The following is a 72089-nucleotide window of genomic DNA, read 5'->3' on the forward strand; positions in this document are numbered from 1 at the left end:
TGCAATACCTCTACTCAACTGGAGTACTTTCTACTGGCTAATCAGTAAGTGCTACCTCGTTGGGTAAATGTATAGTTCTTTTCCAACACTAAAGCTGTGTATAGGGCCAGAAGAGTCGTCTACAGTGACCATGTATGTCTGTAACGTTGCCACGGCGCCGACGGCCCCGGGGTCCCTCGAGTCAGCTGTCCATCATAGTGGGGGAAAGGGCGGGAAGACGTTGCCCACCGCTGGTGTGTGGGGCGGGGCCAAACGGGCGGGGCTTCCATGCAGTTCACATGCCTCTTGTTTATAAAGGGTCAGAGCAGTGTCTCTGAGGCAGACAAGGAGAAGGAACCGCCTTGGCACAGGAACTACTCGAGGATTGCGCTCGAGAAAATGAAGGATGCAAAGACCACCATCAAGGATTGCAGCTATCATTTCAGGGTGGAAATCGGGAGAAGGCACATCTGCTTAACCACGCTCACGAATTCTACACGAGGATTGCGCTCGAAAAAATGAAGGATGCAAAGACCACCATCAAGTATTACAGCTAACATTTCAGGGTGGAAATGGGGAGAAGGCCCCTCTGCTTAACCACGCTCACGAATTCTACACGAGGATTGCGCTCGAAAAAATGAAGGATGCAAAGACCACCATCAAGTATTACAGCTAACATTTCAGGGTGGAAATGAGGAGAAGGCGCATCTGCTAAGCCACCACCACGCTCACGAATTTTTTGGCTCATAATGCGTTACTGAATTTGAGCTTCCACTCGGGCACCTGCTTTATTTATATCTGTAAGTGCTTCCTGTTGAGGTTTAATTTTTGTGACAGGAGCATCGTGCCAGAATGAATCCTGCCCTGCATATTTACCCACGAAGATGCCACCGCCGTTTTGTGCAATACCTCTACTCAACTGGAGTACTTTCTACTGGCTAATCAGTAAGTGCTACCTCGTTGGGTAAATGTATAGTGCTTTTCCTACACTACAACTGCGTAAAGGGCCAGAAGAGTTGTCTACAGTGACCATGTGTGTCTTTACCGGCGCCGACGGGCCCCGGGTTCCTGGAGTCAGCTGTCCATCATAGTGGGGGAAAGGGCGGGAAGACGATGCCCACCGCTGGTGTGTGGGGCGGGGCCAAACGGGCGTGGCTTCCATGCAGTTCACATGCCTCTTGTTTATAAAGGGCCAGAGACCGATCGGAGCAGCAGATGAGGAGACAGAACCTCCTGGAGTCAGGAACCACACGGGGATTGCGCTCGAGCAAGTCATGGATGCACAGCTCTATCCAGGATCACAGCTAAGTGTTGACGGTAGATATGGGGAGAACAGCACACCTGCCCAGCCTCGACCTAGCTCCCGAATGTATTGTGCTGATGAATGTGTTACTGAATTTGAGCTTCAACTCGGGCACCTGCTTTATTTATATCTGTAAGTGCTTCCTGTTGAGGTTTAATTTTTGTGACAGGAGCATCGTGCCAGAATGAATCCTGCCCTGCATATTTACCCACGAAGATGCCACCGCCGTTTTGTGCAATACCTCTACTCAACTGGAGTACTTTCTACTGGCTAATCAGTAAGTGCTACCTCGTTGGGTAAATGTATAGTGCTTTTCCTACACTACAACTGCGTAAAGGGCCAGAAGAGTTGTCTACAGTGACCATGTGTGTCTTTACCGGCGCCGACGGGCCCCGGGGTTCCTCGAGTCAGCTGTCCATCATAGTGGGGGAAAGGGCGGGAAGACGATGCCCACCGCTGGTGTGTGGGGCGGGGCCAAACGGGCGTGGCTTCCACGCAGTTCACATGCCTCTTGTTTATAAAGGGCCAGAGACCGATCGGAGCAGCAGATGAGGAGACAGAACCTCCTGGTGTCAGGAACCACACGGGGATTGCGCTCGAGCAAGTCATAAGTCATGGATGCACAGCTCTATCCAGGATCACAGCTAATTGTTGACGGTAGATATGGGGAGAACAGCACACCTGCCCAGCCTCGACCTAGCTCCCGAATGTATTGTGCTGATGAATGCGTTACTGAATTTGAGCTTCAACTCGGGCACCTGCTTTATTTATATCTGTAAGTGCTTCCTGTTGAGGTTTAATTTTTGTGACAGGAGCATCGTGCCAGAATGAATCCTGCCCTGCATATTTACCCACGAAGATGCCACCGCCGTTTTGTGCAATACCTCTACTCAACTGGAGTACTTTCTACTGGCTAATCAGTAAGTGCTACCTCGTTGGGTAAATGTATAGTGCTTTTCCTACACTACAACTGCGTAAAGGGCCAGAAGAGTTGTCTACAGTGACCATGTGTGTCTTTACCGGCGCCGACGGGCCCCGGGGTTCCTCGAGTCAGCTGTCCATCATAGTGGGGGAAAGGGCGGGAAGACGATGCCCACCGCTGGTGTGTGGGGCGGGGCCAAACGGGCGTGGCTTCCATGCAGTTCACATGCCTCTTGTTTATAAAGGGCCAGAGACCGATCGGAGCAGCAGATGAGGAGACAGAACCTCCTGGAGTCAGGAACCACACGGGGATTGCGCTCGAGCAAGTCATGGATGCACAGCTCTATCCAGGATCACAGCTAATTGTTGACGGTAGATATGGGGAGAACAGCACACCTGCCCAGCCTCGACCTAGCTCCCGAATGTATTGTGCTGATGAATGTGTTACTGAATTTGAGCTTCAACTCGGGCACCTGCTTTATTTATATCTGTAAGTGCTTCCTGTTGAGGTTTAATTTTTGTGACAGGAGCATCGTGCCAGAATGAATCCTGCCCTGCATATTTACCCACGAAGATGCCACCGCCGTTTTGTGCAATACCTCTACTCAACTGGAGTACTTTCTACTGGCTAATCAGTAAGTGCTACCTCGTTGGGTAAATGTATAGTGCTTTTCCTACACTACAACTGCGTAAAGGGCCAGAAGAGTTGTCTACAGTGACCATGTGTGTCTTTACCGGCGCCGACGGGCCCCGGGGTTCCTCGAGTCAGCTGTCCATCATAGTGGGGGAAAGGGCGGGAAGACGATTCCCACCGCTGGTGTGTGGGGCGGGGCCAAACGGGCGTGGCTTCCATGCAGTTCACATGCCTCTTGTTTATAAAGGGCCAGAGACCGATCGGAGCAGCAGATGAGGAGACAGAACCTCCTGGAGTCAGGAACCACACGGGGATTGCGCTCGAGCAAGTCATGGATGCACAGCTCTATCCAGGATCACAGCTAATTGTTGACGGTAGATATGGGGAGAACAGCACACCTGCCCAGCCTCGACCTAGCTCCCGAATGTATTGTGCTGATGAATGTGTTACTGAATTTGAGCTTCAACTCGGGCACCTGCTTTATTTATATCTGTAAGTGCTTCCTGTTGAGGTTTAATTTTTGTGACAGGAGCATCGTGCCAGAATGAATCCTGCCCTGCATATTTACCCACGAAGATGCCACCGCCGTTTTGTGCAATACCTCTACTCAACTGGAGTACTTTCTACTGGCTAATCAGTAAGTGCTACCTCGTTGGGTAAATGTATAGTGCTTTTCCTACACTACAACTGCGTAAAGGGCCAGAAGAGTTGTCTACAGTGACCATGTGTGTCTTTACCGGCGCCGACGGGCCCCGGGGTTCCTCGAGTCAGCTGTCCATCATAGTGGGGGAAAGGGCGGGAAGACGATGCCCACCGCTGGTGTGTGGGGCGGGGCCAAACGGGCGTGGCTTCCATGCAGTTCACATGCCTCTTGTTTATAAAGGGCCAGAGACCGATCGGAGCAGCAGATGAGGAGACAGAACCTCCTGGTGTCAGGAACCACACGGGGATTGCGCTCGAGCAAGTCATAAGTCATGGATGCACAGCTCTATCCAGGATCACAGCTAATTGTTGACGGTAGATATGGGGAGAACAGCACACCTGCCCAGCCTCGACCTAGCTCCCGAATGTATTGTGCTGATGAATGCGTTACTGAATTTGAGCTTCAACTCGGGCACCTGCTTTATTTATATCTGTAAGTGCTTCCTGTTGAGGTTTAATTTTTGTGACAGGAGCATCGTGCCAGAATGAATCCTGCCCTGCATATTTACCCACGAAGATGCCACCGCCGTTTTGTGCAATACCTCTACTCAACTGGAGTACTTTCTACTGGCTAATCAGTAAGTGCTACCTCGTTGGGTAAATGTATAGTGCTTTTCCTACACTACAACTGCGTAAAGGGCCAGAAGAGTTGTCTACAGTGACCATGTGTGTCTTTACCGGCGCCGACGGGCCCCGGGGTTCCTCGAGTCAGCTGTCCATCATAGTGGGGGAAAGGGCGGGAAAACGATGCCCACCGCTGGTGTGTGGGGCGGGGCCAAACGGGCGTGGCTTCCACGCAGTTCACATGCCTCTTGTTTATAAAGGGCCAGAGACCGATCGGAGCAGCAGATGAGGAGACAGAACCTCCTGGTGTCAGGAACCACACGGGGATTGCACTCGAGCAAGTCATGGATGCACAGCTCTATCCAGGATCACAGCTAATTGTTGACGGTAGATATGGGGAGAACAGCACACCTGCCCAGCCTCGACCTAGCTCCCGAATGTATTGTGCTGATGAATGCGTTACTGAATTTGAGCTTCAACTCGGGCACCTGCTTTATTTATATCTGTAAGTGCTTCCTGTTGAGGTTTAATTTTTGTGACAGGAGCATCGTGCCAGAATGAATCCTGCCCTGCTTATTTACCCACGAAGATGCCACCGCCGTTTTGTGCAATACCTCTACTCAACTGGAGTACTTTCTACTGGCTAATCAGTAAGTGCTACCTCTTTGGGTAAATGTATAGTGCTTTTCCTACACTACAACTGCGTAAAGGGCCAGAAGAGTTGTCTACAGTGACCATGTGTGTCTTTACCGGCGCCGACGGGCCCCGGGGTTCCTCGAGTCAGCTGTCCATCATAGTGGGGGAAAGGGCGGGAAGACGATGCCCACCGCTGGTGTGTGGGGCGGGGCCAAACGGGCGTGGCTTCCACGCAGTTCACATGCCTCTTGTTTATAAAGGGCCAGAGACCGATCGGAGCAGCAGATGAGGAGACAGAACCTCCTGGTGTCAGGAACCACACGGGGATTGCGCTCGAGCAAGTCATAAGTCATGGATGCACAGCTCTATCCAGGATCACAGCTAATTGTTGACGGTAGATATGGGGAGAACAGCACACCTGCCCAGCCTCGACCTAGCTCCCGAATGTATTGTGCTGATGAATGCGTTACTGAATTTGAGCTTCAACTCGGGCACCTGCTTTATTTATATCTGTAAGTGCTTCCTGTTGAGGTTTAATTTTTGTGACAGGAGCATCGTGCCAGAATGAATCCTGCCCTGCATATTTACCCACGAAGATGCCACCGCCGTTTTGTGCAATACCTCTACTCAACTGGAGTACTTTCTACTGGCTAATCAGTAAGTGCTACCTCGTTGGGTAAATGTATAGTGCTTTTCCTACACTACAACTGCGTAAAGGGCCAGAAGAGTTGTCTACAGTGACCATGTGTGTCTTTACCGGCGCCGACGGGCCCCGGGGTTCCTCGAGTCAGCTGTCCATCATAGTGGGGGAAAGGGCGGGAAGACGATGCCCACCGCTGGTGTGTGGGGCGGGGCCAAACGGGCGTGGCTTCCATGCAGTTCACATGCCTCTTGTTTATAAAGGGCCAGAGACCGATCGGAGCAGCAGATGAGGAGACAGAACCTCCTGGAGTCAGGAACCACACGGGGATTGCGCTCGAGCAAGTCATGGATGCACAGCTCTATCCAGGATCACAGCTAATTGTTGACGGTAGATATGGGGAGAACAGCACACCTGCCCAGCCTCGACCTAGCTCCCGAATGTATTGTGCTGATGAATGTGTTACTGAATTTGAGCTTCAACTCGGGCACCTGCTTTATTTATATCTGTAAGTGCTTCCTGTTGAGGTTTAATTTTTGTGACAGGAGCATCGTGCCAGAATGAATCCTGCCCTGCATATTTACCCACGAAGATGCCACCGCCGTTTTGTGCAATACCTCTACTCAACTGGAGTACTTTCTACTGGCTAATCAGTAAGTGCTACCTCGTTGGGTAAATGTATAGTGCTTTTCCTACACTACAACTGCGTAAAGGGCCAGAAGAGTTGTCTACAGTGACCATGTGTGTCTTTACCGGCGCCGACGGGCCCCGGGGTTCCTCGAGTCAGCTGTCCATCATAGTGGGGGAAAGGGCGGGAAGACGATGCCCACCGCTGGTGTGTGGGGCGGGGCCAAACGGGCGTGGCTTCCATGCAGTTCACATGCCTCTTGTTTATAAAGGGCCAGAGACCGATCGGAGCAGCAGATGAGGAGACAGAACCTCCTGGTGTCAGGAACCACACGGGGATTGCGCTCGAGCAAGTCATAAGTCATGGATGCACAGCTCTATCCAGGATCACAGCTAATTGTTGACGGTAGATATGGGGAGAACAGCACACCTGCCCAGCCTCGACCTAGCTCCCGAATGTATTGTGCTGATGAATGCGTTACTGAATTTGAGCTTCAACTCGGGCACCTGCTTTATTTATATCTGTAAGTGCTTCCTGTTGAGGTTTAATTTTTGTGACAGGAGCATCGTGCCAGAATGAATCCTGCCCTGCTTATTTACCCACGAAGATGCCACCGCCGTTTTGTGCAATACCTCTACTCAACTGGAGTACTTTCTACTGGCTAATCAGTAAGTGCTACCTCTTTGGGTAAATGTATAGTGCTTTTCCTACACTACAACTGCGTAAAGGGCCAGAAGAGTTGTCTACAGTGACCATGTGTGTCTTTACCGGCGCCGACGGGCCCCGGGGTTCCTCGAGTCAGCTGTCCATCATAGTGGGGGAAAGGGCGGGAAGACGATGCCCACCGCTGGTGTGTGGGGCGGGGCCAAACGGGCGTGGCTTCCACGCAGTTCACATGCCTCTTGTTTATAAAGGGCCAGAGACCGATCGGAGCAGCAGATGAGGAGACAGAACCTCCTGGTGTCAGGAACCACACGGGGATTGCGCTCGAGCAAGTCATGGATGCACAGCTCTATCCAGGATCACAGCTAATTGTTGACGGTAGATATGGGGAGAACAGCACACCTGCCCAGCCTCGACCTAGCTCCCGAATGTATTGTGCTGATGAATGCGTTACTGAATTTGAGCTTCAACTCGGGCACCTGCTTTATTTATATCTGTAAGTGCTTCCTGTTGAGGTTTAATTTTTGTGACAGGAGCATCGTGCCAGAATGAATCCTGCCCTGCTTATTTACCCACGAAGATGCCACCGCCGTTTTGTGCAATACCTCTACTCAACTGGAGTACTTTCTACTGGCTAATCAGTAAGTGCTACCTCTTTGGGTAAATGTATAGTGCTTTTCCTACACTACAACTGCGTAAAGGGCCAGAAGAGTTGTCTACAGTGACCATGTGTGTCTTTACCGGCGCCGACGGGCCCCGGGGTTCCTCGAGTCAGCTGTCCATCATAGTGGGGGAAAGGGCGGGAAGACGATGCCCACCGCTGGTGTGTGGGGCGGGGCCAAACGGGCGGGGCTTCCATGCAGTTCACATGCCTCTTGTTTATAAAGGGTCAGAGCAGTGTCTCTGAGGCAGACAAGGAGAAGGAACCGCCTTGGCACAGGAACTACTCGAGGATTGCGCTCGAGAAAATGAAGGATGCAAAGACCACCATCAAGGATTGCAGCTATCATTTATGGGTGGAAATCGGGAGAAGGCACATCTGCTTAACCACGCTCACGTTTCAGGGTGGAAATGGGGAGAAGGCCCCTCTGCTTAACCACGCTCACGAATTCTACACGAGGATTGCGCTCGAAAAAATGAAGGATGCAAAGACCACCATCAAGTATTACAGCTAACATTTCAGGGTGGAAATGAGGAGGAGGCGCATCTGCTAAGCCACCACCACGCTCACGAATTTTTTGGCTCATAATGCGTTACTGAATTTGAGCTTCCACTCGGGCACCTGCTTTATTTATACCTGTAAGTGCTTCCTGTTGAGGTTTAATTTTTGTGACAGGAGCATCGTGCCAGAATGAATCCTGCCCTGCATATTCACCCAAGAAGATGCCACCGTTTTGTGCAATACCTCTACTCAACTGGAGTACTTTCTACTGGCTAATCAGTAAGTGCTACCTCGTTGGGTAAATGTATAGTTCTTTTCCAACACTAAAGCTGTGTATAGGGCCAGAAGAGTCGTCTACAGTGACCATGTATGTCTGTAACGTTGCCACGGCGCCGACGGCCCCGGGGTCCCTCGAGTCAGCTGTCCATCATAGTGGGGGAAAGGGCGGGAAGACGTTGCCCACCGCTGGTGTGTGGGGCGGGGCCAAACGGGCGGGGCTTCCATGCAGTTCACATGCCTCTTGTTTATAAAGGGTCAGAGCAGTGTCTCTGAGGCAGACAAGGAGAAGGAACCGCCTTGGCACAGGAACTACTCGAGGATTGCGCTCGAGAAAATGAAGGATGCAAAGACCACCATCAAGGATTGCAGCTATCATTTCAGGGTGGAAATCGGGAGAAGGCACATCTGCTTAACCACGCTCACGAATTCTACACGAGGATTGCGCTCGAAAAAATGAAGGATGCAAAGACCACCATCAAGTATTACAGCTAACATTTCAGGGTGGAAATGGGGAGAAGGCCCCTCTGCTTAACCACGCTCACGAATTCTACACGAGGATTGCGCTCGAAAAAATGAAGGATGCAAAGACCACCATCAAGTATTACAGCTAACATTTCAGGGTGGAAATGAGGAGAAGGCGCATCTGCTAAGCCACCACCACGCTCACGAATTTTTTGGCTCATAATGCGTTACTGAATTTGAGCTTCCACTCGGGCACCTGCTTTATTTATATCTGTAAGTGCTTCCTGTTGAGGTTTAATTTTTGTGACAGGAGCATCGTGCCAGAATGAATCCTGCCCTGCATATTTACCCACGAAGATGCCACCGCCGTTTTGTGCAATACCTCTACTCAACTGGAGTACTTTCTACTGGCTAATCAGTAAGTGCTACCTCGTTGGGTAAATGTATAGTGCTTTTCCTACACTACAACTGCGTAAAGGGCCAGAAGAGTTGTCTACAGTGACCATGTGTGTCTTTACCGGCGCCGACGGGCCCCGGGTTCCTGGAGTCAGCTGTCCATCATAGTGGGGGAAAGGGCGGGAAGACGATGCCCACCGCTGGTGTGTGGGGCGGGGCCAAACGGGCGTGGCTTCCATGCAGTTCACATGCCTCTTGTTTATAAAGGGCCAGAGACCGATCGGAGCAGCAGATGAGGAGACAGAACCTCCTGGAGTCAGGAACCACACGGGGATTGCGCTCGAGCAAGTCATGGATGCACAGCTCTATCCAGGATCACAGCTAAGTGTTGACGGTAGATATGGGGAGAACAGCACACCTGCCCAGCCTCGACCTAGCTCCCGAATGTATTGTGCTGATGAATGTGTTACTGAATTTGAGCTTCAACTCGGGCACCTGCTTTATTTATATCTGTAAGTGCTTCCTGTTGAGGTTTAATTTTTGTGACAGGAGCATCGTGCCAGAATGAATCCTGCCCTGCATATTTACCCACGAAGATGCCACCGCCGTTTTGTGCAATACCTCTACTCAACTGGAGTACTTTCTACTGGCTAATCAGTAAGTGCTACCTCGTTGGGTAAATGTATAGTGCTTTTCCTACACTACAACTGCGTAAAGGGCCAGAAGAGTTGTCTACAGTGACCATGTGTGTCTTTACCGGCGCCGACGGGCCCCGGGGTTCCTCGAGTCAGCTGTCCATCATAGTGGGGGAAAGGGCGGGAAGACGATGCCCACCGCTGGTGTGTGGGGCGGGGCCAAACGGGCGTGGCTTCCACGCAGTTCACATGCCTCTTGTTTATAAAGGGCCAGAGACCGATCGGAGCAGCAGATGAGGAGACAGAACCTCCTGGTGTCAGGAACCACACGGGGATTGCGCTCGAGCAAGTCATAAGTCATGGATGCACAGCTCTATCCAGGATCACAGCTAATTGTTGACGGTAGATATGGGGAGAACAGCACACCTGCCCAGCCTCGACCTAGCTCCCGAATGTATTGTGCTGATGAATGCGTTACTGAATTTGAGCTTCAACTCGGGCACCTGCTTTATTTATATCTGTAAGTGCTTCCTGTTGAGGTTTAATTTTTGTGACAGGAGCATCGTGCCAGAATGAATCCTGCCCTGCATATTTACCCACGAAGATGCCACCGCCGTTTTGTGCAATACCTCTACTCAACTGGAGTACTTTCTACTGGCTAATCAGTAAGTGCTACCTCGTTGGGTAAATGTATAGTGCTTTTCCTACACTACAACTGCGTAAAGGGCCAGAAGAGTTGTCTACAGTGACCATGTGTGTCTTTACCGGCGCCGACGGGCCCCGGGGTTCCTCGAGTCAGCTGTCCATCATAGTGGGGGAAAGGGCGGGAAGACGATGCCCACCGCTGGTGTGTGGGGCGGGGCCAAACGGGCGTGGCTTCCATGCAGTTCACATGCCTCTTGTTTATAAAGGGCCAGAGACCGATCGGAGCAGCAGATGAGGAGACAGAACCTCCTGGAGTCAGGAACCACACGGGGATTGCGCTCGAGCAAGTCATGGATGCACAGCTCTATCCAGGATCACAGCTAATTGTTGACGGTAGATATGGGGAGAACAGCACACCTGCCCAGCCTCGACCTAGCTCCCGAATGTATTGTGCTGATGAATGTGTTACTGAATTTGAGCTTCAACTCGGGCACCTGCTTTATTTATATCTGTAAGTGCTTCCTGTTGAGGTTTAATTTTTGTGACAGGAGCATCGTGCCAGAATGAATCCTGCCCTGCATATTTACCCACGAAGATGCCACCGCCGTTTTGTGCAATACCTCTACTCAACTGGAGTACTTTCTACTGGCTAATCAGTAAGTGCTACCTCGTTGGGTAAATGTATAGTGCTTTTCCTACACTACAACTGCGTAAAGGGCCAGAAGAGTTGTCTACAGTGACCATGTGTGTCTTTACCGGCGCCGACGGGCCCCGGGGTTCCTCGAGTCAGCTGTCCATCATAGTGGGGGAAAGGGCGGGAAGACGATTCCCACCGCTGGTGTGTGGGGCGGGGCCAAACGGGCGTGGCTTCCATGCAGTTCACATGCCTCTTGTTTATAAAGGGCCAGAGACCGATCGGAGCAGCAGATGAGGAGACAGAACCTCCTGGAGTCAGGAACCACACGGGGATTGCGCTCGAGCAAGTCATGGATGCACAGCTCTATCCAGGATCACAGCTAATTGTTGACGGTAGATATGGGGAGAACAGCACACCTGCCCAGCCTCGACCTAGCTCCCGAATGTATTGTGCTGATGAATGTGTTACTGAATTTGAGCTTCAACTCGGGCACCTGCTTTATTTATATCTGTAAGTGCTTCCTGTTGAGGTTTAATTTTTGTGACAGGAGCATCGTGCCAGAATGAATCCTGCCCTGCATATTTACCCACGAAGATGCCACCGCCGTTTTGTGCAATACCTCTACTCAACTGGAGTACTTTCTACTGGCTAATCAGTAAGTGCTACCTCGTTGGGTAAATGTATAGTGCTTTTCCTACACTACAACTGCGTAAAGGGCCAGAAGAGTTGTCTACAGTGACCATGTGTGTCTTTACCGGCGCCGACGGGCCCCGGGGTTCCTCGAGTCAGCTGTCCATCATAGTGGGGGAAAGGGCGGGAAGACGATGCCCACCGCTGGTGTGTGGGGCGGGGCCAAACGGGCGTGGCTTCCATGCAGTTCACATGCCTCTTGTTTATAAAGGGCCAGAGACCGATCGGAGCAGCAGATGAGGAGACAGAACCTCCTGGTGTCAGGAACCACACGGGGATTGCGCTCGAGCAAGTCATAAGTCATGGATGCACAGCTCTATCCAGGATCACAGCTAATTGTTGACGGTAGATATGGGGAGAACAGCACACCTGCCCAGCCTCGACCTAGCTCCCGAATGTATTGTGCTGATGAATGCGTTACTGAATTTGAGCTTCAACTCGGGCACCTGCTTTATTTATATCTGTAAGTGCTTCCTGTTGAGGTTTAATTTTTGTGACAGGAGCATCGTGCCAGAATGAATCCTGCCCTGCTTATTTACCCACGAAGATGCCACCGCCGTTTTGTGCAATACCTCTACTCAACTGGAGTACTTTCTACTGGCTAATCAGTAAGTGCTACCTCTTTGGGTAAATGTATAGTGCTTTTCCTACACTACAACTGCGTAAAGGGCCAGAAGAGTTGTCTACAGTGACCATGTGTGTCTTTACCGGCGCCGACGGGCCCCGGGGTTCCTCGAGTCAGCTGTCCATCATAGTGGGGGAAAGGGCGGGAAGACGATGCCCACCGCTGGTGTGTGGGGCGGGGCCAAACGGGCGTGGCTTCCACGCAGTTCACATGCCTCTTGTTTATAAAGGGCCAGAGACCGATCGGAGCAGCAGATGAGGAGACAGAACCTCCTGGTGTCAGGAACCACACGGGGATTGCGCTCGAGCAAGTCATGGATGCACAGCTCTATCCAGGATCACAGCTAATTGTTGACGGTAGATATGGGGAGAACAGCACACCTGCCCAGCCTCGACCTAGCTCCCGAATGTATTGTGCTGATGAATGCGTTACTGAATTTGAGCTTCAACTCGGGCACCTGCTTTATTTATATCTGTAAGTGCTTCCTGTTGAGGTTTAATTTTTGTGACAGGAGCATCGTGCCAGAATGAATCCTGCCCTGCTTATTTACCCACGAAGATGCCACCGCCGTTTTGTGCAATACCTCTACTCAACTGGAGTACTTTCTACTGGCTAATCAGTAAGTGCTACCTCTTTGGGTAAATGTATAGTGCTTTTCCTACACTACAACTGCGTAAAGGGCCAGAAGAGTTGTCTACAGTGACCATGTGTGTCTTTACCGGCGCCGACGGGCCCCGGGGTTCCTCGAGTCAGCTGTCCATCATAGTGGGGGAAAGGGCGGGAAGACGATGCCCACCGCTGGTGTGTGGGGCGGGGCCAAACGGGCGGGGCTTCCATGCAGTTCACATGCCTCTTGTTTATAAAGGGTCAGAGCAGTGTCTCTGAGGCAGACAAGGAGAAGGAACCGCCTTGGCACAGGAACTACTCGAGGATTGCGCTCGAGAAAATGAAGGATGCAAAGACCACCATCAAGGATTGCAGCTATCATTTATGGGTGGAAATCGGGAGAAGGCACATCTGCTTAACCACGCTCACGTTTCAGGGTGGAAATGGGGAGAAGGCCCCTCTGCTTAACCACGCTCACGAATTCTACACGAGGATTGCGCTCGAAAAAATGAAGGATGCAAAGACCACCATCAAGTATTACAGCTAACATTTCAGGGTGGAAATGAGGAGGAGGCGCATCTGCTAAGCCACCACCACGCTCACGAATTTTTTGGCTCATAATGCGTTACTGAATTTGAGCTTCCACTCGGGCACCTGCTTTATTTATACCTGTAAGTGCTTCCTGTTGAGGTTTAATTTTTGTGACAGGAGCATCGTGCCAGAATGAATCCTGCCCTGCATATTCACCCAAGAAGATGCCACCGTTTTGTGCAATACCTCTACTCAACTGGAGTACTTTCTACTGGCTAATCAGTAAGTGCTACCTCGTTGGGTAAATGTATAGTTCTTTTCCAACACTAAAGCTGTGTATAGGGCCAGAAGAGTCGTCTACAGTGACCATGTATGTCTGTAACGTTGCCACGGCGCCGACGGCCCCGGGGTCCCTCGAGTCAGCTGTCCATCATAGTGGGGGAAAGGGCGGGAAGACGTTGCCCACCGCTGGTGTGTGGGGCGGGGCCAAACGGGCGGGGCTTCCATGCAGTTCACATGCCTCTTGTTTATAAAGGGTCAGAGCAGTGTCTCTGAGGCAGACAAGGAGAAGGAACCGCCTTGGCACAGGAACTACTCGAGGATTGCGCTCGAGAAAATGAAGGATGCAAAGACCACCATCAAGGATTGCAGCTATCATTTCAGGGTGGAAATCGGGAGAAGGCACATCTGCTTAACCACGCTCACGAATTCTACACGAGGATTGCGCTCGAAAAAATGAAGGATGCAAAGACCACCATCAAGTATTACAGCTAACATTTCAGGGTGGAAATGGGGAGAAGGCCCCTCTGCTTAACCACGCTCACGAATTCTACACGAGGATTGCGCTCGAAAAAATGAAGGATGCAAAGACCACCATCAAGTATTACAGCTAACATTTCAGGGTGGAAATGAGGAGAAGGCGCATCTGCTAAGCCACCACCACGCTCACGAATTTTTTGGCTCATAATGCGTTACTGAATTTGAGCTTCCACTCGGGCACCTGCTTTATTTATATCTGTAAGTGCTTCCTGTTGAGGTTTAATTTTTGTGACAGGAGCATCGTGCCAGAATGAATCCTGCCCTGCATATTTACCCACGAAGATGCCACCGCCGTTTTGTGCAATACCTCTACTCAACTGGAGTACTTTCTACTGGCTAATCAGTAAGTGCTACCTCGTTGGGTAAATGTATAGTGCTTTTCCTACACTACAACTGCGTAAAGGGCCAGAAGAGTTGTCTACAGTGACCATGTGTGTCTTTACCGGCGCCGACGGGCCCCGGGTTCCTGGAGTCAGCTGTCCATCATAGTGGGGGAAAGGGCGGGAAGACGATGCCCACCGCTGGTGTGTGGGGCGGGGCCAAACGGGCGTGGCTTCCATGCAGTTCACATGCCTCTTGTTTATAAAGGGCCAGAGACCGATCGGAGCAGCAGATGAGGAGACAGAACCTCCTGGAGTCAGGAACCACACGGGGATTGCGCTCGAGCAAGTCATGGATGCACAGCTCTATCCAGGATCACAGCTAAGTGTTGACGGTAGATATGGGGAGAACAGCACACCTGCCCAGCCTCGACCTAGCTCCCGAATGTATTGTGCTGATGAATGTGTTACTGAATTTGAGCTTCAACTCGGGCACCTGCTTTATTTATATCTGTAAGTGCTTCCTGTTGAGGTTTAATTTTTGTGACAGGAGCATCGTGCCAGAATGAATCCTGCCCTGCATATTTACCCACGAAGATGCCACCGCCGTTTTGTGCAATACCTCTACTCAACTGGAGTACTTTCTACTGGCTAATCAGTAAGTGCTACCTCGTTGGGTAAATGTATAGTGCTTTTCCTACACTACAACTGCGTAAAGGGCCAGAAGAGTTGTCTACAGTGACCATGTGTGTCTTTACCGGCGCCGACGGGCCCCGGGGTTCCTCGAGTCAGCTGTCCATCATAGTGGGGGAAAGGGCGGGAAGACGATGCCCACCGCTGGTGTGTGGGGCGGGGCCAAACGGGCGTGGCTTCCACGCAGTTCACATGCCTCTTGTTTATAAAGGGCCAGAGACCGATCGGAGCAGCAGATGAGGAGACAGAACCTCCTGGTGTCAGGAACCACACGGGGATTGCGCTCGAGCAAGTCATAAGTCATGGATGCACAGCTCTATCCAGGATCACAGCTAATTGTTGACGGTAGATATGGGGAGAACAGCACACCTGCCCAGCCTCGACCTAGCTCCCGAATGTATTGTGCTGATGAATGCGTTACTGAATTTGAGCTTCAACTCGGGCACCTGCTTTATTTATATCTGTAAGTGCTTCCTGTTGAGGTTTAATTTTTGTGACAGGAGCATCGTGCCAGAATGAATCCTGCCCTGCATATTTACCCACGAAGATGCCACCGCCGTTTTGTGCAATACCTCTACTCAACTGGAGTACTTTCTACTGGCTAATCAGTAAGTGCTACCTCGTTGGGTAAATGTATAGTGCTTTTCCTACACTACAACTGCGTAAAGGGCCAGAAGAGTTGTCTACAGTGACCATGTGTGTCTTTACCGGCGCCGACGGGCCCCGGGGTTCCTCGAGTCAGCTGTCCATCATAGTGGGGGAAAGGGCGGGAAGACGATGCCCACCGCTGGTGTGTGGGGCGGGGCCAAACGGGCGTGGCTTCCATGCAGTTCACATGCCTCTTGTTTATAAAGGGCCAGAGACCGATCGGAGCAGCAGATGAGGAGACAGAACCTCCTGGAGTCAGGAACCACACGGGGATTGCGCTCGAGCAAGTCATGGATGCACAGCTCTATCCAGGATCACAGCTAATTGTTGACGGTAGATATGGGGAGAACAGCACACCTGCCCAGCCTCGACCTAGCTCCCGAATGTATTGTGCTGATGAATGTGTTACTGAATTTGAGCTTCAACTCGGGCACCTGCTTTATTTATATCTGTAAGTGCTTCCTGTTGAGGTTTAATTTTTGTGACAGGAGCATCGTGCCAGAATGAATCCTGCCCTGCATATTTACCCACGAAGATGCCACCGCCGTTTTGTGCAATACCTCTACTCAACTGGAGTACTTTCTACTGGCTAATCAGTAAGTGCTACCTCGTTGGGTAAATGTATAGTGCTTTTCCTACACTACAACTGCGTAAAGGGCCAGAAGAGTTGTCTACAGTGACCATGTGTGTCTTTACCGGCGCCGACGGGCCCCGGGGTTCCTCGAGTCAGCTGTCCATCATAGTGGGGGAAAGGGCGGGAAGACGATGCCCACCGCTGGTGTGTGGGGCGGGGCCAAACGGGCGTGGCTTCCACGCAGTTCACATGCCTCTTGTTTATAAAGGGCCAGAGACCGATCGGAGCAGCAGATGAGGAGACAGAACCTCCTGGTGTCAGGAACCACACGGGGATTGCGCTCGAGCAAGTCATAAGTCATGGATGCACAGCTCTATCCAGGATCACAGCTAATTGTTGACGGTAGATATGGGGAGAACAGCACACCTGCCCAGCCTCGACCTAGCTCCCGAATGTATTGTGCTGATGAATGCGTTACTGAATTTGAGCTTCAACTCGGGCACCTGCTTTATTTATATCTGTAAGTGCTTCCTGTTGAGGTTTAATTTTTGTGACAGGAGCATCGTGCCAGAATGAATCCTGCCCTGCATATTTACCCACGAAGATGCCACCGCCGTTTTGTGCAATACCTCTACTCAACTGGAGTACTTTCTACTGGCTAATCAGTAAGTGCTACCTCGTTGGGTAAATGTATAGTGCTTTTCCTACACTACAACTGCGTAAAGGGCCAGAAGAGTTGTCTACAGTGACCATGTGTGTCTTTACCGGCGCCGACGGGCCCCGGGGTTCCTCGAGTCAGCTGTCCATCAGAGTGGGGGAAAGGGCGGGAAGACGATGCCCACCGCTGGTGTGTGGGGCGGGGCCAAACGGGCGTGGCTTCCATGCAGTTCACATGCCTCTTGTTTATAAAGGGCCAGAGACCGATCGGAGCAGCAGATGAGGAGACAGAACCTCCTGGAGTCAGGAACCACACGGGGATTGCGCTCGAGCAAGTCATGGATGCACAGCTCTATCCAGGATCACAGCTAATTGTTGACGGTAGATATGGGGAGAACAGCACACCTGCCCAGCCTCGACCTAGCTCCCGAATGTATTGTGCTGATGAATGTGTTACTGAATTTGAGCTTCAACTCGGGCACCTGCTTTATTTATATCTGTAAGTGCTTCCTGTTGAGGTTTAATTTTTGTGACAGGAGCATCGTGCCAGAATGAATCCTGCCCTGCATATTTACCCACGAAGATGCCACCGCCGTTTTGTGCAATACCTCTACTCAACTGGAGTACTTTCTACTGGCTAATCAGTAAGTGCTACCTCGTTGGGTAAATGTATAGTGCTTTTCCTACACTACAACTGCGTAAAGGGCCAGAAGAGTTGTCTACAGTGACCATGTGTGTCTTTACCGGCGCCGACGGGCCCCGGGGTTCCTCGAGTCAGCTGTCCATCATAGTGGGGGAAAGGGCGGGAAGACGATGCCCACCGCTGGTGTGTGGGGCGGGGCCAAACGGGCGTGGCTTCCATGCAGTTCACATGCCTCTTGTTTATAAAGGGCCAGAGACCGATCGGAGCAGCAGATGAGGAGACAGAACCTCCTGGTGTCAGGAACCACACGGGGATTGCGCTCGAGCAAGTCATAAGTCATGGATGCACAGCTCTATCCAGGATCACAGCTAATTGTTGACGGTAGATATGGGGAGAACAGCACACCTGCCCAGCCTCGACCTAGCTCCCGAATGTATTGTGCTGATGAATGCGTTACTGAATTTGAGCTTCAACTCGGGCACCTGCTTTATTTATATCTGTAAGTGCTTCCTGTTGAGGTTTTATTTTTGTGACAGGAGCATCGTGCCAGAATGAATCCTGCCCTGCATATTTACCCACGAAGATGCCACCGCCGTTTTGTGCAATACCTCTACTCAACTGGAGTACTTTCTACTGGCTAATCAGTAAGTGCTACCTCGTTGGGTAAATGTATAGTGCTTTTCCTACACTACAACTGCGTAAAGGGCCAGAAGAGTTGTCTACAGTGACCATGTGTGTCTTTACCGGCGCCGACGGGCCCCGGGGTTCCTCGAGTCAGCTGTCCATCATAGTGGGGGAAAGGGCGGGAAGACGATGCCCACCGCTGGTGTGTGGGGCGGGGCCAAACGGGCGTGGCTTCCACGCAGTTCACATGCCTCTTGTTTATAAAGGGCCAGAGACCGATCGGAGCAGCAGATGAGGAGACAGAACCTCCTGGTGTCAGGAACCACACGGGGATTGCGCTCGAGCAAGTCATGGATGCACAGCTCTATCCAGGATCACAGCTAATTGTTGACGGTAGATATGGGGAGAACAGCACACCTGCCCAGCCTCGACCTAGCTCCCGAATGTATTGTGCTGATGAATGCGTTACTGAATTTGAGCTTCAACTCGGGCACCTGCTTTATTTATATCTGTAAGTGCTTCCTGTTGAGGTTTAATTTTTGTGACAGGAGCATCGTGCCAGAATGAATCCTGCCCTGCTTATTTACCCACGAAGATGCCACCGCCGTTTTGTGCAATACCTCTACTCAACTGGAGTACTTTCTGCTGGCTAATCAGTAAGTGCTACCTCTTTGGGTAAATGTATAGTGCTTTTCCTACACTACAACTGCGTAAAGGGCCAGAAGAGTTGTCTACAGTGACCATGTGTGTCTTTACCGGCGCCGACGGGCCCCGGGGTTCCTCGAGTCAGCTGTCCATCATAGTGGGGGAAAGGGCGGGAAGACGATGCCCACCGCTGGTGTGTGGGGCGGGGCCAAACGGGCGGGGCTTCCATGCAGTTCACATGCCTCTTGTTTATAAAGGGTCAGAGCAGTGTCTCTGAGGCAGACAAGGAGAAGGAACCGCCTTGGCACAGGAACTACTCGAGGATTGCGCTCGAGAAAATGAAGGATGCAAAGACCACCATCAAGGATTGCAGCTATCATTTATGGGTGGAAATCGGGAGAAGGCACATCTGCTTAACCACGCTCACGTTTCAGGGTGGAAATGGGGAGAAGGCCCCTCTGCTTAACCACGCTCACGAATTCTACACGAGGATTGCGCTCGAAAAAATGAAGGATGCAAAGACCACCATCAAGTATTACAGCTAACATTTCAGGGTGGAAATGAGGAGGAGGCGCATCTGCTAAGCCACCACCACGCTCACGAATTTTTTGGCTCATAATGCGTTACTGAATTTGAGCTTCCACTCGGGCACCTGCTTTATTTATACCTGTAAGTGCTTCCTGTTGAGGTTTAATTTTTGTGACAGGAGCATCGTGCCAGAATGAATCCTGCCCTGCATATTCACCCAAGAAGATGCCACCGTTTTGTGCAATACCTCTACTCAACTGGAGTACTTTCTACTGGCTAATCAGTAAGTGCTACCTCGTTGGGTAAATGTATAGTTCTTTTCCAACACTAAAGCTGTGTATAGGGCCAGAAGAGTCGTCTACAGTGACCATGTATGTCTGTAACGTTGCCACGGCGCCGACGGCCCCGGGGTCCCTCGAGTCAGCTGTCCATCATAGTGGGGGAAAGGGCGGGAAGACGTTGCCCACCGCTGGTGTGTGGGGCGGGGCCAAACGGGCGGGGCTTCCATGCAGTTCACATGCCTCTTGTTTATAAAGGGTCAGAGCAGTGTCTCTGAGGCAGACAAGGAGAAGGAACCGCCTTGGCACAGGAACTACTCGAGGATTGCGCTCGAGAAAATGAAGGATGCAAAGACCACCATCAAGGATTGCAGCTATCATTTCAGGGTGGAAATCGGGAGAAGGCACATCTGCTTAACCACGCTCACGAATTCTACACGAGGATTGCGCTCGAAAAAATGAAGGATGCAAAGACCACCATCAAGTATTACAGCTAACATTTCAGGGTGGAAATGGGGAGAAGGCCCCTCTGCTTAACCACGCTCACGAATTCTACACGAGGATTGCGCTCGAAAAAATGAAGGATGCAAAGACCACCATCAAGTATTACAGCTAACATTTCAGGGTGGAAATGAGGAGAAGGCGCATCTGCTAAGCCACCACCACGCTCACGAATTTTTTGGCTCATAATGCGTTACTGAATTTGAGCTTCCACTCGGGCACCTGCTTTATTTATATCTGTAAGTGCTTCCTGTTGAGGTTTAATTTTTGTGACAGGAGCATCGTGCCAGAATGAATCCTGCCCTGCATATTTACCCACGAAGATGCCACCGCCGTTTTGTGCAATACCTCTACTCAACTGGAGTACTTTCTACTGGCTAATCAGTAAGTGCTACCTCGTTGGGTAAATGTATAGTGCTTTTCCTACACTACAACTGCGTAAAGGGCCAGAAGAGTTGTCTACAGTGACCATGTGTGTCTTTACCGGCGCCGACGGGCCCCGGGTTCCTGGAGTCAGCTGTCCATCATAGTGGGGGAAAGGGCGGGAAGACGATGCCCACCGCTGGTGTGTGGGGCGGGGCCAAACGGGCGTGGCTTCCATGCAGTTCACATGCCTCTTGTTTATAAAGGGCCAGAGACCGATCGGAGCAGCAGATGAGGAGACAGAACCTCCTGGAGTCAGGAACCACACGGGGATTGCGCTCGAGCAAGTCATGGATGCACAGCTCTATCCAGGATCACAGCTAAGTGTTGACGGTAGATATGGGGAGAACAGCACACCTGCCCAGCCTCGACCTAGCTCCCGAATGTATTGTGCTGATGAATGTGTTACTGAATTTGAGCTTCAACTCGGGCACCTGCTTTATTTATATCTGTAAGTGCTTCCTGTTGAGGTTTAATTTTTGTGACAGGAGCATCGTGCCAGAATGAATCCTGCCCTGCATATTTACCCACGAAGATGCCACCGCCGTTTTGTGCAATACCTCTACTCAACTGGAGTACTTTCTACTGGCTAATCAGTAAGTGCTACCTCGTTGGGTAAATGTATAGTGCTTTTCCTACACTACAACTGCGTAAAGGGCCAGAAGAGTTGTCTACAGTGACCATGTGTGTCTTTACCGGCGCCGACGGGCCCCGGGGTTCCTCGAGTCAGCTGTCCATCATAGTGGGGGAAAGGGCGGGAAGACGATGCCCACCGCTGGTGTGTGGGGCGGGGCCAAACGGGCGTGGCTTCCACGCAGTTCACATGCCTCTTGTTTATAAAGGGCCAGAGACCGATCGGAGCAGCAGATGAGGAGACAGAACCTCCTGGTGTCAGGAACCACACGGGGATTGCGCTCGAGCAAGTCATAAGTCATGGATGCACAGCTCTATCCAGGATCACAGCTAATTGTTGACGGTAGATATGGGGAGAACAGCACACCTGCCCAGCCTCGACCTAGCTCCCGAATGTATTGTGCTGATGAATGCGTTACTGAATTTGAGCTTCAACTCGGGCACCTGCTTTATTTATATCTGTAAGTGCTTCCTGTTGAGGTTTAATTTTTGTGACAGGAGCATCGTGCCAGAATGAATCCTGCCCTGCATATTTACCCACGAAGATGCCACCGCCGTTTTGTGCAATACCTCTACTCAACTGGAGTACTTTCTACTGGCTAATCAGTAAGTGCTACCTCGTTGGGTAAATGTATAGTGCTTTTCCTACACTACAACTGCGTAAAGGGCCAGAAGAGTTGTCTACAGTGACCATGTGTGTCTTTACCGGCGCCGACGGGCCCCGGGGTTCCTCGAGTCAGCTGTCCATCATAGTGGGGGAAAGGGCGGGAAGACGATGCCCACCGCTGGTGTGTGGGGCGGGGCCAAACGGGCGTGGCTTCCATGCAGTTCACATGCCTCTTGTTTATAAAGGGCCAGAGACCGATCGGAGCAGCAGATGAGGAGACAGAACCTCCTGGAGTCAGGAACCACACGGGGATTGCGCTCGAGCAAGTCATGGATGCACAGCTCTATCCAGGATCACAGCTAATTGTTGACGGTAGATATGGGGAGAACAGCACACCTGCCCAGCCTCGACCTAGCTCCCGAATGTATTGTGCTGATGAATGTGTTACTGAATTTGAGCTTCAACTCGGGCACCTGCTTTATTTATATCTGTAAGTGCTTCCTGTTGAGGTTTAATTTTTGTGACAGGAGCATCGTGCCAGAATGAATCCTGCCCTGCATATTTACCCACGAAGATGCCACCGCCGTTTTGTGCAATACCTCTACTCAACTGGAGTACTTTCTACTGGCTAATCAGTAAGTGCTACCTCGTTGGGTAAATGTATAGTGCTTTTCCTACACTACAACTGCGTAAAGGGCCAGAAGAGTTGTCTACAGTGACCATGTGTGTCTTTACCGGCGCCGACGGGCCCCGGGGTTCCTCGAGTCAGCTGTCCATCATAGTGGGGGAAAGGGCGGGAAGACGATTCCCACCGCTGGTGTGTGGGGCGGGGCCAAACGGGCGTGGCTTCCATGCAGTTCACATGCCTCTTGTTTATAAAGGGCCAGAGACCGATCGGAGCAGCAGATGAGGAGACAGAACCTCCTGGAGTCAGGAACCACACGGGGATTGCGCTCGAGCAAGTCATGGATGCACAGCTCTATCCAGGATCACAGCTAATTGTTGACGGTAGATATGGGGAGAACAGCACACCTGCCCAGCCTCGACCTAGCTCCCGAATGTATTGTGCTGATGAATGTGTTACTGAATTTGAGCTTCAACTCGGGCACCTGCTTTATTTATATCTGTAAGTGCTTCCTGTTGAGGTTTAATTTTTGTGACAGGAGCATCGTGCCAGAATGAATCCTGCCCTGCATATTTACCCACGAAGATGCCACCGCCGTTTTGTGCAATACCTCTACTCAACTGGAGTACTTTCTACTGGCTAATCAGTAAGTGCTACCTCGTTGGGTAAATGTATAGTGCTTTTCCTACACTACAACTGCGTAAAGGGCCAGAAGAGTTGTCTACAGTGACCATGTGTGTCTTTACCGGCGCCGACGGGCCCCGGGGTTCCTCGAGTCAGCTGTCCATCATAGTGGGGGAAAGGGCGGGAAGACGATGCCCACCGCTGGTGTGTGGGGCGGGGCCAAACGGGCGTGGCTTCCATGCAGTTCACATGCCTCTTGTTTATAAAGGGCCAGAGACCGATCGGAGCAGCAGATGAGGAGACAGAACCTCCTGGTGTCAGGAACCACACGGGGATTGCGCTCGAGCAAGTCATAAGTCATGGATGCACAGCTCTATCCAGGATCACAGCTAATTGTTGACGGTAGATATGGGGAGAACAGCACACCTGCCCAGCCTCGACCTAGCTCCCGAATGTATTGTGCTGATGAATGCGTTACTGAATTTGAGCTTCAACTCGGGCACCTGCTTTATTTATATCTGTAAGTGCTTCCTGTTGAGGTTTAATTTTTGTGACAGGAGCATCGTGCCAGAATGAATCCTGCCCTGCTTATTTACCCACGAAGATGCCACCGCCGTTTTGTGCAATACCTCTACTCAACTGGAGTACTTTCTACTGGCTAATCAGTAAGTGCTACCTCTTTGGGTAAATGTATAGTGCTTTTCCTACACTACAACTGCGTAAAGGGCCAGAAGAGTTGTCTACAGTGACCATGTGTGTCTTTACCGGCGCCGACGGGCCCCGGGGTTCCTCGAGTCAGCTGTCCATCATAGTGGGGGAAAGGGCGGGAAGACGATGCCCACCGCTGGTGTGTGGGGCGGGGCCAAACGGGCGTGGCTTCCACGCAGTTCACATGCCTCTTGTTTATAAAGGGCCAGAGACCGATCGGAGCAGCAGATGAGGAGACAGAACCTCCTGGTGTCAGGAACCACACGGGGATTGCGCTCGAGCAAGTCATGGATGCACAGCTCTATCCAGGATCACAGCTAATTGTTGACGGTAGATATGGGGAGAACAGCACACCTGCCCAGCCTCGACCTAGCTCCCGAATGTATTGTGCTGATGAATGCGTTACTGAATTTGAGCTTCAACTCGGGCACCTGCTTTATTTATATCTGTAAGTGCTTCCTGTTGAGGTTTATTTTTTGTGACAGGAGCATCGTGCCAGAATGAATCCTGCCCTGCTTATTTACCCACGAAGATGCCACCGCCGTTTTGTGCAATACCTCTACTCAACTGGAGTACTTTCTACTGGCTAATCAGTAAGTGCTACCTCTTTGGGTAAATGTATAGTGCTTTTCCTACACTACAACTGCGTAAAGGGCCAGAAGAGTTGTCTACAGTGACCATGTGTGTCTTTACCGGCGCCGACGGGCCCCGGGGTTCCTCGAGTCAGCTGTCCATCATAGTGGGGGAAAGGGCGGGAAGACGATGCCCACCGCTGGTGTGTGGGGCGGGGCCAAACGGGCGGGGCTTCCATGCAGTTCACATGCCTCTTGTTTATAAAGGGTCAGAGCAGTGTCTCTGAGGCAGACAAGGAGAAGGAACCGCCTTGGCACAGGAACTACTCGAGGATTGCGCTCGAGAAAATGAAGGATGCAAAGACCACCATCAAGGATTGCAGCTATCATTTATGGGTGGAAATCGGGAGAAGGCACATCTGCTTAACCACGCTCACGTTTCAGGGTGGAAATGGGGAGAAGGCCCCTCTGCTTAACCACGCTCACGAATTCTACACGAGGATTGCGCTCGAAAAAATGAAGGATGCAAAGACCACCATCAAGTATTACAGCTAACATTTCAGGGTGGAAATGAGGAGGAGGCGCATCTGCTAAGCCACCACCACGCTCACGAATTTTTTGGCTCATAATGCGTTACTGAATTTGAGCTTCCACTCAGGCACCTGCTTTATTTATACCTGTAAGTGCTTCCTGTTGAGGTTTAATTTTTGTGACAGGAGCATCGTGCCAGAATGAATCCTGCCCTGCATATTCACCCAAGAAGATGCCACCGTTTTGTGCAATACCTCTACTCAACTGGAGTACTTTCTACTGGCTAATCAGTAAGTGCTACCTCGTTGGGTAAATGTATAGTTCTTTTCCAACACTAAAGCTGTGTATAGGGCCAGAAGAGTCGTCTACAGTGACCATGTATGTCTGTAACGTTGCCACGGCGCCGACGGCCCCGGGGTCCCTCGAGTCAGCTGTCCATCATAGTGGGGGAAAGGGCGGGAAGACGTTGCCCACCGCTGGTGTGTGGGGCGGGGCCAAACGGGCGGGGCTTCCATGCAGTTCACATGCCTCTTGTTTATAAAGGGTCAGAGCAGTGTCTCTGAGGCAGACAAGGAGAAGGAACCGCCTTGGCACAGGAACTACTCGAGGATTGCGCTCGAGAAAATGAAGGATGCAAAGACCACCATCAAGGATTGCAGCTATCATTTCAGGGTGGAAATCGGGAGAAGGCACATCTGCTTAACCACGCTCACGAATTCTACACGAGGATTGCGCTCGAAAAAATGAAGGATGCAAAGACCACCATCAAGTATTACAGCTAACATTTCAGGGTGGAAATGGGGAGAAGGCCCCTCTGCTTAACCACGCTCACGAATTCTACACGAGGATTGCGCTCGAAAAAATGAAGGATGCAAAGACCACCATCAAGTATTACAGCTAACATTTCAGGGTGGAAATGAGGAGAAGGCGCATCTGCTAAGCCACCACCACGCTCACGAATTTTTTGGCTCATAATGCGTTACTGAATTTGAGCTTCCACTCGGGCACCTGCTTTATTTATATCTGTAAGTGCTTCCTGTTGAGGTTTAATTTTTGTGACAGGAGCATCGTGCCAGAATGAATCCTGCCCTGCATATTTACCCACGAAGATGCCACCGCCGTTTTGTGCAATACCTCTACTCAACTGGAGTACTTTCTACTGGCTAATCAGTAAGTGCTACCTCGTTGGGTAAATGTATAGTGCTTTTCCTACACTACAACTGCGTAAAGGGCCAGAAGAGTTGTCTACAGTGACCATGTGTGTCTTTACCGGCGCCGACGGGCCCCGGGTTCCTGGAGTCAGCTGTCCATCATAGTGGGGGAAAGGGCGGGAAGACGATGCCCACCGCTGGTGTGTGGGGCGGGGCCAAACGGGCGTGGCTTCCATGCAGTTCACATGCCTCTTGTTTATAAAGGGCCAGAGACCGATCGGAGCAGCAGATGAGGAGACAGAACCTCCTGGAGTCAGGAACCACACGGGGATTGCGCTCGAGCAAGTCATGGATGCACAGCTCTATCCAGGATCACAGCTAAGTGTTGACGGTAGATATGGGGAGAACAGCACACCTGCCCAGCCTCGACCTAGCTCCCGAATGTATTGTGCTGATGAATGTGTTACTGAATTTGAGCTTCAACTCGGGCACCTGCTTTATTTATATCTGTAAGTGCTTCCTGTTGAGGTTTAATTTTTGTGACAGGAGCATCGTGCCAGAATGAATCCTGCCCTGCATATTTACCCACGAAGATGCCACCGCCGTTTTGTGCAATACCTCTACTCAACTGGAGTACTTTCTACTGGCTAATCAGTAAGTGCTACCTCGTTGGGTAAATGTATAGTGCTTTTCCTACACTACAACTGCGTAAAGGGCCAGAAGAGTTGTCTACAGTGACCATGTGTGTCTTTACCGGCGCCGACGGGCCCCGGGGTTCCTCGAGTCAGCTGTCCATCATAGTGGGGGAAAGGGCGGGAAGACGATGCCCACCGCTGGTGTGTGGGGCGGGGCCAAACGGGCGTGGCTTCCACGCAGTTCACATGCCTCTTGTTTATAAAGGGCCAGAGACCGATCGGAGCAGCAGATGAGGAGACAGAACCTCCTGGTGTCAGGAACCACACGGGGATTGCGCTCGAGCAAGTCATAAGTCATGGATGCACAGCTCTATCCAGGATCACAGCTAATTGTTGACGGTAGATATGGGGAGAACAGCACACCTGCCCAGCCTCGACCTAGCTCCCGAATGTATTGTGCTGATGAATGCGTTACTGAATTTGAGCTTCAACTCGGGCACCTGCTTTATTTATATCTGTAAGTGCTTCCTGTTGAGGTTTAATTTTTGTGACAGGAGCATCGTGCCAGAATGAATCCTGCCCTGCATATTTACCCACGAAGATGCCACCGCCGTTTTGTGCAATACCTCTACTCAACTGGAGTACTTTCTACTGGCTAATCAGTAAGTGCTACCTCGTTGGGTAAATGTATAGTGCTTTTCCTACACTACAACTGCGTAAAGGGCCAGAAGAGTTGTCTACAGTGACCATGTGTGTCTTTACCGGCGCCGACGGGCCCCGGGGTTCCTCGAGTCAGCTGTCCATCAGAGTGGGGGAAAGGGCGGGAAGACGATGCCCACCGCTGGTGTGTGGGGCGGGGCCAAACGGGCGTGGCTTCCATGCAGTTCACATGCCTCTTGTTTATAGAGGGCCAGAGACCGATCGGAGCAGCAGATGAGGAGACAGAACCTCCTGGAGTCAGGAACCACACGGGGATTGCGCTCGAGCAAGTCATGGATGCACAGCTCTATCCAGGATCACAGCTAATTGTTGACGGTAGATATGGGGAGAACAGCACACCTGCCCAGCCTCGACCTAGCTCCCGAATGTATTGTGCTGATGAATGTGTTACTGAATTTGAGCTTCAACTCGGGCACCTGCTTTATTTATATCTGTAAGTGCTTCCTGTTGAGGTTTAATTTTTGTGACAGGAGCATCGTGCCAGAATGAATCCTGCCCTGCATATTTACCCACGAAGATGCCACCGCCGTTTTGTGCAATACCTCTACTCAACTGGAGTACTTTCTACTGGCTAATCAGTAAGTGCTACCTCGTTGGGTAAATGTATAGTGCTTTTCCTACACTACAACTGCGTAAAGGGCCAGAAGAGTTGTCTACAGTGACCATGTGTGTCTTTACCGGCGCCGACGGGCCCCGGGGTTCCTCGAGTCAGCTGTCCATCATAGTGGGGGAAAGGGCGGGAAGACGATGCCCACCGCTGGTGTGTGGGGCGGGGCCAAACGGGCGTGGCTTCCATGCAGTTCACATGCCTCTTGTTTATAAAGGGCCAGAGACCGATCGGAGCAGCAGATGAGGAGACAGAACCTCCTGGTGTCAGGAACCACACGGGGATTGCGCTCGAGCAAGTCATAAGTCATGGATGCACAGCTCTATCCAGGATCACAGCTAATTGTTGACGGTAGATATGGGGAGAACAGCACACCTGCCCAGCCTCGACCTAGCTCCCGAATGTATTGTGCTGATGAATGCGTTACTGAATTTGAGCTTCAACTCGGGCACCTGCTTTATTTATATCTGTAAGTGCTTCCTGTTGAGGTTTTATTTTTGTGACAGGAGCATCGTGCCAGAATGAATCCTGCCCTGCATATTTACCCACGAAGATGCCACCGCCGTTTTGTGCAATACCTCTACTCAACTGGAGTACTTTCTACTGGCTAATCAGTAAGTGCTACCTCGTTGGGTAAATGTATAGTGCTTTTCCTACACTACAACTGCGTAAAGGGCCAGAAGAGTTGTCTACAGTGACCATGTGTGTCTTTACCGGCGCCGACGGGCCCCGGGGTTCCTCGAGTCAGCTGTCCATCATAGTGGGGGAAAGGGCGGGAAGACGATGCCCACCGCTGGTGTGTGGGGCGGGGCCAAACGGGCGTGGCTTCCACGCAGTTCACATGCCTCTTGTTTATAAAGGGCCAGAGACCGATCGGAGCAGCAGATGAGGAGACAGAACCTCCTGGTGTCAGGAACCACACGGGGATTGCGCTCGAGCAAGTCATGGATGCACAGCTCTATCCAGGATCACAGCTAATTGTTGACGGTAGATATGGGGAGAACAGCACACCTGCCCAGCCTCGACCTAGCTCCCGAATGTATTGTGCTGATGAATGCGTTACTGAATTTGAGCTTCAACTCGGGCACCTGCTTTATTTATATCTGTAAGTGCTTCCTGTTGAGGTTTAATTTTTGTGACAGGAGCATCGTGCCAGAATGAATCCTGCCCTGCTTATTTACCCACGAAGATGCCACCGCCGTTTTGTGCAATACCTCTACTCAACTGGAGTACTTTCTGCTGGCTAATCAGTAAGTGCTACCTCTTTGGGTAAATGTATAGTGCTTTTCCTACACTACAACTGCGTAAAGGGCCAGAAGAGTTGTCTACAGTGACCATGTGTGTCTTTACCGGCGCCGACGGGCCCCGGGGTTCCTCGAGTCAGCTGTCCATCATAGTGGGGGAAAGGGCGGGAAGACGATGCCCACCGCTGGTGTGTGGGGCGGGGCCAAACGGGCGTGGCTTCCACGCAGTTCACATGCCTCTTGTTTATAAAGGGCCAGAGACCGATCGGAGCAGCAGATGAGGAGACAGAACCTCCTGGTGTCAGGAACCACACGGGGATTGCGCTCGAGCAAGTCATAAGTCATGGATGCACAGCTCTATCCAGGATCACAGCTAATTGTTGACGGTAGATATGGGGAGAACAGCACACCTGCCCAGCCTCGACCTAGCTCCCGAATGTATTGTGCTGATGAATGCGTTACTGAATTTGAGCTTCAACTCGGGCACCTGCTTTATTTATATCTGTAAGTGCTTCCTGTTGAGGTTTAATTTTTGTGACAGGAGCATCGTGCCAGAATGAATCCTGCCCTGCTTATTTACCCACGAAGATGCCACCGCCGTTTTGTGCAATACCTCTACTCAACTGGAGTACTTTCTACTGGCTAATCAGTAAGTGCTACCTCTTTGGGTAAATGTATAGTGCTTTTCCTACACTACAACTGCGTAAAGGGCCAGAAGAGTTGTCTACAGTGACCATGTGTGTCTTTACCGGCGCCGACGGGCCCCGGGGTTCCTCGAGTCAGCTGTCCATCATAGTGGGGGAAAGGGCGGGAAGACGATGCCCACCGCTGGTGTGTGGGGCGGGGCCAAACGGGCGGGGCTTCCATGCAGTTCACATGCCTCTTGTTTATAAAGGGTCAGAGCAGTGTCTCTGAGGCAGACAAGGAGAAGGAACCGCCTTGGCACAGGAACTACTCGAGGATTGCGCTCGAGAAAATGAAGGATGCAAAGACCACCATCAAGGATTGCAGCTATCATTTCAGGGTGGAAATCGGGAGAAGGCACATCTGCTTAACCACGCTCACGTTTCAGGGTGGAAATGGGGAGAAGGCCCCTCTGCTTAACCACGCTCACGAATTCTACACGAGGATTGCGCTCGAAAAAATGAAGGATGCAAAGACCACCATCAAGTATTACAGCTAACATTTCAGGGTGGAAATGAGGAGGAGGCGCATCTGCTAAGCCACCACCACGCTCACGAATTTTTTGGCTCATAATGCGTTACTGAATTTGAGCTTCCACTCGGGCACCTGCTTTATTTATACCTGTAAGTGCTTCCTGTTGAGGTTTAATTTTTGTGACAGGAGCATCGTGCCAGAATGAATCCTGCCCAGCATATTCACCCAAGAAGATGCCACCGTTTTGTGCAATACCTCTACTCAACTGGAGTACTTTCTACTGGCTAATCAGTAAGTGCTACCTCGTTGGGTAAATGTATAGTTCTTTTCCAACACTAAAGCTGTGTATAGGGCCAGAAGAGTCGTCTACAGTGACCATGTATGTCTGTAACGTTGCCACGGCGCCGACGGCCCCGGGGTCCCTCGAGTCAGCTGTCCATCATAGTGGGGGAAAGGGCGGGAAGACGTTGCCCACCGCTGGTGTGTGGGGCGGGGCCAAACGGGCGGGGCTTCCATGCAGTTCACATGCCTCTTGTTTATAAAGGGTCAGAGCAGTGTCTCTGAGGCAGACAAGGAGAAGGAACCGCCTTGGCACAGGAACTACTCGAGGATTGCGCTCGAGAAAATGAAGGATGCAAAGACCACCATCAAGGATTGCAGCTATCATTTCAGGGTGGAAATCGGGAGAAGGCACATCTGCTTAACCACGCTCACGAATTCTACACGAGGATTGCGCTCGAAAAAATGAAGGATGCAAAGACCACCATCAAGTATTACAGCTAACATTTCAGGGTGGAAATGGGGAGAAGGCCCCTCTGCTTAACCACGCTCACGAATTCTACACGAGGATTGCGCTCGAAAAAATGAAGGATGCAAAGACCACCATCAAGTATTACAGCTAACATTTCAGGGTGGAAATGAGGAGAAGGCGCATCTGCTAAGCCACCACCACGCTCACGAATTTTTTGGCTCATAATGCGTTACTGAATTTGAGCTTCCACTCGGGCACCTGCTTTATTTATATCTGTAAGTGCTTCCTGTTGAGGTTTAATTTTTGTGACAGGAGCATCGTGCCAGAATGAATCCTGGCCTGCATATTTACCCACGAAGATGCCACCGCCGTTTTGTGCAATACCTCTACTCAACTGGAGTACTTTCTACTGGCTAATCAGTAAGTGCTACCTCGTTGGGTAAATGTATAGTGCTTTTCCTACACTACAACTGCGTAAAGGGCCAGAAGAGTTGTCTACAGTGACTATGTGTGTCTTTACCGGCGCCGACGGGCCCGGGGTTCCTCGAGTCAGCTGTCCATCATAGTGGGGGAAAGGGCGGGAAGACGATGCCCACCGCTGGTGTGTGGGGCGGGGCCAAACGGGCGTGGCTTCCACGCAGTTCACATGCCTCTTGTTTATAAAGGGCCAGAGACCGATCGGAGCAGCAGATGAGGAGACAGAACCTCCTGGTGTCAGGAACCACACGGGGATTGCGCTCGAGCAAGTCATGGATGCACAGCTCTATCCAGGATCACAGCTAATTGTTGACGGTAGATATGGGGAGAACAGCACACCTGCCCAGCCTCGACCTAGCTCCCGAATGTATTGTGCTGATGAATGCGTTACTGAATTTGAGCTTCAACTCGGGCACCTGCTTTATTTATATCTGTAAGTGCTTCCTGTTGAGGTTTAATTTTTGTGACAGGAGCATCGTGCCAGAATGAATCCTGCCCTGCATATTTACCCACGAAGATGCCACCGCCGTTTTGTGCAATACCTCTACTCAACTGGAGTACTTTCTACTGGCTAATCAGTAAGTGCTACCTCGTTGGGTAAATGTATAGTGCTTTTCCTACACTACAACTGCGTGAAGGGCCAGAAGAGATGTCTACAGTGACCATGTGTGTCTTTACCGGCGCCGACGGGCCCCGGGGTTCCTCGAGTCAGCTGTCCATCATAGTGGGGGGAAAGGGCGGGAAGACGATGCCCACCGCTGGTGTGTGGGGCGGGGCCAAACGGGCGTGGCTTCCACGCAGTTCACATGCCTCTTGTTTATAAAGGGCCAGAGACCGATCGGAGCAGCAGATGAGGAGACAGAACCTCCTGGTGTCAGGAACCACACGGGGATTGCGCTCGAGCAAGTCATGGATGCACAGCTCTATCCAGGATCACAGCTAATTGTTGACGGTAGATATGGGGAGAACAGCACACCTGCCCAGCCTCGACCTAGCTCCCGAATGTATTGTGCTGATGAATGCGTTACTGAATTTGAGCTTCAACTCGGGCACCTGCTTTATTTATATCTGTAAGTGCTTCCTGTTGAGGTTTTATTTTTGTGACAGGAGCATCGTGCCAGAATGAATCCTGCCCTGCATATTTACCCACGAAGATGCCACCGCCGTTTTGTGCAATACCTCTACTCAACTGGAGTACTTTCTACTGGCTAATCAGTAAGTGCTACCTCGTTGGGTAAATGTATAGTGCTTTTCCTACACTACAACTGCGTAAAGGGCCAGAAGAGTTGTCTACAGTGACCATGTGTGTCTTTACCGGCGCCGACGGGCCCCGGGGTTCCTCGAGTCAGCTGTCCATCATAGTGGGGGAAAGGGCGGGAAGACGATGCCCACCGCTGGTGTGTGGGGCGGGGCCAAACGGGCGTGGCTTCCACGCAGTTCACATGCCTCTTGTTTATAAAGGGCCAGAGACCGATCGGAGCAGCAGGTGAGGAGACAGAACCTCCTGGTGTCAGGAACCACACGGGGATTGCGCTCGAGCAAGTCATGGATGCACAGCTCTATCCAGGATCACAGCTAATTGTTGACGGTAGATATGGGGAGAACAGCACACCTGCCCAGCCTCGACCTAGCTCCCGAATGTATTGTGCTGATGAATGCGTTACTGAATTTGAGCTTCAACTCGGGCACCTGCTTTATTTATATCTGTAAGTGCTTCCTGTTGAGGTTTAATTTTTGTGACAGGAGCATCGTGCCAGAATGAATCCTGCCCTGCTTATTTACCCACGAAGATGCCACCGCCGTTTTGTGCAATACCTCTACTCAACTGGAGTACTTTCTACTGGCTAATCAGTAAGTGCTACCTCTTTGGGTAAATGTATAGTGCTTTTCCTACACTACAACTGCGTAAAGGGCCAGAAGAGTTGTCTACAGTGACCATGTGTGTCTTTACCGGCGCCGACGGGCCCCGGGGTTCCTCGAGTCAGCTGTCCATCATAGTGGGGGAAAGGGCGGGAAGACGATGCCCACCGCTGGTGTGTGGGGCGGGGCCAAACGGGCGGGGCTTCCATGCAGTTCACATGCCTCTTGTTTATAAAGGGCCAGAGACCGATCGGAGCAGCAGATGAGGAGACAGAACCTCCTGGTGTCAGGAACCACACGGGGATTGCGCTCGAGCAAGTCATAAGTCATGGATGCACAGCTCTATCCAGGATCACAGCTAATTGTTGACGGTAGATATGGGGAGAACAGCACACCTGCCCAGCCTCGACCTAGCTCCCGAATGTATTGTGCTGATGAATGCGTTACTGAATTTGAGCTTCAACTCGGGCACCTGCTTTATTTATATCTGTAAGTGCTTCCTGTTGAGGTTTTATTTTTGTGACAGGAGCATCGTGCCAGAATGAATCCTGCCCTGCATATTTACCCACGAAGATGCCACCGCCGTTTTGTGCAATACCTCTACTCAACTGGAGTACTTTCTACTGGCTAATCAGTAAGTGCTACCTCGTTGGGTAAATGTATAGTGCTTTTCCTACACTACAACTGCGTAAAGGGCCAGAAGAGTTGTCTACAGTGACCATGTGTGTCTTTACCGGCGCCGACGGGCCCCGGGGTTCCTCGAGTCAGCTGTCCATCATAGTGGGGGAAAGGGCGGGAAGACGATGCCCACCGCTGGTGTGTGGGGCGGGGCCAAACGGGCGTGGCTTCCACGCAGTTCACATGCCTCTTGTTTATAAAGGGCCAGAGACCGATCGGAGCAGCAGATGAGGAGACAGAACCTCCTGGTGTCAGGAACCACACGGGGATTGCGCTCGAGCAAGTCATGGATGCACAGCTCTATCCAGGATCACAGCTAATTGTTGACGGTAGATATGGGGAGAACAGCACACCTGCCCAGCCTCGACCTTGCTCCCGAATGTATTGTGCTGATGAATGTGTTACTGAATTTGAGCTTCAACTCGGGCACCTGCTTTATTTATATCTGTAAGTGCTTCCTGTTGAGGTTTAATTTTTGTGACAGGAGCATCGTGCCAGAATGAATCCTGCCCTGCATATTTACCCACGAAGATGCCACCGCCGTTTTGTGCAATACCTCTACTCAACTGGAGTACTTTCTACTGGCTAATCAGTAAGTGCTACCTCGTTGGGTAAATGTATAGTGCTTTTCCTACACTACAACTGCGTAAAGGGCCAGAAGAGTTGTCTACAGTGACCATGTGTGTCTTTACCGGCGCCGACGGGCCCCGGGTTCCTGGAGTCAGCTGTCCATCATAGTGGGGGAAAGGGCGGGAAGACGATGACCACCGCTGGTGTGTGGGGCGGGGCCAAACGGGCGTGGCTTCCATGCAGTTCACATGCCTCTTGTTTATAAAGGGCCAGAGACCGATCGGAGCAGCAGATGAGGAGACAGAACCTCCTGGAGTCAGGAACCACACGGGGATTGCGCTCGAGCAAGTCATGGATGCACAGCTCTATCCAGGATCACAGCTAAGTGTTGACGGTAGATATGGGGAGAACAGCACACCTGCCCAGCCTCGACCTAGCTCCCGAATGTATTGTGCTGATGAATGTGTTACTGAATTTGAGCTTCAACTCGGGCACCTGCTTTATTTATATCTGTAAGTGCTTCCTGTTGAGGTTTAATTTTTGTGACAGGAGCATCGTGCCAGAATGAATCCTGCCCTGCATATTTACCCACGAAGATGCCACCGCCGTTTTGTGCAATACCTCTACTCAACTGGAGTACTTTCTACTGGCTAATCAGTAAGTGCTACCTCGTTGGGTAAATGTATAGTGCTTTTCCTACACTACAACTGCGTAAAGGGCCAGAAGAGTTGTCTACAGTGACCATGTGTGTCTTTACCGGCGCCGACGGGCCCCGGGGTTCCTCGAGTCAGCTGTCCATCATAGTGGGGGAAAGGGCGGGAAGACGATGCCCACCGCTGGTGTGTGGGGCGGGGCCAAACGGGCGTGGCTTCCACGCAGTTCACATGCCTCTTGTTTATAAAGGGCCAGAGACCGATCGGAGCAGCAGATGAGGAGACAGAACCTCCTGGTGTCAGGAACCACACGGGGATTGCGCTCGAGCAAGTCATAAGTCATGGATGCACAGCTCTATCCAGGATCACAGCTAATTGTTGACGGTAGATATGGGGAGAACAGCACACCTGCCCAGCCTCGACCTAGCTCCCGAATGTATTGTGCTGATGAATGCGTTACTGAATTTGAGCTTCAACTCGGGCACCTGCTTTATTTATATCTGTAAGTGCTTCCTGTTGAGGTTTAATTTTTGTGACAGGAGCATCGTGCCAGAATGAATCCTGCCCTGCATATTTACCCACGAAGATGCCACCGCCGTTTTGTGCAATACCTCTACTCAACTGGAGTACTTTCTACTGGCTAATCAGTAAGTGCTACCTCGTTGGGTAAATGTATAGTGCTTTTCCTACACTACAACTGCGTAAAGGGCCAGAAGAGTTGTCTACAGTGACCATGTGTGTCTTTACCGGCGCCGACGGGCCCCGGGGTTCCTCGAGTCAGCTGTCCATCATAGTGGGGGAAAGGGCGGGAAGACGATGCCCACCGCTGGTGTGTGGGGCGGGGCCAAACGGGCGTGGCTTCCATGCAGTTCACATGCCTCTTGTTTATAAAGGGCCAGAGACCGATTGGAGCAGCAGATGAGGAGACAGAACCTCCTGGAGTCAGGAACCACACGGGGATTGCGCTCGAGCAAGTCATGGATGCACAGCTCTATCCAGGATCACAGCTAATTGTTGACGGTAGATATGGGGAGAACAGCACACCTGCCCAGCCTCGACCTAGCTCCCGAATGTATTGTGCTGATGAATGTGTTACTGAATTTGAGCTTCAACTCGGGCACCTGCTTTATTTATATCTGTAAGTGCTTCCTGTTGAGGTTTAATTTTTGTGACAGGAGCATCGTGCCAGAATGAATCCTGCCCTGCATATTTACCCACGAAGATGCCACCGCCGTTTTGTGCAATACCTCTACTCAACTGGAGTACTTTCTACTGGCTAATCAGTAAGTGCTACCTCGTTGGGTAAATGTATAGTGCTTTTCCTACACTACAACTGCGTAAAGGGCCAGAAGAGTTGTCTACAGTGACCATGTGTGTCTTTACCGGCGCCGACGGGCCCCGGGGTTCCTCGAGTCAGCTGTCCATCATAGTGGGGGAAAGGGCGGGAAGACGATGCCCACCGCTGGTGTGTGGGGCGGGGCCAAACGGGCGTGGCTTCCATGCAGTTCACATGCCTCTTGTTTATAAAGGGCCAGAGACCGATCGGAGCAGCAGATGAGGAGACAGAACCTCCTGGTGTCAGGAACCACACGGGGATTGCGCTCGAGCAAGTCATAAGTCATGGATGCACAGCTCTATCCAGGATCACAGCTAATTGTTGACGGTAGATATGGGGAGAACAGCACACCTGCCCAGCCTCGACCTAGCTCCCGAATGTATTGTGCTGATGAATGCGTTACTGAATTTGAGCTTCAACTCGGGCACCTGCTTTATTTATATCTGTAAGTGCTTCCTGTTGAGGTTTAATTTTTGTGACAGGAGCATCGTGCCAGAATGAATCCTGCCCTGCTTATTTACCCACGAAGATGCCACCGCCGTTTTGTGCAATACCTCTACTCAACTGGAGTACTTTCTACTGGCTAATCAGTAAGTGCTACCTCTTTGGGTAAATGTATAGTGCTTTTCCTACACTACAACTGCGTAAAGGGCCAGAAGAGTTGTCTACAGTGACCATGTGTGTCTTTACCGGCGCCGACGGGCCCCGGGGTTCCTCGAGTCAGCTGTCCATCATAGTGGGGGAAAGGGCGGGAAGACGATGCCCACCGCTGGTGTGTGGGGCGGGGCCAAACGGGCGTGGCTTCCACGCAGTTCACATGCCTCTTGTTTATAAAGGGCCAGAGACCGATCGGAGCAGCAGATGAGGAGACAGAACCTCCTGGTGTCAGGAACCACACGGGGATTGCGCTCGAGCAAGTCATGGATGCACAGCTCTATCCAGGATCACAGCTAATTGTTGACGGTAGATATGGGGAGAACAGCACACCTGCCCAGCCTCGACCTAGCTCCCGAATGTATTGTGCTGATGAATGCGTTACTGAATTTGAGCTTCAACTCGGGCACCTGCTTTATTTATATTTGTAAGTGCTTCCTGTTGAGGTTTAATTTTTGTGACAGGAGCATCGTGCCAGAATGAATCCTGCCCTGCTTATTTACCCACGAAGATGCCACCGCCGTTTTGTGCAATACCTCTACTCAACTGGAGTACTTTCTACTGGCTAATCAGTAAGTGCTACCTCTTTGGGTAAATGTATAGTGCTTTTCCTACACTACAACTGCGTAAAGGGCCAGAAGAGTTGTCTACAGTGACCATGTGTGTCTTTACCGGCGCCGACGGGCCCCGGGGTTCCTCGAGTCAGCTGTCCATCATAGTGGGGGAAAGGGCGGGAAGACGATGCCCACCGCTGGTGTGTGGGGCGGGGCCAAACGGGCGGGGCTTCCATGCAGTTCACATGCCTCTTGTTTATAAAGGGTCAGAGCAGTGTCTCTGAGGCAGACAAGGAGAAGGAACCGCCTTGGCACAGGAACTACTCGAGGATTGCGCTCGAGAAAATGAAGGATGCAAAGACCACCATCAAGGATTGCAGCTATCATTTATGGGTGGAAATCGGGAGAAGGCACATCTGCTTAACCACGCTCACGTTTCAGGGTGGAAATGGGGAGAAGGCCCCTCTGCTTAACCACGCTCACGAATTCTACACGAGGATTGCGCTCGAAAAAATGAAGGATGCAAAGACCACCATCAAGTATTACAGCTAACATTTCAGGGTGGAAATGAGGAGGAGGCGCATCTGCTAAGCCACCACCACGCTCACGAATTTTTTGGCTCATAATGCGTTACTGAATTTGAGCTTCCACTCGGGCACCTGCTTTATTTATACCTGTAAGTGCTTCCTGTTGAGGTTTAATTTTTGTGACAGGAGCATCGTGCCAGAATGAATCCTGCCCTGCATATTCACCCAAGAAGATGCCACCGTTTTGTGCAATACCTCTACTCAACTGGAGTACTTTCTACTGGCTAATCAGTAAGTGCTACCTCGTTGGGTAAATGTATAGTTCTTTTCCAACACTAAAGCTGTGTATAGGGCCAGAAGAGTCGTCTACAGTGACCATGTATGTCTGTAACGTTGCCACGGCGCCGACGGCCCCGGGGTCCCTCGAGTCAGCTGTCCATCATAGTGGGGGAAAGGGCGGGAAGACGTTGCCCACCGCTGGTGTGTGGGGCGGGGCCAAACGGGCGGGGCTTCCATGCAGTTCACATGCCTCTTGTTTATAAAGGGTCAGAGCAGTGTCTCTGAGGCAGACAAGGAGAAGGAACCGCCTTGGCACAGGAACTACTCGAGGATTGCGCTCGAGAAAATGAAGGATGCAAAGACCACCATCAAGGATTGCAGCTATCATTTCAGGGTGGAAATCGGGAGAAGGCACATCTGCTTAACCACGCTCACGAATTCTACACGAGGATTGCGCTCGAAAAAATGAAGGATGCAAAGACCACCATCAAGTATTACAGCTAACATTTCAGGGTGGAAATGGGGAGAAGGCCCCTCTGCTTAACCACGCTCACGAATTCTACACGAGGATTGCGCTCGAAAAAATGAAGGATGCAAAGACCACCATCAAGTATTACAGCTAACATTTCAGGGTGGAAATGAGGAGAAGGCGCATCTGCTAAGCCACCACCACGCTCACGAATTTTTTGGCTCATAATGCGTTACTGAATTTGAGCTTCCACTCGGGCACCTGCTTTATTTATATCTGTAAGTGCTTCCTGTTGAGGTTTAATTTTTGTGACAGGAGCATCGTGCCAGAATGAATCCTGCCCTGCATATTTACCCACGAAGATGCCACCGCCGTTTTGTGCAATACCTCTACTCAACTGGAGTACTTTCTACTGGCTAATCAGTAAGTGCTACCTCGTTGGGTAAATGTATAGTGCTTTTCCTACACTACAACTGCGTAAAGGGCCAGAAGAGTTGTCTACAGTGACCATGTGTGTCTTTACCGGCGCCGACGGGCCCCGGGGTTCCTCGAGTCAGCTGTCCATCATAGTGGGGGAAAGGGCGGGAAGACGATGCCCACCGCTGGTGTGTGGGGCGGGGCCAAACGGGCGTGGCTTCCACGCAGTTCACATGCCTCTTGTTTATAAAGGGCCAGAGACCGATCGGAGCAGCAGATGAGGAGACAGAACCTCCTGGTGTCAGGAACCACACGGGGATTGCGCTCGAGCAAGTCATAAGTCATGGATGCACAGCTCTATCCAGGATCACAGCTAATTGTTGACGGTAGATATGGGGAGAACAGCACACCTGCCCAGCCTCGACCTAGCTCCCGAATGTATTGTGCTGATGAATGCGTTACTGAATTTGAGCTTCAACTCGGGCACCTGCTTTATTTATATCTGTAAGTGCTTCCTGTTGAGGTTTAATTTTTGTGACAGGAGCATCGTGCCAGAATGAATCCTGCCCTGCATATTTACCCACGAAGATGCCACCGCCGTTTTGTGCAATACCTCTACTCAACTGGAGTACTTTCTACTGGCTAATCAGTAAGTGCTACCTCGTTGGGTAAATGTATAGTGCTTTTCCTACACTACAACTGCGTAAAGGGCCAGAAGAGTTGTCTACAGTGACCATGTGTGTCTTTACCGGCGCCGACGGGCCCCGGGGTTCCTCGAGTCAGCTGTCCATCATAGTGGGGGAAAGGGCGGGAAGACGATGCCCACCGCTGGTGTGTGGGGCGGGGCCAAACGGGCGTGGCTTCCATGCAGTTCACATGCCTCTTGTTTATAAAGGGCCAGAGACCGATCGGAGCAGCAGATGAGGAGACAGAACCTCCTGGAGTCAGGAACCACACGGGGATTGCGCTCGAGCAAGTCATGGATGCACAGCTCTATCCAGGATCACAGCTAATTGTTGACGGTAGATATGGGGAGAACAGCACACCTGCCCAGCCTCGACCTAGCTCCCGAATGTATTGTGCTGATGAATGTGTTACTGAATTTGAGCTTCAACTCGGGCACCTGCTTTATTTATATCTGTAAGTGCTTCCTGTTGAGGTTTAATTTTTGTGACAGGAGCATCGTGCCAGAATGAATCCTGCCCTGCATATTTACCCACGAAGATGCCACCGCCGTTTTGTGCAATACCTCTACTCAACTGGAGTACTTTCTACTGGCTAATCAGTAAGTGCTACCTCGTTGGGTAAATGTATAGTGCTTTTCCTACACTACAACTGCGTAAAGGGCCAGAAGAGTTGTCTACAGTGACCATGTGTGTCTTTACCGGCGCCGACGGGCCCCGGGGTTCCTCGAGTCAGCTGTCCATCATAGTGGGGGAAAGGGCGGGAAGACGATGCCCACCGCTGGTGTGTGGGGCGGGGCCAAACGGGCGGGGCTTCCATGCAGTTCACATGCCTCTTGTTTATAAAGGGTCAGAGCAGTGTCTCTGAGGCAGACAAGGAGAAGGAACCGCCTTGGCACAGGAACTACTCGAGGAGTGCGCTCGAGAAAATGAAGGATGCAAAGACCACCATCAAGGATTGCAGCTATCATTTCAGGGTGGAAATCGGGAGAAGGCACATCTGCTTAACCACGCTCACGTTTCAGGGTGGAAATGGGGAGAAGGCCCCTCCGCTTAACCACGCTCACGAATTCTACACGAGGATTGCGCTCGAAAAAATGAAGGATGCAAAGACCACCATCAAGTATTACAGCTACCATTTCAGGGTGGAAATGAGGAGAAGGCGCATCTGCTAAGCCACCACCACGCTCACGAATTTTTTGGCTCATAATGCGTTACTGAATTTGAGCTTCCACTCGGGCACCTGCTTTATTTATACCTGTAAGTGCTTCCTGTTGAGGTTTAATTTTTGTGACAGGAGCATCGTGCCAGAATGAATCCTGCCCTGCATATTCACCCAAGAAGATGCCACCGTTTTGTGCAATACCTCTACTCAACTGGAGTACTTTCTACTGGCTAATCAGTAAGTGCTACCTCGTTGGGTAAATGTATAGTTCTTTTCCAACACTAAAGCTGTGTATAGGGCCAGAAGAGTCGTCTACAGTGACCATGTATGTCTGTAACGTTGCCACGGTGCCGACGGCCCCGGGGTCCCTCGAGTCAGCTGTCCATCATAGTGGGGGAAAGGGCGGGAAGACGATGCCCACCGCTGGTGTGTGGGGCGGGGCCAAACGGGCGTGGCTTCCATGCAGTTCACATGCCTCTTGTTTATAAAGGGCCAGAGACCGATCGGAGCAGCAGATGAGGAGACAGAACCTCCTGGTGTCAGGAACCACACGGGGATTGCGCTCGAGCAAGTCATAAGTCATGGATGCACAGCTCTATCCAGGATCACAGCTAATTGTTGACGGTAGATATGGGGAGAACAGCACACCTGCCCAGCCTCGACCTAGCTCCCGAATGTATTGTGCTGATGAATGCGTTACTGAATTTGAGCTTCAACTCGGGCACCTGCTTTATTTATATCTGTAAGTGCTTCCTGTTGAGGTTTTATTTTTGTGACAGGAGCATCGTGCCAGAATGAATCCTGCCCTGCATATTTACCCACGAAGATGCCACCGCCGTTTTGTGCAATACCTCTACTCAACTGGAGTACTTTCTACTGGCTAATCAGTAAGTGCTACCTCGTTGGGTAAATGTATAGTGCTTTTCCTACACTACAACTGCGTAAAGGGCCAGAAGAGTTGTCTACAGTGACCATGTGTGTCTTTACCGGCGCCGACGGGCCCCGGGGTTCCTCGAGTCAGCTGTCCATCATAGTGGGGGAAAGGGCGGGAAAACGATGCCCACCGCTGGTGTGTGGGGCGGGGCCAAACGGGCGTGGCTTCCACGCAGTTCACATGCCTCTTGTTTATAAAGGGCCAGAGACCGATCGGAGCAGCAGATGAGGAGACAGAACCTCCTGGTGTCAGGAACCACACGGGGATTGCACTCGAGCAAGTCATGGATGCACAGCTCTATCCAGGATCACAGCTAATTGTTGACGGTAGATATGGGGAGAACAGCACACCTGCCCAGCCTCGACCTAGCTCCCGAATGTATTGTGCTGATGAATGCGTTACTGAATTTGAGCTTCAACTCGGGCACCTGCTTTATTTATATCTGTAAGTGCTTCCTGTTGAGGTTTAATTTTTGTGACAGGAGCATCGTGCCAGAATGAATCCTGCCCTGCTTATTTACCCACGAAGATGCCACCGCCGTTTTGTGCAATACCTCTACTCAACTGGAGTACTTTCTACTGGCTAATCAGTAAGTGCTACCTCTTTGGGTAAATGTATAGTGCTTTTCCTACACTACAACTGCGTAAAGGGCCAGAAGAGTTGTCTACAGTGACCATGTGTGTCTTTACCGGCGCCGACGGGCCCCGGGGTTCCTCGAGTCAGCTGTCCATCATAGTGGGGGAAAGGGCGGGAAGACGATGCCCACCGCTGGTGTGTGGGGCGGGGCCAAACGGGCGTGGCTTCCACGCAGTTCACATGCCTCTTGTTTATAAAGGGCCAGAGACCGATCGGAGCAGCAGATGAGGAGACAGAACCTCCTGGTGTCAGGAACCACACGGGGATTGCGCTCGAGCAAGTCATAAGTCATGGATGCACAGCTCTATCCAGGATCACAGCTAATTGTTGACGGTAGATATGGGGAGAACAGCACACCTGCCCAGCCTCGACCTAGCTCCCGAATGTATTGTGCTGATGAATGCGTTACTGAATTTGAGCTTCAACTCGGGCACCTGCTTTATTTATATCTGTAAGTGCTTCCTGTTGAGGTTTAATTTTTGTGACAGGAGCATCGTGCCAGAATGAATCCTGCCCTGCATATTTACCCACGAAGATGCCACCGCCGTTTTGTGCAATACCTCTACTCAACTGGAGTACTTTCTACTGGCTAATCAGTAAGTGCTACCTCGTTGGGTAAATGTATAGTGCTTTTCCTACACTACAACTGCGTAAAGGGCCAGAAGAGTTGTCTACAGTGACCATGTGTGTCTTTACCGGCGCCGACGGGCCCCGGGGTTCCTCGAGTCAGCTGTCCATCATAGTGGGGGAAAGGGCGGGAAGACGATGCCCACCGCTGGTGTGTGGGGCGGGGCCAAACGGGCGTGGCTTCCATGCAGTTCACATGCCTCTTGTTTATAAAGGGCCAGAGACCGATCGGAGCAGCAGATGAGGAGACAGAACCTCCTGGAGTCAGGAACCACACGGGGATTGCGCTCGAGCAAGTCATGGATGCACAGCTCTATCCAGGATCACAGCTAATTGTTGACGGTAGATATGGGGAGAACAGCACACCTGCCCAGCCTCGACCTAGCTCCCGAATGTATTGTGCTGATGAATGTGTTACTGAATTTGAGCTTCAACTCGGGCACCTGCTTTATTTATATCTGTAAGTGCTTCCTGTTGAGGTTTAATTTTTGTGACAGGAGCATCGTGCCAGAATGAATCCTGCCCTGCATATTTACCCACGAAGATGCCACCGCCGTTTTGTGCAATACCTCTACTCAACTGGAGTACTTTCTACTGGCTAATCAGTAAGTGCTACCTCGTTGGGTAAATGTATAGTGCTTTTCCTACACTACAACTGCGTAAAGGGCCAGAAGAGTTGTCTACAGTGACCATGTGTGTCTTTACCGGCGCCGACGGGCCCCGGGGTTCCTCGAGTCAGCTGTCCATCATAGTGGGGGAAAGGGCGGGAAGACGATGCCCACCGCTGGTGTGTGGGGCGGGGCCAAACGGGCGTGGCTTCCATGCAGTTCACATGCCTCTTGTTTATAAAGGGCCAGAGACCGATCGGAGCAGCAGATGAGGAGACAGAACCTCCTGGTGTCAGGAACCACACGGGGATTGCGCTCGAGCAAGTCATAAGTCATGGATGCACAGCTCTATCCAGGATCACAGCTAATTGTTGACGGTAGATATGGGGAGAACAGCACACCTGCCCAGCCTCGACCTAGCTCCCGAATGTATTGTGCTGATGAATGCGTTACTGAATTTGAGCTTCAACTCGGGCACCTGCTTTATTTATATCTGTAAGTGCTTCCTGTTGAGGTTTAATTTTTGTGACAGGAGCATCGTGCCAGAATGAATCCTGCCCTGCTTATTTACCCACGAAGATGCCACCGCCGTTTTGTGCAATACCTCTACTCAACTGGAGTACTTTCTACTGGCTAATCAGTAAGTGCTACCTCTTTGGGTAAATGTATAGTGCTTTTCCTACACTACAACTGCGTAAAGGGCCAGAAGAGTTGTCTACAGTGACCATGTGTGTCTTTACCGGCGCCGACGGGCCCCGGGGTTCCTCGAGTCAGCTGTCCATCATAGTGGGGGAAAGGGCGGGAAGACGATGCCCACCGCTGGTGTGTGGGGCGGGGCCAAACGGGCGTGGCTTCCACGCAGTTCACATGCCTCTTGTTTATAAAGGGCCAGAGACCGATCGGAGCAGCAGATGAGGAGACAGAACCTCCTGGTGTCAGGAACCACACGGGGATTGCGCTCGAGCAAGTCATGGATGCACAGCTCTATCCAGGATCACAGCTAATTGTTGACGGTAGATATGGGGAGAACAGCACACCTGCCCAGCCTCGACCTAGCTCCCGAATGTATTGTGCTGATGAATGCGTTACTGAATTTGAGCTTCAACTCGGGCACCTGCTTTATTTATATCTGTAAGTGCTTCCTGTTGAGGTTTAATTTTTGTGACAGGAGCATCGTGCCAGAATGAATCCTGCCCTGCTTATTTACCCACGAAGATGCCACCGCCGTTTTGTGCAATACCTCTACTCAACTGGAGTACTTTCTACTGGCTAATCAGTAAGTGCTACCTCTTTGGGTAAATGTATAGTGCTTTTCCTACACTACAACTGCGTAAAGGGCCAGAAGAGTTGTCTACAGTGACCATGTGTGTCTTTACCGGCGCCGACGGGCCCCGGGGTTCCTCGAGTCAGCTGTCCATCATAGTGGGGGAAAGGGCGGGAAGACGATGCCCACCGCTGGTGTGTGGGGCGGGGCCAAACGGGCGGGGCTTCCATGCAGTTCACATGCCTCTTGTTTATAAAGGGTCAGAGCAGTGTCTCTGAGGCAGACAAGGAGAAGGAACCGCCTTGGCACAGGAACTACTCGAGGATTGCGCTCGAGAAAATGAAGGATGCAAAGACCACCATCAAGGATTGCAGCTATCATTTATGGGTGGAAATCGGGAGAAGGCACATCTGCTTAACCACGCTCACGTTTCAGGGTGGAAATGGGGAGAAGGCCCCTCTGCTTAACCACGCTCACGAATTCTACACGAGGATTGCGCTCGAAAAAATGAAGGATGCAAAGACCACCATCAAGTATTACAGCTAACATTTCAGGGTGGAAATGAGGAGGAGGCGCATCTGCTAAGCCACCACCACGCTCACGAATTTTTTGGCTCATAATGCGTTACTGAATTTGAGCTTCCACTCGGGCACCTGCTTTATTTATACCTGTAAGTGCTTCCTGTTGAGGTTTAATTTTTGTGACAGGAGCATCGTGCCAGAATGAATCCTGCCCTGCATATTCACCCAAGAAGATGCCACCGTTTTGTGCAATACCTCTACTCAACTGGAGTACTTTCTACTGGCTAATCAGTAAGTGCTACCTCGTTGGGTAAATGTATAGTTCTTTTCCAACACTAAAGCTGTGTATAGGGCCAGAAGAGTCGTCTACAGTGACCATGTATGTCTGTAACGTTGCCACGGCGCCGACGGCCCCGGGGTCCCTCGAGTCAGCTGTCCATCATAGTGGGGGAAAGGGCGGGAAGACGTTGCCCACCGCTGGTGTGTGGGGCGGGGCCAAACGGGCGGGGCTTCCATGCAGTTCACATGCCTCTTGTTTATAAAGGGTCAGAGCAGTGTCTCTGAGGCAGACAAGGAGAAGGAACCGCCTTGGCACAGGAACTACTCGAGGATTGCGCTCGAGAAAATGAAGGATGCAAAGACCACCATCAAGGATTGCAGCTATCATTTCAGGGTGGAAATCGGGAGAAGGCACATCTGCTTAACCACGCTCACGAATTCTACACGAGGATTGCGCTCGAAAAAATGAAGGATGCAAAGACCACCATCAAGTATTACAGCTAACATTTCAGGGTGGAAATGGGGAGAAGGCCCCTCTGCTTAACCACGCTCACGAATTCTACACGAGGATTGCGCTCGAAAAAATGAAGGATGCAAAGACCACCATCAAGTATTACAGCTAACATTTCAGGGTGGAAATGAGGAGAAGGCGCATCTGCTAAGCCACCACCACGCTCACGAATTTTTTGGCTCATAATGCGTTACTGAATTTGAGCTTCCACTCGGGCACCTGCTTTATTTATATCTGTAAGTGCTTCCTGTTGAGGTTTAATTTTTGTGACAGGAGCATCGTGCCAGAATGAATCCTGCCCTGCATATTTACCCACGAAGATGCCACCGCCGTTTTGTGCAATACCTCTACTCAACTGGAGTACTTTCTACTGGCTAATCAGTAAGTGCTACCTCGTTGGGTAAATGTATAGTGCTTTTCCTACACTACAACTGCGTAAAGGGCCAGAAGAGTTGTCTACAGTGACCATGTGTGTCTTTACCGGCGCCGACGGGCCCCGGGTTCCTGGAGTCAGCTGTCCATCATAGTGGGGGAAAGGGCGGGAAGACGATGCCCACCGCTGGTGTGTGGGGCGGGGCCAAACGGGCGTGGCTTCCATGCAGTTCACATGCCTCTTGTTTATAAAGGGCCAGAGACCGATCGGAGCAGCAGATGAGGAGACAGAACCTCCTGGAGTCAGGAACCACACGGGGATTGCGCTCGAGCAAGTCATGGATGCACAGCTCTATCCAGGATCACAGCTAATTGTTGACGGTAGATATGGGGAGAACAGCACACCTGCCCAGCCTCGACCTAGCTCCCGAATGTATTGTGCTGATGAATGCGTTACTGAATTTGAGCTTCAACTCGGGCACCTGCTTTATTTATATCTGTAAGTGCTTCCTGTTGAGGTTTAATTTTTGTGACAGGAGCATCGTGCCAGAATGAATCCTGCCCTGCTTATTTACCCACGAAGATGCCACCGCCGTTTTGTGCAATACCTCTACTCAACTGGAGTACTTTCTACTGGCTAATCAGTAAGTGCTACCTCTTTGGGTAAATGTATAGTGCTTTTCCTACACTACAACTGCGTAAAGGGCCAGAAGAGTTGTCTACAGTGACCATGTGTGTCTTTACCGGCGCCGACGGGCCCCGGGGTTCCTCGAGTCAGCTGTCCATCATAGTGGGGGAAAGGGCGGGAAGACGATGCCCACCGCTGGTGTGTGGGGCGGGGCCAAACGGGCGGGGCTTCCATGCAGTTCACATGCCTCTTGTTTATAAAGGGTCAGAGCAGTGTCTCTGAGGCAGACAAGGAGAAGGAACCGCCTTGGCACAGGAACTACTCGAGGATTGCGCTCGAGAAAATGAAGGATGCAAAGACCACCATCAAGGATTGCAGCTATCATTTATGGGTGGAAATCGGGAGAAGGCACATCTGCTTAACCACGCTCACGTTTCAGGGTGGAAATGGGGAGAAGGCCCCTCTGCTTAACCACGCTCACGAATTCTACACGAGGATTGCGCTCGAAAAAATGAAGGATGCAAAGACCACCATCAAGTATTACAGCTAACATTTCAGGGTGGAAATGAGGAGGAGGCGCATCTGCTAAGCCACCACCACGCTCACGAATTTTTTGGCTCATAATGCGTTACTGAATTTGAGCTTCCACTCGGGCACCTGCTTTATTTATACCTGTAAGTGCTTCCTGTTGAGGTTTAATTTTTGTGACAGGAGCATCGTGCCAGAATGAATCCTGCCCTGCATATTCACCCAAGAAGATGCCACCGTTTTGTGCAATACCTCTACTCAACTGGAGTACTTTCTACTGGCTAATCAGTAAGTGCTACCTCGTTGGGTAAATGTATAGTTCTTTTCCAACACTAAAGCTGTGTATAGGGCCAGAAGAGTCGTCTACAGTGACCATGTATGTCTGTAACGTTGCCACGGCGCCGACGGCCCCGGGGTCCCTCGAGTCAGCTGTCCATCATAGTGGGGGAAAGGGCGGGAAGACGTTGCCCACCGCTGGTGTGTGGGGCGGGGCCAAACGGGCGGGGCTTCCATGCAGTTCACATGCCTCTTGTTTATAAAGGGTCAGAGCAGTGTCTCTGAGGCAGACAAGGAGAAGGAACCGCCTTGGCACAGGAACTACTCGAGGATTGCGCTCGAGAAAATGAAGGATGCAAAGACCACCATCAAGGATTGCAGCTATCATTTCAGGGTGGAAATCGGGAGAAGGCACATCTGCTTAACCACGCTCACGAATTCTACACGAGGATTGCGCTCGAAAAAATGAAGGATGCAAAGACCACCATCAAGTATTACAGCTAACATTTCAGGGTGGAAATGGGGAGAAGGCCCCTCTGCTTAACCACGCTCACGAATTCTACACGAGGATTGCGCTCGAAAAAATGAAGGATGCAAAGACCACCATCAAGTATTACAGCTAACATTTCAGGGTGGAAATGAGGAGAAGGCGCATCTGCTAAGCCACCACCACGCTCACGAATTTTTTGGCTCATAATGCGTTACTGAATTTGAGCTTCCACTCGGGCACCTGCTTTATTTATATCTGTAAGTGCTTCCTGTTGAGGTTTAATTTTTGTGACAGGAGCATCGTGCCAGAATGAATCCTGCCCTGCATATTTACCCACGAAGATGCCACCGCCGTTTTGTGCAATACCTCTACTCAACTGGAGTACTTTCTACTGGCTAATCAGTAAGTGCTACCTCGTTGGGTAAATGTATAGTGCTTTTCCTACACTACAACTGCGTAAAGGGCCAGAAGAGTTGTCTACAGTGACCATGTGTGTCTTTACCGGCGCCGACGGGCCCCGGGTTCCTGGAGTCAGCTGTCCATCATAGTGGGGGAAAGGGCGGGAAGACGATGCCCACCGCTGGTGTGTGGGGCGGGGCCAAACGGGCGTGGCTTCCATGCAGTTCACATGCCTCTTGTTTATAAAGGGCCAGAGACCGATCGGAGCAGCAGATGAGGAGACAGAACCTCCTGGAGTCAGGAACCACACGGGGATTGCGCTCGAGCAAGTCATGGATGCACAGCTCTATCCAGGATCACAGCTAAGTGTTGACGGTAGATATGGGGAGAACAGCACACCTGCCCAGCCTCGACCTAGCTCCCGAATGTATTGTGCTGATGAATGTGTTACTGAATTTGAGCTTCAACTCGGGCACCTGCTTTATTTATATCTGTAAGTGCTTCCTGTTGAGGTTTAATTTTTGTGACAGGAGCATCGTGCCAGAATGAATCCTGCCCTGCATATTTACCCACGAAGATGCCACCGCCGTTTTGTGCAATACCTCTACTCAACTGGAGTACTTTCTACTGGCTAATCAGTAAGTGCTACCTCGTTGGGTAAATGTATAGTGCTTTTCCTACACTACAACTGCGTAAAGGGCCAGAAGAGTTGTCTACAGTGACCATGTGTGTCTTTACCGGCGCCGACGGGCCCCGGGGTTCCTCGAGTCAGCTGTCCATCATAGTGGGGGAAAGGGCGGGAAGACGATGCCCACCGCTGGTGTGTGGGGCGGGGCCAAACGGGCGTGGCTTCCACGCAGTTCACATGCCTCTTGTTTATAAAGGGCCAGAGACCGATCGGAGCAGCAGATGAGGAGACAGAACCTCCTGGTGTCAGGAACCACACGGGGATTGCGCTCGAGCAAGTCATAAGTCATGGATGCACAGCTCTATCCAGGATCACAGCTAATTGTTGACGGTAGATATGGGGAGAACAGCACACCTGCCCAGCCTCGACCTAGCTCCCGAATGTATTGTGCTGATGAATGCGTTACTGAATTTGAGCTTCAACTCGGGCACCTGCTTTATTTATATCTGTAAGTGCTTCCTGTTGAGGTTTAATTTTTGTGACAGGAGCATCGTGCCAGAATGAATCCTGCCCTGCATATTTACCCACGAAGATGCCACCGCCGTTTTGTGCAATACCTCTACTCAACTGGAGTACTTTCTACTGGCTAATCAGTAAGTGCTACCTCGTTGGGTAAATGTATAGTGCTTTTCCTACACTACAACTGCGTAAAGGGCCAGAAGAGTTGTCTACAGTGACCATGTGTGTCTTTACCGGCGCCGACGGGCCCCGGGGTTCCTCGAGTCAGCTGTCCATCAGAGTGGGGGAAAGGGCGGGAAGACGATGCCCACCGCTGGTGTGTGGGGCGGGGCCAAACGGGCGTGGCTTCCATGCAGTTCACATGCCTCTTGTTTATAAAGGGCCAGAGACCGATCGGAGCAGCAGATGAGGAGACAGAACCTCCTGGAGTCAGGAACCACACGGGGATTGCGCTCGAGCAAGTCATGGATGCACAGCTCTATCCAGGATCACAGCTAATTGTTGACGGTAGATATGGGGAGAACAGCACACCTGCCCAGCCTCGACCTAGCTCCCGAATGTATTGTGCTGATGAATGTGTTACTGAATTTGAGCTTCAACTCGGGCACCTGCTTTATTTATATCTGTAAGTGCTTCCTGTTGAGGTTTAATTTTTGTGACAGGAGCATCGTGCCAGAATGAATCCTGCCCTGCATATTTACCCACGAAGATGCCACCGCCGTTTTGTGCAATACCTCTACTCAACTGGAGTACTTTCTACTGGCTAATCAGTAAGTGCTACCTCGTTGGGTAAATGTATAGTGCTTTTCCTACACTACAACTGCGTAAAGGGCCAGAAGAGTTGTCTACAGTGACCATGTGTGTCTTTACCGGCGCCGACGGGCCCCGGGGTTCCTCGAGTCAGCTGTCCATCATAGTGGGGGAAAGGGCGGGAAGACGATGCCCACCGCTGGTGTGTGGGGCGGGGCCAAACGGGCGTGGCTTCCAATGCGTTCACATGCCTCTTGTTTATAAAGGGCCAGAGACCGATCGGAGCAGCAGATGAGGAGACAGAACCTCCTGGTGTCAGGAACCACACGGGGATTGCGCTCGAGCAAGTCATAAGTCATGGATGCACAGCTCTATCCAGGATCACAGCTAATTGTTGACGGTAGATATGGGGAGAACAGCACACCTGCCCAGCCTCGACCTAGCTCCCGAATGTATTGTGCTGATGAATGCGTTACTGAATTTGAGCTTCAACTCGGGCACCTGCTTTATTTATATCTGTAAGTGCTTCCTGTTGAGGTTTTATTTTTGTGACAGGAGCATCGTGCCAGAATGAATCCTGCCCTGCATATTTACCCACGAAGATGCCACCGCCGTTTTGTGCAATACCTCTACTCAACTGGAGTACTTTCTACTGGCTAATCAGTAAGTGCTACCTCGTTGGGTAAATGTATAGTGCTTTTCCTACACTACAACTGCGTAAAGGGCCAGAAGAGTTGTCTACAGTGACCATGTGTGTCTTTAACGGCGCCGACGGGCCCCGGGGTTCCTCGAGTCAGCTGTCCATCATAGTGGGGGAAAGGGCGGGAAGACGATGCCCACCGCTGGTGTGTGGGGCGGGGCCAAACGGGCGTGGCTTCCACGCAGTTCACATGCCTCTTGTTTATAAAGGGCCAGAGACCGATCGGAGCAGCAGATGAGGAGACAGAACCTCCTGGTGTCAGGAACCACACGGGGATTGCGCTCGAGCAAGTCATGGATGCACAGCTCTATCCAGGATCACAGCTAATTGTTGACGGTAGATATGGGGAGAACAGCACACCTGCCCAGCCTCGACCTAGCTCCCGAATGTATTGTGCTGATGAATGCGTTACTGAATTTGAGCTTCAACTCGGGCACCTGCTTTATTTATATCTGTAAGTGCTTCCTGTTGAGGTTTAATTTTTGTGACAGGAGCATCGTGCCAGAATGAATCCTGCCCTGCTTATTTACCCACGAAGATGCCACCGCCGTTTTGTGCAATACCTCTACTCAACTGGAGTACTTTCTGCTGGCTAATCAGTAAGTGCTACCTCTTTGGGTAAATGTATAGTGCTTTTCCTACACTACAACTGCGTAAAGGGCCAGAAGAGTTGTCTACAGTGACCATGTGTGTCTTTACCGGCGCCGACGGGCCCCGGGGTTCCTCGAGTCAGCTGTCCATCATAGTGGGGGAAAGGGCGGGAAGACGATGCCCACCGCTGGTGTGTGGGGCGGGGCCAAACGGGCGTGGCTTCCACGCAGTTCACATGCCTCTTGTTTATAAAGGGCCAGAGACCGATCGGAGCAGCAGATGAGGAGACAGAACCTCCTGGTGTCAGGAACCACACGGGGATTGCGCTCGAGCAAGTCATAAGTCATGGATGCACAGCTCTATCCAGGATCACAGCTAATTGTTGACGGTAGATATGGGGAGAACAGCACACCTGCCCAGCCTCGACCTAGCTCCCGAATGTATTGTGCTGATGAATGCGTTACTGAATTTGAGCTTCAACTCGGGCACCTGCTTTATTTATATCTGTAAGTGCTTCCTGTTGAGGTTTAATTTTTGTGACAGGAGCATCGTGCCAGAATGAATCCTGCCCTGCTTATTTACCCACGAAGATGCCACCGCCGTTTTGTGCAATACCTCTACTCAACTGGAGTACTTTCTACTGGCTAATCAGTAAGTGCTACCTCTTTGGGTAAATGTATAGTGCTTTTCCTACACTACAACTGCGTAAAGGGCCAGAAGAGTTGTCTACAGTGACCATGTGTGTCTTTACCGGCGCCGACGGGCCCCGGGGTTCCTCGAGTCAGCTGTCCATCATAGTGGGGGAAAGGGCGGGAAGACGATGCCCACCGCTGGTGTGTGGGGCGGGGCCAAACGGGCGGGGCTTCCATGCAGTTCACATGCCTCTTGTTTATAAAGGGTCAGAGCAGTGTCTCTGAGGCAGACAAGGAGAAGGAACCGCCTTGGCACAGGAACTACTCGAGGATTGCGCTCGAGAAAATGAAGGATGCAAAGACCACCATCAAGGATTGCAGCTATCATTTCAGGGTGGAAATCGGGAGAAGGCACATCTGCTTAACCACGCTCACGTTTCAGGGTGGAAATGGGGAGAAGGCCCCTCTGCTTAACCACGCTCACGAATTCTACACGAGGATTGCGCTCGAAAAAATGAAGGATGCAAAGACCACCATCAAGTATTACAGCTAACATTTCAGGGTGGAAATGAGGAGGAGGCGCATCTGCTAAGCCACCACCACGCTCACGAATTTTTTGGCTCATAATGCGTTACTGAATTTGAGCTTCCACTCGGGCACCTGCTTTATTTATACCTGTAAGTGCTTCCTGTTGAGGTTTAATTTTTGTGACAGGAGCATCGTGCCAGAATGAATCCTGCCCTGCATATTCACCCAAGAAGATGCCACCGTTTTGTGCAATACCTCTACTCAACTGGAGTACTTTCTACTGGCTAATCAGTAAGTGCTACCTCGTTGGGTAAATGTATAGTTCTTTTCCAACACTAAAGCTGTGTATAGGGCCAGAAGAGTCGTCTACAGTGACCATGTATGTCTGTAACGTTGCCACGGCGCCGACGGCCCCGGGGTCCCTCGAGTCAGCTGTCCATCATAGTGGGGGAAAGGGCGGGAAGACGTTGCCCACCGCTGGTGTGTGGGGCGGGGCCAAACGGGCGGGGCTTCCATGCAGTTCACATGCCTCTTGTTTATAAAGGGTCAGAGCAGTGTCTCTGAGGCAGACAAGGAGAAGGAACCGCCTTGGCACAGGAACTACTCGAGGATTGCGCTCGAGAAAATGAAGGATGCAAAGACCACCATCAAGGATTGCAGCTATCATTTCAGGGTGGAAATCGGGAGAAGGCACATCTGCTTAACCACGCTCACGAATTCTACACGAGGATTGCGCTCGAAAAAATGAAGGATGCAAAGACCACCATCAAGTATTACAGCTAACATTTCAGGGTGGAAATGGGGAGAAGGCCCCTCTGCTTAACCACGCTCACGAATTCTACACGAGGATTGCGCTCGAAAAAATGAAGGATGCAAAGACCACCATCAAGTATTACAGCTAACATTTCAGGGTGGAAATGAGGAGAAGGCGCATCTGCTAAGCCACCACCACGCTCACGAATTTTTTGGCTCATAATGCGTTACTGAATTTGAGCTTCCACTCGGGCACCTGCTTTATTTATATCTGTAAGTGCTTCCTGTTGAGGTTTAATTTTTGTGACAGGAGCATCGTGCCAGAATGAATCCTGGCCTGCATATTTACCCACGAAGATGCCACCGCCGTTTTGTGCAATACCTCTACTCAACTGGAGTACTTTCTACTGGCTAATCAGTAAGTGCTACCTCGTTGGGTAAATGTATAGTGCTTTTCCTACACTACAACTGCGTAAAGGGCCAGAAGAGTTGTCTACAGTGACTATGTGTGTCTTTACCGGCGCCGACGGGCCCGGGGTTCCTCGAGTCAGCTGTCCATCATAGTGGGGGAAAGGGCGGGAAGACGATGCCCACCGCTGGTGTGTGGGGCGGGGCCAAACGGGCGTGGCTTCCACGCAGTTCACATGCCTCTTGTTTATAAAGGGCCAGAGACCGATCGGAGCAGCAGATGAGGAGACAGAACCTCCTGGTGTCAGGAACCACACGGGGATTGCGCTCGAGCAAGTCATGGATGCACAGCTCTATCCAGGATCACAGCTAATTGTTGACGGTAGATATGGGGAGAACAGCACACCTGCCCAGCCTCGACCTAGCTCCCGAATGTATTGTGCTGATGAATGCGTTACTGAATTTGAGCTTCAACTCGGGCACCTGCTTTATTTATATCTGTAAGTGCTTCCTGTTGAGGTTTAATTTTTGTGACAGGAGCATCGTGCCAGAATGAATCCTGCCCTGCATATTTACCCACGAAGATGCCACCGCCGTTTTGTGCAATACCTCTACTCAACTGGAGTACTTTCTACTGGCTAATCAGTAAGTGCTACCTCGTTGGGTAAATGTATAGTGCTTTTCCTACACTACAACTGCGTGAAGGGCCAGAAGAGATGTCTACAGTGACCATGTGTGTCTTTACCGGCGCCGACGGGCCCCGGGGTTCCTCGAGTCAGCTGTCCATCATAGTGGGGGAAAGGGCGGGAAGACGATGCCCACCGCTGGTGTGTGGGGCGGGGCCAAACGGGCGTGGCTTCCACGCAGTTCACATGCCTCTTCTTTATAAAGGGCCAGAGACCGATCGGAGCAGCAGATGAGGAGACAGAACCTCCTGGTGTCAGGAACCACACGGGGATTGCGCTCGAGCAAGTCATGGATGCACAGCTCTATCCAGGATCTCAGCTAATTGTTGACGGTAGATATGGGGAGAACAGCACACCTGCCCAGCCTCGACCTAGCTCCCGAATGTATTGTGCTGATGAATGCGTTACTGAATTTGAGCTTCAACTCGGGCACCTGCTTTATTTATATCTGTAAGTGCTTCCTGTTGAGGTTTTATTTTTGTGACAGGAGCATCGTGCCAGAATGAATCCTGCCCTGCATATTTACCCACGAAGATGCCACCGCCGTTTTGTGCAATACCTCTACTCAACTGGAGTACTTTCTACTGGCTAATCAGTAAGTGCTACCTCGTTGGGTAAATGTATAGTGCTTTTCCTACACTACAACTGCGTAAAGGGCCAGAAGAGTTGTCTACAGTGACCATGTGTGTCTTTACCGGCGCCGACGGGCCCCGGGGTTCCTCGAGTCAGCTGTCCATCATAGTGGGGGAAAGGGCGGGAAGACGATGCCCACCGCTGGTGTGTGGGGCGGGGCCAAACGGGCGTGGCTTCCACGCAGTTCACATGCCTCTTGTTTATAAAGGGCCAGAGACCGATCGGAGCAGCAGATGAGGAGACAGAACCTCCTGGTGTCAGGAACCACACGGGGATTGCGCTCGAGCAAGTCATGGATGCACAGCTCTATCCAGGATCACAGCTAATTGTTGACGGTAGATATGGGGAGAACAGCACACCTGCCCAGCCTCGACCTAGCTCCCGAATGTATTGTGCTGATGAATGCGTTACTGAATTTGAGCTTCAACTCGGGCACCTGCTTTATTTATATCTGTAAGTGCTTCCTGTTGAGGTTTTATTTTTGTGACAGGAGCATCGTGCCAGAATGAATCCTGCCCTGCATATTTACCCACGAAGATGCCACCGCCGTTTTGTGCAATACCTCTACTCAACTGGAGTACTTTCTACTGGCTAATCAGTAAGTGCTACCTCGTTGGGTAAATGTATAGTGCTTTTCCTACACTACAACTGCGTAAAGGGCCAGAAGAGTTGTCTACAGTGACCATGTGTGTCTTTACCGGCGCCGACGGGCCCCGGGGTTCCTCGAGTCAGCTGTCCATCATAGTGGGGGAAAGGGCGGGAAGACGATGCCCACCGCTGGTGTGTGGGGCGGGGCCAAACGGGCGTGGCTTCCACGCAGTTCACATGCCTCTTGTTTATAAAGGGCCAGAGACCGATCGGAGCAGCAGATGAGGAGACAGAACCTCCTGGTGTCAGGAACCACACGGGGATTGCGCTCGAGCAAGTCATGGATGCACAGCTCTATCCAGGATCACAGCTAATTGATGACGGTAGATATGGGGAGAACAGCACACCTGCCCAGCCTCGACCTAGCTCCCGAATGTATTGTGCTGATGAATGTGTTACTGAATTTGAGCTTCAACTCGGGCACCTGCTTTATTTATATCTGTAAGTGCTTCCTGTTGAGGTTTAATTTTTGTGACAGGAGCATCGTGCCAGAATGAATCCTGCCCTGCATATTTACCCACGAAGATGCCACCGCCGTTTTGTGCAATACCTCTACTCAACTGGAGTACTTTCTACTGGCTAATCAGTAAGTGCTACCTCGTTGGGTAAATGTATAGTGCTTTTCCTACACTACAACTGCGTAAAGGGCCAGAAGAGTTGTCTACAGTGACCATGTGTGTCTTTACCGGCGCCGACGGGCCCCGGGTTCCTGGAGTCAGCTGTCCATCATAGTGGGGGAAAGGGCGGGAAGACGATGCCCACCGCTGGTGTGTGGGGCGGGGCCAAACGGGCGTGGCTTCCATGCAGTTCACATGCCTCTTGTTTATAAAGGGCCAGAGACCGATCGGAGCAGCAGATGAGGAGACAGAACCTCCTGGAGTCAGGAACCACACGGGGATTGCGCTCGAGCAAGTCATGGATGCACAGCTCTATCCAGGATCACAGCTAAGTGTTGACGGTAGATATGGGGAGAACAGCACACCTGCCCAGCCTCGACCTAGCTCCCGAATGTATTGTGCTGATGAATGTGTTACTGAATTTGAGCTTCAACTCGGGCACCTGCTTTATTTATATCTGTAAGTGCTTCCTGTTGAGGTTTAATTTTTGTGACAGGAGCATCGTGCCAGAATGAATCCTGCCCTGCATATTTACCCACGAAGATGCCACCGCCGTTTTGTGCAATACCTCTACTCAACTGGAGTACTTTCTACTGGCTAATCAGTAAGTGCTACCTCGTTGGGTAAATGTATAGTGCTTTTCCTACACTACAACTGCGTAAAGGGCCAGAAGAGTTGTCTACAGTGACCATGTGTGTCTTTACCGGCGCCGACGGGCCCCGGGGTTCCTCGAGTCAGCTGTCCATCATAGTGGGGGAAAGGGCGGGAAGACGATGCCCACCGCTGGTGTGTGGGGCGGGGCCAAACGGGCGTGGCTTCCACGCAGTTCACATGCCTCTTGTTTATAAAGGGCCAGAGACCGATCGGAGCAGCAGATGAGGAGACAGAACCTCCTGGTGTCAGGAACCACACGGGGATTGCGCTCGAGCAAGTCATAAGTCATGGATGCACAGCTCTATCCAGGATCACAGCTAATTGTTGACGGTAGATATGGGGAGAACAGCACACCTGCCCAGCCTCGACCTAGCTCCCGAATGTATTGTGCTGATGAATGCGTTACTGAATTTGAGCTTCAACTCGGGCACCTGCTTTATTTATATCTGTAAGTGCTTCCTGTTGAGGTTTAATTTTTGTGACAGGAGCATCGTGCCAGAATGAATCCTGCCCTGCATATTTACCCACGAAGATGCCACCGCCGTTTTGTGCAATACCTCTACTCAACTGGAGTACTTTCTACTGGCTAATCAGTAAGTGCTACCTCGTTGGGTAAATGTATAGTGCTTTTCCTACACTACAACTGCGTAAAGGGCCAGAAGAGTTGTCTACAGTGACCATGTGTGTCTTTACCGGCGCCAACGGGCCCCGGGGTTCCTCGAGTCAGCTGTCCATCATAGTGGGGGAAAGGGCGGGAAGACGATGCCCACCGCTGGTGTGTGGGGCGGGGCCAAACGGGCGTGGCTTCCATGCAGTTCACATGCCTCTTGTTTATAAAGGGCCAGAGACCGATCGGAGCAGCAGATGAGGAGACAGAACCTCCTGGAGTCAGGAACCACACGGGGATTGCGCTCGAGCAAGTCATGGATGCACAGCTCTATCCAGGATCACAGCTAAGTGTTGACGGTAGATATGGGGAGAACAGCACACCTGCCCAGCCTCGACCTAGCTCCCGAATGTATTGTGCTGATGAATGTGTTACTGAATTTGAGCTTCAACTCGGGCACCTGCTTTATTTATATCTGTAAGTGCTTCCTGTTGAGGTTTAATTTTTGTGACAGGAGCATCGTGCCAGAATGAATCCTGCCCTGCATATTTACCCACGAAGATGCCACCGCCGTTTTGTGCAATACCTCTACTCAACTGGAGTACTTTCTACTGGCTAATCAGTAAGTGCTACCTCGTTGGGTAAATGTATAGTGCTTTTCCTACACTACAACTGCGTAAAGGGCCAGAAGAGTTGTCTACAGTGACCATGTGTGTCTTTACCGGCGCCGACGGGCGCCGGGGTTCCTCGAGTCAGCTGTCCATCATAGTGGGGGAAAGGGCGGGAAGACGATGCCCACCGCTGGTGTGTGGGGCGGGGCCAAACGGGCGTGGCTTCCACGCAGTTCACATGCCTCTTGTTTATAAAGGGCCAGAGACCGATCGGAGCAGCAGATGAGGAGACAGAACCTCCTGGTGTCAGGAACCACACGGGGATTGCGCTCGAGCAAGTCATAAGTCATGGATGCACAGCTCTATCCAGGATCACAGCTAATTGTTGACGGTAGATATGGGGAGAACAGCACACCTGCCCAGCCTCGACCTAGCTCCCGAATGTATTGTGCTGATGAATGCGTTACTGAATTTGAGCTTCAACTCGGGCACCTGCTTTATTTATATCTGTAAGTGCTTCCTGTTGAGGTTTAATTTTTGTGACAGGAGCATCGTGCCAGAATGAATCCTGCCCTGCTTATTTACCCACGAAGATGCCACCGCCGTTTTGTGCAATACCTCTACTCAACTGGAGTACTTTCTACTGGCTAATCAGTAAGTGCTACCTCTTTGGGTAAATGTATAGTGCTTTTCCTACACTACAACTGCGTAAAGGGCCAGAAGAGTTGTCTACAGTGACCATGTGTGTCTTTACCGGCGCCGACGGGCCCCGGGGTTCCTCGAGTCAGCTGTCCATCATAGTGGGGGAAAGGGCGGGAAGACGATGCCCACCGCTGGTGTGTGGGGCGGGGCCAAACGGGCGGGGCTTCCATGCAGTTCACATGCCTCTTGTTTATAAAGGGCCAGAGACCGATCGGAGCAGCAGATGAGGAGACAGAACCTCCTGGTGTCAGGAACCACACGGGGATTGCGCTCGAGCAAGTCATAAGTCATGGATGCACAGCTCTATCCAGGATCACAGCTAATTGTTGACGGTAGATATGGGGAGAACAGCACACCTGCCCAGCCTCGACCTAGCTCCCGAATGTATTGTGCTGATGAATGCGTTACTGAATTTGAGCTTCAACTCGGGCACCTGCTTTATTTATATCTGTAAGTGCTTCCTGTTGAGGTTTTATTTTTGTGACAGGAGCATCGTGCCAGAATGAATCCTGCCCTGCATATTTACCCACGAAGATGCCACCGCCGTTTTGTGCAATACCTCTACTCAACTGGAGTACTTTCTACTGGCTAATCAGTAAGTGCTACCTCGTTGGGTAAATGTATAGTGCTTTTCCTACACTACAACTGCGTAAAGGGCCAGAAGAGTTGTCTACAGTGACCATGTGTGTCTTTACCGGCGCCGACGGGCCCCGGGGTTCCTCGAGTCAGCTGTCCATCATAGTGGGGGAAAGGGCGGGAAGACGATGCCCACCGCTGGTGTGTGGGGCGGGGCCAAACGGGCGTGGCTTCCACGCAGTTCACATGCCTCTTGTTTATAAAGGGCCAGAGACCGATCGGAGCAGCAGATGAGGAGACAGAACCTCCTGGTGTCAGGAACCACACGGGGATTGCGCTCGAGCAAGTCATGGATGCACAGCTCTATCCAGGATCACAGCTAATTGTTGACGGTAGATATGGGGAGAACAGCACACCTGCCCAGCCTCGACCTAGCTCCCGAATGTATTGTGCTGATGAATGTGTTACTGAATTTGAGCTTCAACTCGGGCACCTGCTTTATTTATATCTGTAAGTGCTTCCTGTTGAGGTTTAATTTTTGTGACAGGAGCATCGTGCCAGAATGAATCCTGCCCTGCATATTTACCCACGAAGATGCCACCGCCGTTTTGTGCAATACCTCTACTCAACTGGAGTACTTTCTACTGGCTAATCAGTAAGTGCTACCTCGTTGGGTAAATGTATAGTGCTTTTCCTACACTACAACTGCGTAAAGGGCCAGAAGAGTTGTCTACAGTGACCATGTGTGTCTTTACCGGCGCCGACGGGCCCCGGGTTCCTGGAGTCAGCTGTCCATCATAGTGGGGGAAAGGGCGGGAAGACGATGCCCACCGCTGGTGTGTGGGGCGGGGCCAAACGGGCGTGGCTTCCATGCAGTTCACATGCCTCTTGTTTATAAAGGGCCAGAGACCGATCGGAGCAGCAGATGAGGAGACAGAACCTCCTGGAGTCAGGAACCACACGGGGATTGCGCTCGAGCAAGTCATGGATGCACAGCTCTATCCAGGATCACAGCTAAGTGTTGACGGTAGATATGGGGAGAACAGCACACCTGCCCAGCCTCGACCTAGCTCCCGAATGTATTGTGCTGATGAATGTGTTACTGAATTTGAGCTTCAACTCGGGCACCTGCTTTATTTATATCTGTAAGTGCTTCCTGTTGAGGTTTAATTTTTGTGACAGGAGCATCGTGCCAGAATGAATCCTGCCCTGCATATTTACCCACGAAGATGCCACCGCCGTTTTGTGCAATACCTCTACTCAACTGGAGTACTTTCTACTGGCTAATCAGTAAGTGCTACCTCGTTGGGTAAATGTATAGTGCTTTTCCTACACTACAACTGCGTAAAGGGCCAGAAGAGTTGTCTACAGTGACCATGTGTGTCTTTACCGGCGCCGACGGGCCCCGGGTTCCTGGAGTCAGCTGTCCATCATAGTGGGGGAAAGGGCGGGAAGACGATGCCCACCGCTGGTGTGTGGGGCGGGGCCAAACGGGCGTGGCTTCCATGCAGTTCACATGCCTCTTGTTTATAAAGGGCCAGAGACCGATCGGAGCAGCAGATGAGGAGACAGAACCTCCTGGAGTCAGGAACCACACGGGGATTGCGCTCGAGCAAGTCATGGATGCACAGCTCTATCCAGGATCACAGCTAAGTGTTGACGGTAGATATGGGGAGAACAGCACACCTGCCCAGCCTCGACCTAGCTCCCGAATGTATTGTGCTGATGAATGTGTTACTGAATTTGAGCTTCAACTCGGGCACCTGCTTTATTTATATCTGTAAGTGCTTCCTGTTGAGGTTTAATTTTTGTGACAGGAGCATCGTGCCAGAATGAATCCTGCCCTGCATATTTACCCACGAAGATGCCACCGCCGTTTTGTGCAATACCTCTACTCAACTGGAGTACTTTCTACTGGCTAATCAGTAAGTGCTACCTCGTTGGGTAAATGTATAGTGCTTTTCCTACACTACAACTGCGTAAAGGGCCAGAAGAGTTGTCTACAGTGACCATGTGTGTCTTTACCGGCGCCGACGGGCCCCGGGGTTCCTCGAGTCAGCTGTCCATCATAGTGGGGGAAAGGGCGGGAAGACGATGCCCACCGCTGGTGTGTGGGGCGGGGCCAAACGGGCGTGGCTTCCACGCAGTTCACATGCCTCTTGTTTATAAAGGGCCAGAGACCGATCGGAGCAGCAGATGAGGAGACAGAACCTCCTGGTGTCAGGAACCACACGGGGATTGCGCTCGAGCAAGTCATAAGTCATGGATGCACAGCTCTATCCAGGATCACAGCTAATTGTTGACGGTAGATATGGGGAGAACAGCACACCTGCCCAGCCTCGACCTAGCTCCCGAATGTATTGTGCTGATGAATGCGTTACTGAATTTGAGCTTCAACTCGGGCACCTGCTTTATTTATATCTGTAAGTGCTTCCTGTTGAGGTTTAATTTTTGTGACAGGAGCATCGTGCCAGAATGAATCCTGCCCTGCATATTTACCCACGAAGATGCCACCGCCGTTTTGTGCAATACCTCTACTCAACTGGAGTACTTTCTACTGGCTAATCAGTAAGTGCTACCTCGTTGGGTAAATGTATAGTGCTTTTCCTACACTACAACTGCGTAAAGGGCCAGAAGAGTTGTCTACAGTGACCATGTGTGTCTTTACCGGCGCCAACGGGCCCCGGGGTTCCTCGAGTCAGCTGTCCATCATAGTGGGGGAAAGGGCGGGAAGACGATGCCCACCGCTGGTGTGTGGGGCGGGGCCAAACGGGCGTGGCTTCCATGCAGTTCACATGCCTCTTGTTTATAAAGGGCCAGAGACCGATCGGAGCAGCAGATGAGGAGACAGAACCTCCTGGAGTCAGGAACCACACGGGGATTGCGCTCGAGCAAGTCATGGATGCACAGCTCTATCCAGGATCACAGCTAAGTGTTGACGGTAGATATGGGGAGAACAGCACACCTGCCCAGCCTCGACCTAGCTCCCGAATGTATTGTGCTGATGAATGTGTTACTGAATTTGAGCTTCAACTCGGGCACCTGCTTTATTTATATCTGTAAGTGCTTCCTGTTGAGGTTTAATTTTTGTGACAGGAGCATCGTGCCAGAATGAATCCTGCCCTGCATATTTACCCACGAAGATGCCACCGCCGTTTTGTGCAATACCTCTACTCAACTGGAGTACTTTCTACTGGCTAATCAGTAAGTGCTACCTCGTTGGGTAAATGTATAGTGCTTTTCCTACACTACAACTGCGTAAAGGGCCAGAAGAGTTGTCTACAGTGACCATGTGTGTCTTTACCGGCGCCGACGGGCGCCGGGGTTCCTCGAGTCAGCTGTCCATCATAGTGGGGGAAAGGGCGGGAAGACGATGCCCACCGCTGGTGTGTGGGGCGGGGCCAAACGGGCGTGGCTTCCACGCAGTTCACATGCCTCTTGTTTATAAAGGGCCAGAGACCGATCGGAGCAGCAGATGAGGAGACAGAACCTCCTGGTGTCAGGAACCACACGGGGATTGCGCTCGAGCAAGTCATAAGTCATGGATGCACAGCTCTATCCAGGATCACAGCTAATTGTTGACGGTAGATATGGGGAGAACAGCACACCTGCCCAGCCTCGACCTAGCTCCCGAATGTATTGTGCTGATGAATGCGTTACTGAATTTGAGCTTCAACTCGGGCACCTGCTTTATTTATATCTGTAAGTGCTTCCTGTTGAGGTTTAATTTTTGTGACAGGAGCATCGTGCCAGAATGAATCCTGCCCTGCTTATTTACCCACGAAGATGCCACCGCCGTTTTGTGCAATACCTCTACTCAACTGGAGTACTTTCTACTGGCTAATCAGTAAGTGCTACCTCTTTGGGTAAATGTATAGTGCTTTTCCTACACTACAACTGCGTAAAGGGCCAGAAGAGTTGTCTACAGTGACCATGTGTGTCTTTACCGGCGCCGACGGGCCCCGGGGTTCCTCGAGTCAGCTGTCCATCATAGTGGGGGAAAGGGCGGGAAGACGATGCCCACCGCTGGTGTGTGGGGCGGGGCCAAACGGGCGGGGCTTCCATGCAGTTCACATGCCTCTTGTTTATAAAGGGCCAGAGACCGATCGGAGCAGCAGATGAGGAGACAGAACCTCCTGGTGTCAGGAACCACACGGGGATTGCGCTCGAGCAAGTCATAAGTCATGGATGCACAGCTCTATCCAGGATCACAGCTAATTGTTGACGGTAGATATGGGGAGAACAGCACACCTGCCCAGCCTCGACCTAGCTCCCGAATGTATTGTGCTGATGAATGCGTTACTGAATTTGAGCTTCAACTCGGGCACCTGCTTTATTTATATCTGTAAGTGCTTCCTGTTGAGGTTTTATTTTTGTGACAGGAGCATCGTGCCAGAATGAATCCTGCCCTGCATATTTACCCACGAAGATGCCACCGCCGTTTTGTGCAATACCTCTACTCAACTGGAGTACTTTCTACTGGCTAATCAGTAAGTGCTACCTCGTTGGGTAAATGTATAGTGCTTTTCCTACACTACAACTGCGTAAAGGGCCAGAAGAGTTGTCTACAGTGACCATGTGTGTCTTTACCGGCGCCGACGGGCCCCGGGGTTCCTCGAGTCAGCTGTCCATCATAGTGGGGGAAAGGGCGGGAAGACGATGCCCACCGCTGGTGTGTGGGGCGGGGCCAAACGGGCGTGGCTTCCACGCAGTTCACATGCCTCTTGTTTATAAAGGGCCAGAGACCGATCGGAGCAGCAGATGAGGAGACAGAACCTCCTGGTGTCAGGAACCACACGGGGATTGCGCTCGAGCAAGTCATGGATGCACAGCTCTATCCAGGATCACAGCTAATTGTTGACGGTAGATATGGGGAGAACAGCACACCTGCCCAGCCTCGACCTAGCTCCCGAATGTATTGTGCTGATGAATGTGTTACTGAATTTGAGCTTCAACTCGGGCACCTGCTTTATTTATATCTGTAAGTGCTTCCTGTTGAGGTTTAATTTTTGTGACAGGAGCATCGTGCCAGAATGAATCCTGCCCTGCATATTTACCCACGAAGATGCCACCGCCGTTTTGTGCAATACCTCTACTCAACTGGAGTACTTTCTACTGGCTAATCAGTAAGTGCTACCTCGTTGGGTAAATGTATAGTGCTTTTCCTACACTACAACTGCGTAAAGGGCCAGAAGAGTTGTCTACAGTGACCATGTGTGTCTTTACCGGCGCCGACGGGCCCCGGGTTCCTGGAGTCAGCTGTCCATCATAGTGGGGGAAAGGGCGGGAAGACGATGCCCACCGCTGGTGTGTGGGGCGGGGCCAAACGGGCGTGGCTTCCATGCAGTTCACATGCCTCTTGTTTATAAAGGGCCAGAGACCGATCGGAGCAGCAGATGAGGAGACAGAACCTCCTGGAGTCAGGAACCACACGGGGATTGCGCTCGAGCAAGTCATGGATGCACAGCTCTATCCAGGATCACAGCTAAGTGTTGACGGTAGATATGGGGAGAACAGCACACCTGCCCAGCCTCGACCTAGCTCCCGAATGTATTGTGCTGATGAATGTGTTACTGAATTTGAGCTTCAACTCGGGCACCTGCTTTATTTATATCTGTAAGTGCTTCCTGTTGAGGTTTAATTTTTGTGACAGGAGCATCGTGCCAGAATGAATCCTGCCCTGCATATTTACCCACGAAGATGCCACCGCCGTTTTGTGCAATACCTCTACTCAACTGGAGTACTTTCTACTGGCTAATCAGTAAGTGCTACCTCGTTGGGTAAATGTATAGTGCTTTTCCTACACTACAACTGCGTAAAGGGCCAGAAGAGTTGTCTACAGTGACCATGTGTGTCTTTACCGGCGCCGACGGGCCCCGGGGTTCCTCGAGTCAGCTGTCCATCATAGTGGGGGAAAGGGCGGGAAGACGATGCCCACCGCTGGTGTGTGGGGCGGGGCCAAACGGGCGTGGCTTCCACGCAGTTCACATGCCTCTTGTTTATAAAGGGCCAGAGACCGATCGGAGCAGCAGATGAGGAGACAGAACCTCCTGGTGTCAGGAACCACACGGGGATTGCGCTCGAGCAAGTCATAAGTCATGGATGCACAGCTCTATCCAGGATCACAGCTAATTGTTGACGGTAGATATGGGGAGAACAGCACACCTGCCCAGCCTCGACCTAGCTCCCGAATGTATTGTGCTGATGAATGCGTTACTGAATTTGAGCTTCAACTCGGGCACCTGCTTTATTTATATCTGTAAGTGCTTCCTGTTGAGGTTTAATTTTTGTGACAGGAGCATCGTGCCAGAATGAATCCTGCCCTGCATATTTACCCACGAAGATGCCACCGCCGTTTTGTGCAATACCTCTACTCAACTGGAGTACTTTCTACTGGCTAATCAGTAAGTGCTACCTCGTTGGGTAAATGTATAGTGCTTTTCCTACACTACAACTGCGTAAAGGGCCAGAAGAGTTGTCTACAGTGACCATGTGTGTCTTTACCGGCGCCGACGGGCCCCGGGGTTCCTCGAGTCAGCTGTCCATCATAGTGGGGGAAAGGGCGGGAAGACGATTCCCACCGCTGGTGTGTGGGGCGGGGCCAAACGGGCGTGGCTTCCATGCAGTTCACATGCCTCTTGTTTATAAAGGGCCAGAGACCGATCGGAGCAGCAGATGAGGAGACAGAACCTCCTGGAGTCAGGAACCACACGGGGATTGCGCTCGAGCAAGTCATGGATGCACAGCTCTATCCAGGATCACAGCTAATTGTTGACGGTAGATATGGGGAGAACAGCACACCTGCCCAGCCTCGACCTAGCTCCCGAATGTATTGTGCTGATGAATGTGTTACTGAATTTGAGCTTCAACTCGGGCACCTGCTTTATTTATATCTGTAAGTGCTTCCTGTTGAGGTTTAATTTTTGTGACAGGAGCATCGTGCCAGAATGAATCCTGCCCTGCATATTTACCCACGAAGATGCCACCGCCGTTTTGTGCAATACCTCTACTCAACTGGAGTACTTTCTACTGGCTAATCAGTAAGTGCTACCTCGTTGGGTAAATGTATAGTGCTTTTCCTACACTACAACTGCGTAAAGGGCCAGAAGAGTTGTCTACAGTGACCATGTGTGTCTTTACCGGCGCCGACGGGCCCCGGGGTTCCTCGAGTCAGCTGTCCATCATAGTGGGGGAAAGGGCGGGAAGACGATGCCCACCGCTGGTGTGTGGGGCGGGGCCAAACGGGCGTGGCTTCCATGCAGTTCACATGCCTCTTGTTTATAAAGGGCCAGAGACCGATCGGAGCAGCAGATGAGGAGACAGAACCTCCTGGTGTCAGGAACCACACGGGGATTGCGCTCGAGCAAGTCATAAGTCATGGATGCACAGCTCTATCCAGGATCACAGCTAATTGTTGACGGTAGATATGGGGAGAACAGCACACCTGCCCAGCCTCGACCTAGCTCCCGAATGTATTGTGCTGATGAATGCGTTACTGAATTTGAGCTTCAACTCGGGCACCTGCTTTATTTATATCTGTAAGTGCTTCCTGTTGAGGTTTAATTTTTGTGACAGGAGCATCGTGCCAGAATGAATCCTGCCCTGCTTATTTACCCACGAAGATGCCACCGCCGTTTTGTGCAATACCTCTACTCAACTGGAGTACTTTCTACTGGCTAATCAGTAAGTGCTACCTCTTTGGGTAAATGTATAGTGCTTTTCCTACACTACAACTGCGTAAAGGGCCAGAAGAGTTGTCTACAGTGACCATGTGTGTCTTTACCGGCGCCGACGGGCCCCGGGGTTCCTCGAGTCAGCTGTCCATCATAGTGGGGGAAAGGGCGGGAAGACGATGCCCACCGCTGGTGTGTGGGGCGGGGCCAAACGGGCGTGGCTTCCACGCAGTTCACATGCCTCTTGTTTATAAAGGGCCAGAGACCGATCGGAGCAGCAGATGAGGAGACAGAACCTCCTGGTGTCAGGAACCACACGGGGATTGCGCTCGAGCAAGTCATGGATGCACAGCTCTATCCAGGATCACAGCTAATTGTTGACGGTAGATATGGGGAGAACAGCACACCTGCCCAGCCTCGACCTAGCTCCCGAATGTATTGTGCTGATGAATGCGTTACTGAATTTGAGCTTCAACTCGGGCACCTGCTTTATTTATATCTGTAAGTGCTTCCTGTTGAGGTTTAATTTTTGTGACAGGAGCATCGTGCCAGAATGAATCCTGCCCTGCTTATTTACCCACGAAGATGCCACCGCCGTTTTGTGCAATACCTCTACTCAACTGGAGTACTTTCTACTGGCTAATCAGTAAGTGCTACCTCTTTGGGTAAATGTATAGTGCTTTTCCTACACTACAACTGCGTAAAGGGCCAGAAGAGTTGTCTACAGTGACCATGTGTGTCTTTACCGGCGCCGACGGGCCCCGGGGTTCCTCGAGTCAGCTGTCCATCATAGTGGGGGAAAGGGCGGGAAGACGATGCCCACCGCTGGTGTGTGGGGCGGGGCCAAACGGGCGGGGCTTCCATGCAGTTCACATGCCTCTTGTTTATAAAGGGTCAGAGCAGTGTCTCTGAGGCAGACAAGGAGAAGGAACCGCCTTGGCACAGGAACTACTCGAGGATTGCGCTCGAGAAAATGAAGGATGCAAAGACCACCATCAAGGATTGCAGCTATCATTTATGGGTGGAAATCGGGAGAAGGCACATCTGCTTAACCACGCTCACGTTTCAGGGTGGAAATGGGGAGAAGGCCCCTCTGCTTAACCACGCTCACGAATTCTACACGAGGATTGCGCTCGAAAAAATGAAGGATGCAAAGACCACCATCAAGTATTACAGCTAACATTTCAGGGTGGAAATGAGGAGGAGGCGCATCTGCTAAGCCACCACCACGCTCACGAATTTTTTGGCTCATAATGCGTTACTGAATTTGAGCTTCCACTCGGGCACCTGCTTTATTTATACCTGTAAGTGCTTCCTGTTGAGGTTTAATTTTTGTGACAGGAGCATCGTGCCAGAATGAATCCTGCCCTGCATATTCACCCAAGAAGATGCCACCGTTTTGTGCAATACCTCTACTCAACTGGAGTACTTTCTACTGGCTAATCAGTAAGTGCTACCTCGTTGGGTAAATGTATAGTTCTTTTCCAACACTAAAGCTGTGTATAGGGCCAGAAGAGTCGTCTACAGTGACCATGTATGTCTGTAACGTTGCCACGGCGCCGACGGCCCCGGGGTCCCTCGAGTCAGCTGTCCATCATAGTGGGGGAAAGGGCGGGAAGACGTTGCCCACCGCTGGTGTGTGGGGCGGGGCCAAACGGGCGGGGCTTCCATGCAGTTCACATGCCTCTTGTTTATAAAGGGTCAGAGCAGTGTCTCTGAGGCAGACAAGGAGAAGGAACCGCCTTGGCACAGGAACTACTCGAGGATTGCGCTCGAGAAAATGAAGGATGCAAAGACCACCATCAAGGATTGCAGCTATCATTTCAGGGTGGAAATCGGGAGAAGGCACATCTGCTTAACCACGCTCACGAATTCTACACGAGGATTGCGCTCGAAAAAATGAAGGATGCAAAGACCACCATCAAGTATTACAGCTAACATTTCAGGGTGGAAATGGGGAGAAGGCCCCTCTGCTTAACCACGCTCACGAATTCTACACGAGGATTGCGCTCGAAAAAATGAAGGATGCAAAGACCACCATCAAGTATTACAGCTAACATTTCAGGGTGGAAATGAGGAGAAGGCTCATCTGCTAAGCCACCACCACGCTCACGAATTTTTTGGCTCATAATGCGTTACTGAATTTGAGCTTCCACTCGGGCACCTGCTTTATTTATATCTGTAAGTGCTTCCTGTTGAGGTTTAATTTTTGTGACAGGAGCATCGTGCCAGAATGAATCCTGGCCTGCATATTTACCCACGAAGATGCCACCGCCGTTTTGTGCAATACCTCTACTCAACTGGAGTACTTTCTACTGGCTAATCAGTAAGTGCTACCTCGTTGGGTAAATGTATAGTGCTTTTCCTACACTACAACTGCGTAAAGGGCCAGAAGAGTTGTCTACAGTGACTATGTGTGTCTTTACCGGCGCCGACGGGCCCGGGGTTCCTCGAGTCAGCTGTCCATCATAGTGGGGGAAAGGGCGGGAAGACGATGCCCACCGCTGGTGTGTGGGGCGGGGCCAAACGGGCGTGGCTTCCACGCAGTTCACATGCCTCTTGTTTATAAAGGGCCAGAGACCGATCGGAGCAGCAGATGAGGAGACAGAACCTCCTGGTGTCAGGAACCACACGGGGATTGCGCTCGAGCAAGTCATGGATGCACAGCTCTATCCAGGATCACAGCTAATTGTTGACGGTAGATATGGGGAGAACAGCACACCTGCCCAGCCTCGACCTAGCTCCCGAATGTATTGTGCTGATGAATGCGTTACTGAATTTGAGCTTCAACTCGGGCACCTGCTTTATTTATATCTGTAAGTGCTTCCTGTTGAGGTTTAATTTTTGTGACAGGAGCATCGTGCCAGAATGAATCCTGCCCTGCATATTTACCCACGAAGATGCCACCGCCGTTTTGTGCAATACCTCTACTCAACTGGAGTACTTTCTACTGGCTAATCAGTAAGTGCTACCTCGTTGGGTAAATGTATAGTGCTTTTCCTACACTACAACTGCGTGAAGGGCCAGAAGAGATGTCTACAGTGACCATGTGTGTCTTTACCGGCGCCGACGGGCCCCGGGGTTCCTCGAGTCAGCTGTCCATCATAGTGGGGGAAAGGGCGGGAAGACGATGCCCACCGCTGGTGTGTGGGGCGGGGCCAAACGGGCGTGGCTTCCACGCAGTTCACATGCCTCTTGTTTATAAAGGGCCAGAGACCGATCGGAGCAGCAGATGAGGAGACAGAACCTCCTGGTGTCAGGAACCACACGGGGATTGCGCTCGAGCAAGTCATGGATGCACAGCTCTATCCAGGATCTCAGCTAATTGTTGACGGTAGATATGGGGAGAACAGCACACCTGCCCAGCCTCGACCTAGCTCCCGAATGTATTGTGCTGATGAATGCGTTACTGAATTTGAGCTTCAACTCGGGCACCTGCTTTATTTATATCTGTAAGTGCTTCCTGTTGAGGTTTTATTTTTGTGACAGGAGCATCGTGCCAGAATGAATCCTGCCCTGCA

The sequence above is a fragment of the Triturus cristatus genome, chromosome 8 (genome assembly GCF_964204655.1).
Source record: "Triturus cristatus chromosome 8, aTriCri1.1, whole genome shotgun sequence".
Taxonomy (NCBI): domain Eukaryota; kingdom Metazoa; phylum Chordata; class Amphibia; order Caudata; family Salamandridae; genus Triturus; species Triturus cristatus.